Here is a 71,309-nt window from a genome sequence, read left to right on the forward strand (position 1 = left end):
GCTTTCCCTGTTCTCAAAAATGACTGTCCAACCATTTGCTGAATTTCTGTGCTCAGTCGTGGTCGATATGCATGTCCCCGTATCCTCGCACTTTTCGTTTCGTTCCTTTGATGAGGATTTACCGCAGGATCGTGCAAATTGTACCAATGGATCCGGGACCGAAACGTTCCCCGTTCTTCAAAATGACTATCCATCCATGCAACCATTTTCTAAACCTAATTATTTGGAAATCGTTCGTTACCTACAGGACTTTATTCCTCTAATACCGAAGGTCGAGCCACAGGGAGTCAAGAGCTGGCCGTACCTGCAGAGGTTTCTTGCGTAAATTCACGCCATGCCAAAGTCAGTGAAGCTATCCCATCGCTCTTTATTGACTGTTAAAGTTTTTTTTTGTTTAAAAGCAATGATTCTGAGATGTACATATGTTAATGCATGCGACAATTTAGTTATTTTAGTACTTTTCACATAGACCTGTATATTCCTTACAGTTGCATGAAAGTAGTTTTTGTTGTTGTTCATTACGATTTGCGATATCGATGTGCTATTGGTGTGTTTTGTTTTTAATATCATTATAATTATGCATTGGTACGAGTGTGTCTATTTTGCTCAAGTTATTTAACTGCAAGAGCTTAGTACACTTTTCTCGTAGTGCTAATTACTAATGGGTATTGGTCACAATTTGAGCTACCAATGTGAAGTAGCTGTTGTGAGAGATAGTTTGTATACTTCTGAGGCGTAATGATGCCTGGAGTTGATACGTTTTTTTTATCATGATGTCATATATCGTTTCTTTTGCAACTTTGTTATAATGTACAGCTTGAAAGTAAGCGCCAGTACGGTAACAATGTTATGAGTGTTGCATAAAGCGATGACATGCTTGATATGAGGCATGGTCCCTTTTTGTAAATATATGTGTATAACTTTGTTTTACATTTTTGATCTGTATTAATTTACAGTGTTTCATATGTATGTTTATGTAATTACGGATGTTTTATTCCACAAGTATTACAGCTTACATATATTGTTGAAAACGGTAGAAATTGAATGCGTAGGAATTACTAGCATGCAATATTTGTGGCATACATTGTGTAACATGAAAATTTTGTGTTGGTTTGATATATTAATTGCTTTTCTAACCAAGGATGTTTTATTCCGATAGGGTTATACCTTATGCAATTCGATATAGTAGTAGTATGCAGTATTTGTGACATACATCGTGTGATATGAATATTTTGTGTTGGTTTGATATATTAATTGCTTTTTCTAACCAAGGATGTTTTATTCCGTCAGGGTTATACCTTATGCAATTACGTAATTGAATATTGTTTTATCTTTATTTGAAAGTGGTATGATTTATTCTAACCGAGGATGTGTTATTCCATACAGGTTATACTTTGAACAACCATATTCGAGAATTTGTTGTTTACATTTTTTTTTTACTATGCATTGCCGCGCAAGTTATGAGTTCTTATGATGCACTCTGATTTGAATATTATGTTTGTATGAATGTGAGAATGTTTGATGGTACCAAGGTATACATGCTTCGAAAACATTTTATTCACTTCTGATTTCATTACTAGAATGTATTTTTCTTCTTGTACATGTATTATATTTTCTTCATTATCATTTTGTATAGCATTTCTTTTGTGTGCGTATTTTATGATTGTCTTTATCGTTTAATGTTTAAAATTGTATGCCAATTTTTTTTAGGGGGCGGATGTTATATACATGCGTATAATTTCATATTTTTGATAAAGACAATTTGTTAGTTTCTTAGATGTACTTATGATTTAGGTATTGTTTAAATATTATAATTGATGTACTGGGAATTTGTAATTGAAAATTAATTGTTTTATTTGATCTTCAGAAAGAGCACTGCTGCACTCGTTTGTAATTTCTCAAACTTGACATCTCTCTCTCTCCATCCCACGGTATCGATGCTATTAGCTCATAATTGTTATCAGGTTTATGGTCAGATCTTAGACTGGTGTTTCTTTGAATTTGTTATGCTTACTCAAATTGTTTCCTGTGTTATAAATTAATGTCATTGAGCTTTCCCCAAACTTTACTACTGTCTTTTAACTTGTTTCATTGGTTCATTTATGAAATGTGGGAGGAGTTGTCAAAGATGAGACGTGCCTGAGTTTGTTTGTAATTCACTCTCACTTTAGGAATTTTCGTGTAAAAATGTAAATTTTGATTTTGTACTTGAATAAATTCTAAACTTTAACCAGGAATTATCATTTCAAAACAATATAATTATTACATTAGAACCTTGTCGCCGCCGAGTGCATAGTGATTCACAAACACTCCTTGTTATATATATATATATATATATATATATACATATATATATATATATATATATATATATATATATATATATATATATATATATATATATACATCTCCAAAATTTAAATAATTTTTATCCCACTGATCTTGAGCTGAATCTCTTTAAAGTTTCAGAGTATATCATATTTAAGTTTCAAATCATATATGTGCGTTTGTACATAATTTGTCATTTTTTTCCTCGCGTTAATCAACTTTCCACGCCACAAGCGACTTTTTTTGTATATTAGCCTTAAGCACAAACGTCTGAAAGTTGCTAAATTCATAATCAAGTTTTAAGAAATAAACAAATACATGTAGAAATAGTGATAAACCTATCGAATAAATAACATTTTAATATATGAGCATTTATACTTACATGTGATCTTGTATGTCATCAGTCCTACAATGTATAACAGCACCGTCCGTGCATGCCTTTTAAACAGAATGCAGCGCCAACGGTGTATGATAATTTACCTGCATCGCCTGGTTGTGTTGTAGCAAGGATGACATACAAAAGATTGATTGTTTGTTGTTTAACATCCCTCTCGACATTTTTTTACACTCATATGAGAGACATCGCCACTTGCCTGTGCAGGGCCTAAAATTTTGTTCTTTACTCGGCAGGTTGAACTTTTTAGTGGGTGAAGTATCATTTTAAAGAAAGATATATACATGTATTAAAATTTTAGATTGATTGATTGTACATGTAAATTTATTGTTTAACGTCCCTCTCGAGAATTTGTCACTCTTATGGAGACGCCACAACTTGCCGGTGGAGAGCTGCAAATTTTGTCCTATACTCGGCACTATGGGCCAGTGAGTAGTGAGGGACCTTATTAGTACCAGCACCTACGACACGGGACCTCGGTTTAAACGGTCTTATCCGAAGGAACGACCGGTCTCCACGTTCCACAGTGGGATTCAAAGCCGCGACGGTAGGATTTACTCGATCCTTACTTCGCGACCCTAGAGCAGACGCTCTACACTGAGCCATGCGGGGGACTCATAAAAAATAATTCAATGCTCATCAACGTGCGATAGCGCTTAAAGAGCCGATTATGATTGTGCATTTTGTAGGAATTACGATTAGAGTCATTATTCAGTCATTATTCTCTGCTATTTAGACTATTTTACCTTGTTGGTTTGCACACGTGGTACACTTTTCTCGGATATAAATAACATATCGCTATCTCAAGTAAATTAGGGTCGATAAATATTGACGTCTATAGTATTTGTTATGATTATATCTGTAGTCGTCTGCGACGCGCAGTGATTAGAGCGTCTGCTCTAGAGTTGCGAAGTACTTATGGGTCTCGGGTTCGAATCCCACTGTGGGACGTGCAGACCGGTCTTTCGAATGGGACCTATTGACCGAGGACCCGTGTCGCAGTAGACCTGTGCAGGCAGGAAAACAGTTTTTTTGCAGTTTCCATTGAAATTTCATTGCGTCTCGATATGGTTAAAAATTCTAGCGAGAGACATTAAACAACATACACATATTATATAGCTATTTCATAAGGAGGACAAGTTATTCGACAATTGCATGCTTGTTTGATCATTTCAGATTGTCCAGAAGCCTGGTCCGTATTTAATGGTCACTGTTATCTGTATAATGAGACGTTTGTGAATTGGACCCAGGCTAAGGTAGATCGAGAGAATCAATTCATGCCAGTGGTGGATTCAAAAATCTTGAAGGGTGGGGCAGTTCGGGGTCGGAATAGGGCCTCACAAACACACCCCTTTTTTTTCTTGACACATAATTGAATTTATTATTATTGAACTGTAATGTTTGATCTTTTGGTGGGGTCAAATTTATGAGGTTTGCGAAAAATATATACATGTAATTGTTTGTTGGGGATTTGATTTCGAGTTTGGGGTAGTGCTGAGTAAAAATGCTTATGATTTTTTACATTTCAAGGCAGAAATGAATTCGAGGGTCTCTCCATACCTTATAAAACAAAAAAAAATTTAGTCCATCACGAAAATAATTTTTTTCACGGTAATTAAAATTTGATTGCAATTTTAAAATGTTTAAAATTCGACATTTTTTTGTTTTAAATAAATATATAAAATGATAAATACATGTATATTACTACATATTGATTTGATTAAAAAGAATAAATGCAAGTAACTGATTTTAATGACACGTACTTTTCTAATATACATATAGGATTTTTGCGAGTCCCAAGGATCTTATCTTCTAGCGATTGAAGATCAGAAGGAATCAGATTGGATCACAGAGAAGTTCCTTAAAACTGGTCAGATTTATTTTAAATTGAAACTGATGAATAATATATTGGATTCTGTATGCACGTAGATAGATTGAACATAATATTGCTTTAATTTTCAGACTGAATTCTCCCCGTGGGGATCCGGGTTAGAATAGGTCCTCAGTACCCCCATGCTTGTCGTAAAAGGCGACTAAATGGGGCGGTCCTTCGGATGAGACCGTATAAACCGAGGGTGTGGCACGATAAAGATCTCTCCCTGCTCAAAGGCCGTAAGTGCCGAGCATAGGCCTAAATTTGCAGCCCTTCACCGGCAATGGTGACGTCTCCATATCAGTGAAATATTCTGGAGAGGGACGTTAAACAGTATACAATCAATCAATCAGACTGAATTCACAACATTTAATTTAATATTATTAAATCACATGAGGCAGTCAGGTGACCTATTGCTATGTGCAGGTTTTGTTCTTCGTGTGTTAACATTTAAACTTTCTTTCTGAATCGGCTTAACCAATTTCAAGATATTTTAGTAAATAGCTTATATAGATGAAGAGGAACGACAATTGTGATTTTTGTGGTCCCTGCCCCCACCCCCTCCCCCCAAACCCAGGGTTTGGGGCTAAAACCACTATGATTAATGCAATCATTAAAAAATCTTCTTTACTCCTGGACATCAAGCAGTCAAAATGCTGGCGTAATTGTAATAAGCGTTGAGCCTTTTACCACAATTTTGAAATTCATGGCCCCTGGGTCAGGGGTTCTGGTGTTAAGGCCGAGCTCTATTGATTATAATCTGAAAATGTATGCATTTTTTTTCCCCTCTGCTCCAGTGTATTAGGCAAATAAACTTTGTACATAGTAATGATGAGGAAGGGAGCCTCCTCCAATTGCAAAATTTTGAATGTCAAGGAATATGGACCAGGGGTTCCTGTGTTAGGGAGGGGCTCTGGTGACTATTTAGTGAATATACTTTAAAATACCTTCTCCTCCTGTACTGGATATTAAAGCAATGAACTATATACTTAGTTATATTGAGGAAAAGCGCCTTATCAAAAATTGTGAATTTTTGTATCAGGGGCTCTGGAGTTAGGACAGGGTTCTATTGATAATATAGTTAAAATGTATTAATGCTTTAAAAATCCTTTCTTCTGCTTTACCGTGTACTAAATCAATTAACCTTGTATATAATTATGAGATAACTTTTCTCAATAAAAATATATTGAGATAACGATTAGTATACGAGTTCAAAAGTCCACAAAACAATACAAATTAAGAGCGGAGCAAACAAAACATCACAGAGGGGATCAGGTGCCATGGAGGAGTGAGCATTCCCTGCCGACCTGTCACACCCGGCTCCTTTGTCATGATCAAGAAAGAACGGGAGAATCCGTTGACAATTCAGTGCATGTGTAAATAATGGCCTAAAAATCAGATAAAGAATAATCATTACAGGTTTTAAATGCTCGCACTTTTTATAATATTTTAAAAGAGTGACATATTTTTAGATACCTGTATAACACTGAGGTTATGTTCAACATGGTCAGGTGGAAATGACATAGCAACAGAGAATAGTTTCGTCTGGCATCACTCTACTGCACCTGTTGTGTTTACAAAGTGGGCGCCAGGACAACCCAGAAATGGAATAAATTCCAATTGCATTAATATACGTCACCATGGGCAGTGGAATGATGCATCATGCAGCGACAAGTTCAAATTCATCTGCGAAAAAGCTGTATAAGAATTAACTCTGAACGTTGACTGGAATTAGGAAAAAATATTGTCTTTTGCATCATGACGTACAAGATCTCCTTTCAAAAAACTTTTTTTATTATGTTTCAGCATACAAAATCTATGTTTCTATGTAGTTTGAAAGAAATTTGCCCCCATATATTGCCAATCAGACCCTGTAAAAAGACCTGAAATCAGACATGATTACACTCGAGAATGTTCCATTTTTTAAAAGTAATATTATCTAGTCTACGCAGACACTTTTTATAAATATTACCTTTTTATGCCTCGGGATAGAGAGATCCGGGGGAATATCGTTTCTGTCCCGTGTATCTGTTTGTCTGTCTATCTGTTGTCAACTTTAACCTAGCCCATTGCTTTTGAGCTGCCAAGCGTAATATTTGACATGAGTGTTCATTACAATATTTACAATACCATTCCATTGGTACAGAAATAAAAAATCATTGATCATGTGACCTTACCTGGGACATTTGAGCCACATTTGAAACCCTAAAAAATCTCACAAACATATATTTAGTCTACGTCCCAGGCCAGAATTGTGATACAATCGGAGGCATAGTGAATCACAAATACACATCTTGCTTCCTACTTATTTTCAGTAAATTATATTGATACCTGTAAAAATGAGAGTAAAAAATAAAACATACTTAGAACATGAATTGAAAATTCACATGTTAGTATTCTACATTAATCTTAAAACTTTCTTTAGAGAAAATGTATTACTCAGATTTACAAAATATCCACAAAATGATTGAAATGGAACCTTAATTAAAATGTGACAAAATGAGGAACATTAAACCCAGTTTCAGATGAAAGATATCTAATCCGACATGCACTGGAAGCCAGAGTTTATGTCGGTCAAATGTGTATAAAGAATGATGATATTCTTTTTACACATGTCCAAATATCAGGTCTGTAATATATTAATGGATCAAAAGTTACTCTGCATTTAAAAACAGATTTGAAGACGGGTATTTGGTACTACCTTAATAAATGATGAAGAATTCATTTTTTAACTAAAAAATGAATTAATAAGGAATTTTATGAGCTATTACAATTGTTTAAAAAAAATAGAGGAAACTTAAGATTGTTTATCACTATTTTACGATTTTGATTAAACATTCTTAAATTAAGAAAAAAAAAATATTGTGAAATTGTAAAGATATGATTATCAGCCGCAGCAGCGGCCCATCTATTTGTGGTTGTGTTAGTGCACGTGGAAAATGAGTCGTTAGTTTGTTTGTTTGTGTTTGTTTTTGTTTTTTTTTTTGTTTTTTGTTAGTTCCGTCAAACAAATCTTGAATAATAACAATCATGATTAAAATATTTTAAAAACTTACTGTACACTAAGTAATTATTGTTTTTATTATATTTCAATTTCATTATTACTTCTCAGATAATTAATAATTCATGGTTATGTAAAAAGAATTAACAATAGATACTCCCCAGCCTGGGAATGTGCAAGATTTGAATGGAAATCGTCATGATTTTCCGGATAATAACGACGTTGTAAAAGTGTATGATGAATAAAAATTTATAAGTTTATAAATGTTCAGCTTGTACAAGATGTTTAGAATATGCTACAGATGAGATTGACACAAGGGCATTTTTTTTCTCTACATTTTGCATCGCGCCTTGCAGCCTCCTCTGCAGAAACCCTAGGGATTATCATATGAAAAAGGTCCAGGGTATCAGCAAGTGGTTTATGTTAAGAGGCTTGCATCTTCATTTTGATGACAATATTTTTATTATTGCTACATGTAGCACTCTCGAGTGCTAACAACTACGTTAGTTCAAATTCCTGAAATACGCATGCTCGACTTCACGGTCGTGCATTCTGGGAAAATTGTGAAAACTACTAAAGATAGACCGTACGATAACAATTTCGTTTTATCATGTTATAGCATTAAATAACTATATTTATTGTGTAGCTTACACTTGAAAGAAAACCACATTTTTGTAATACTTCAAATTTTTCCGTTTTTTTTCTGACGGAAAAGCCCGAGTCATTATCTGATTGTTCTAAACAAAGACAAGGAAGGTTTTTTTTTTACGTCTTAGCACAACTAAAGATGGACTATAATTTCTAATTGGTCAATTCAGCCAATTTTACAAATTCCAGAAACATGAATTTACACTTGAAAAAAACGAATAAATCCATCATTTATTAAAAAAAAAAAATCTGATGTGTATGAATCTTAACCTAACATTTCTTGACAAATATGACCCAAAGGACCAAGCTACCTCACATCTTTCTGGATTTCTTTATACAACATACACTTTGAGTTATTTTCTATATTCCTTTTAACTCCAATGTTTTTTCTTCGCTACATTGCCAAGAAATTCTATTCTTAAACCAGCTCATACAATGCCTCAATCGGCATCTTCTCCATATTATATAGAGTCTCCCCCCTCTCCAGTAAAGGTCATAAATGTTCCGTTGCGCCAAAACTCCAATAGGTCAACACAAAAATCCCCCCCCTCGTTTCTTTACCTATGTGTCTATAAAACACACTTCACAAAACAATTATATCTATCACTCTCCAGCCTCGATAAAAATTAAAGAATTCAGCAAAATAAATCACTTGATCACGGATCCTCCTTTCTGTGTTTAAAAATTGCTATGGCGCTAACTCACCTATCTTTTTAAAAGATAAACTTGTTATTTATCATATTGACCTATTACATCGATGAATCCATTGGATGAGCAAATGCACTAAAATTTCTATTCCTTTAATGTTTAAAAAAATATTTCTTTTGCATTAAAAACAGTATTAAAAAATGATCACAATTTCGGCTTTCCTTTAATGGATGTTTTTAAAATCATGAAAGTAGTTTTTAAAATGCTAAATTTATTTGCGGCCGATTTGATGCTTTGTATCAATTTAACTTGTTTTATTTGTACCGGTAACAGTAAATTTTAAATAAAAAAGAGATTTTAAACAAGAGGCCCACGGGCCTTATAAGTCATCTGAGTATTGTGTAACAACTTACAAATAATTGTAGGAAAACTGGTTTTTGTTCAGTCAAATTACTAACCTCAATTATCTTTACATCTTTATACTAAATGATTATTGGTTTACACTTAATTAATTTGGTGCTATTAAATCATATTTAACTTAAACACAACGCGAAGTCATACACATGTTACCCGGTTCTCCATTTGTAAACAATATTTGTCACTTCCTGTATTGTGTATTCACATACCTTTGTAAAGTCCGCTCTGATTGGCTAATCAGCGTTATGTAAATCCAATAGTTCAGTTTGATATAAACTTATCGATTCATTGATTTTCTATTGTTCAATAAAGTATAAAAGGGCTGTCTTGTCCTTTTCGTACTGGAGTCGTCCGGCAGAACACTCCGTACAGGTACTGTTTCAGCACCTCACCTTTTTCTCTGCTACTTTCACTTTGGGATGAATTTTGATAACCGAGTCCTTGACTCATTCGGAATTTATTTTCTATAAAGTTTATTTTTGGAAATAAATTAAATTTCTTATTTAAAGTAAATATTTTTGAATTATCTTCTTCTAAAAATTAATTAGATATTTTTGAAGCATTTTTCAACTAAAACTTGAATTCAGGAGAACTGGGAAAATTATTTATTTAATTTATTTCTGGAAAATATTTATATTTTCCAATTTAATTTATTTTGGTGCTTTTTGACAAAGTATTCATATTTCTGAGATTATTTTTGTATAGATATTTCATATTATATATTTTTCCTTTTTTAGGAGTTTGTTGTTTCAATTTCATGTCCATTATTCCCATTTTCTCTCATTGTTGTTACCGGTAATTAAGGTCTTCCGTCTTCACGGAAGACCTTATAGCGATTCTATTGTTTCTTCTTCTTATTATTATTTTCCTGACCATCTAATTTTGTGCACGCGATTTCTCGAAGACTACTGGGTGGATTTTCACAAAATTCTCAGATACAATGTGATGTGATCTGAAGTTATTTTATCCGAGAGATTTTTTGGAAATTCGCTTCCGGTGCCAAGTTACAGACCTTTTCCTGAATTTAAAATGACATTTTGTCCGTGGTTAATCTCAAGAACGGTAAAAGATATTAATGTGAAACTTTCAGGGATTATAGATCGTGATATTCACTATCCAGGACGCGACCTTTCGTTCGTCGTCAGTACTTCCTGTTGTTTCCAGATGAAAATTTAAAAAAGTCGAATTTTCTAACTTTTTTGTTTTTCAATATTTTTGAATTATTTTAATATGTTAAATAGAAACCCTTCTAATTAGACTTAATATCTAATTTGTTTGTAAATTGATAAATTCAAACTCTAGATATTAACATTTGAAAATTCGAAGCGTATCCAAAATGGCGTCTGTCTCTTTCAACTCCGACATTTAGTGCGTAGGGGGTTATGGAGTCAGCTGAACGTTTGGCTGAACGAAACTAACATAAGGATAAATAAAATGTAAAAGAGAACTTTGATTGTCACGTCCTTGTTTCGTTGCAATTCTGTTTTAACTGAAGTTTTAATGCGAGATCTTCTCAAATTGGTTTTATATGGTCCTGAAAGTAGAAAACGACTACATGTACAAATGAAATACTATATATACAACCTTTTGTTTTGCATCATGGAACAACAGATCTTGAATAACGATTAATATACATGTAAGCATAAGTTTATCAAGAAACAATATATTCAGTGAGTATAAAACGCGGCCACTGTTTTCCCATGCAAACTAATAGAAAAGAACAAAATAAGTAAACCATTTTTTTCAAAAGATCGTTTAATGAAGTTTATGTTAACATTTGTTTAGATCTAATTCAAGTTATTGAACATAAATGGTATCTAAATTCTTGACCGTCGTTGGGTGAGGAACGTTTTTCAGTTTCAGTTTTTTAATGAATGTGTAACTAATTGGGAAATTGAAATATGTTAAAGAATCATAGCCATATTCCACTGCTTTCGTATTACTTCCGTATAAACGATATGTAATTGTCTCGTACATTGAACGTATTAAATGACTTTTAAAACTCACAATTTAAGCTATAAGAACGTTCTTATTTTAATTTCATTGAAGCTATCACACCTCTTTAATAGAACTTTCCAAAGAAGGCGTGAAGATTTATACGTGCCGTTTGGCGCGAAATTATGATTAATTGGTCAGCCTTTCACAATTTCAAGACAGATATACTGTTGCAGAGATATATACAAATAAATTTAGAAGAGTGTTCCTTATATAGTAAAGGTAAGCGCGTTGGAAATACTTGCTGGTAACCCTGGTTCAATCACCCATCTGTACGAATTTTTCAAATTACTTTTTCAGCTCGATTTTACAGGGTTTTTTTCAGAATCGGACGGAAGACCTTTCGTTGCTCGCAACGAGATCGTTTCTAGTTCATCTTGTTATCATTTTGTTAGCATCTCTCATCATCAGAATCATTCTTGTTATATAAATTATTGAAATTTAAACCTGACTTATGTTGTTTCTCTCTGTCATAAACGCATCCAGTGATTCGAATGACTGTGGTATGTAAGGGATTCATTGCTCCTGCACAAAGCTAATGAGTAATCTAGCACGGCCTTACATTTTATAGATTTTTCAGTAGAAAATATTTTATAGATTTTTCAGTAGCCTGCGGGGGCGTGAAACACTCCTCCTTACTACATTTTGGTGCCGTGACCAGGATGTGTTTCTAATCATGACAGGGAGACAACAAGAAATTAGAAAAATGTTCAGAGAGAAACTCTTTGATGATGAGTCTTTGCTAGGTGCTTCAGGAGAGAAAGATTCAAGAAAAATTAAATCCCATGAAAAAGTCAAACATGAGAATGAAATACTTGAACTTACTGAAACTATTAAAGATTTGGAAAGGCGTTTACAAGATGCTTTGAAAACTAGTAGAACAGAAGACAAGTATTCAGAAACAAAATCTAAAGAGCATTTAGATTTTCGCTATGAATCAAAATATAAGCCTTTTGAGTCTAATCTACACAGTACACCAAAGGTCAGTGACCTCAATAGGCCATTATTTTCAGAATCAAGGGATGCTGGATCATCATATGATCCAAGGTTCGGTTTAAGACAGTCTAGGTTCAGAGATGAAATGTTTGGTCAAAGAGTGGGGAACACTGGATTAGTATCTGATCCATCCTTCCTTGACAGAACAAGGTTTAGAAGTGAAAACCAAGGCCCACAATTAGGGAATGCTGGATCTGCATTTGATCCAACCTTTTTGAATGCCTCCTCTCATTTGGGAAGACCTGGGTACACAAATTCAAGGCATGTCACCTTTCAAGATTCAAGACCAGAATATTATTTTACACCAGGTCATGCAAACAATACACAGACAGATTTTCCATCTAACTGGTATTCCAGTCATTCTGTGCCAACACAAACATCTCATGCACCTCCCATGCAATCTTATGCACCTCCCATGCAATCTCCTGCACCTACCATGCACAAAGTAGTAGAACCTGACAAATTTGATCCAAACACCTGTTGTGAGATGTGTATTGTTTCATATGTATATAATTAGTAACATTAAGTTTCTTGAACATTCCAGAGTGGTCAACATGTTCGGTCATTTGATCTAGAACATTCTTAAATTTTGTGTATGTCCAGATTGTTCCAGCAATATCATATTTTAATAATTTCTAGAATATTCTAGATTTATGATACTATATAAATACCCTGTCAATTCTATGCATATACAATACTTTGTCGTATAAGCACTATTGAGATATAAATGGGATATATTTTCACTGGGACATTGTGTGCAGCAACGGACACTCTGATGTATGTATTTTTAGATTCTTGCTAAGTTTGTACTTTATGTTTGATATATTTATTATATATTACTGCAAATAAATTATTGTTAAGTTTAAATTGTGTTATTGATCTTTGCTGGCATTTCGGGTAATTCTGACCCATAACACACCACAGACTGGACAGATTACATAGCATATTTTGCCCATGTAACTAACTGGAATAAGTGGAATGACAGTGATAAAGCGCAGCGTTTGATCATGTGTTTGAGAGGGTCTGCACAGAAAGTGCTTAGTGAGTTAACATATTTTCAGTGCACAGACTATACAACCCTCACACAAATACTAAATCAAAGATTTAATCCTCAAGAGAGAGAGATAGTTGCTCGTTGTGAGTTTAGGAACAGAAAAAGAGAGACAGGGGAGACAGTTGCACAGTATGGGTACGCCCTTAAAAGATTAGCTCAGCGTGCTTTTCCCAAAGAGCCTAATACTTCCCTTGAAATTCATGTAATTGACCAAAACCTAAATGGATTGGGACATCATGAACTCAAGAAACACATAACCTTCAAACATCCTCAAACATTGGAGCAGGCTATATCCTATGCCTCTGAGTTTGAAGCAATTGAAGGGCCCTTGGATAAAATTAGAAAGCCCACTTGTAGTCCTGAATCTGAAAATTGTGAAAAGGTTCTAGCATTAAAACAAAAGAGCAAGAAAGTTGAAGAGAAAGAGGATTTAGAAAGTATTTTGTCCAGATTGTTAGATGAAAAGCTAGAAAAGTTAGTGAAAGAAAAATTAGACAGTGAGAGTAACAAAAGTAAATCTCCTCCTCAAACCCTCAATCAGTAAAATCCCTTCGATAGAGAGAGAGAGAATGATCAGAGAAAACCTGTCAGAAACATAGTGTGTGATTATTGTGGGAAAGTTGGTCATGTAGAAAGTAGGTTTTTCTTTAAACAAAAGGTCGAGAGTAATCCTAAATCTCAGAAGAACACAGGAAAAGTTAGTGCCCTTTCTCACAGTGAAATGTCGGAAAACTAGATGGGGCTGGTCTTATGACCGTCAGCTCAGCCCTTCCTTTAGAAATCAAACAAGAAAATCGGTCATCTACACTCAAGGAGAATGATACAGTCGATGATGAGAAACCTGCAGAAAACAGGGTTAAAGTGTCAGTAGGCAATGCCTCTGAAGCTTGCTTGTATTTAAGGGTTAATTTTAAACAAAGACCTTTTAACATGTTAATTGACACAGGGAGCCCCTTTTCCATCATTACAAAAGAACTCTTTGAAATTTTTGGTGTTAAGCCCCAGAAAACAGATATCAATCTCACCTCTCCAGATGGAAGGGAGATAACTGTTCATGGAAAAATCAATGTTGATTTGGAAATTGTAGGAAACAAAATTTGCCAAGAGTTTATTGTTGCAAATTTAGACAATGTAAATATTTTGGGAATGGATTTCCTAGAAAATACAAATGCGTCTATCAACATAAAGAAGCAGGTTTTGAAAACATCTTTGGGCCAATTTAAGCTGTTCAAGAATAACACAAACAGCTGTGCTCGAATTCAAGTTGCTGAGACTGTATCAGTTCCTCCTAAATCAGTGTGTGTTTTTCAATCATGGGTTGATAAACCACTGAATGGGTTGGGACTGATAGAACCTACTAAAAGCCTGACAAGTAAGGGTCTTTTTCTAGCCAGGTCTCTCTGTGACCCAAGTTTGGGAGCGGTGACTGTATCAGTCCTAAATACTAGAGAGAAGCCTGTAACCCTTGAAAGAGAGAGCATTGTTGGTACCCTAGGGAGTGTGAGTGAGATTGTAAGAGATCCCAGTACATACAAGGATTCTCACACTGACAAACATACAGACAAAGATCTTCCAGAGCATTTACAACCTTTGCTAGATACAGTTCACACAAGTTTGACAGAAGAACAGAAACTCAGACTCACACATCTCATTCTTGAATACAAAGATATTTTTCATGAACCAGGAGAAAAGTTAGGTCAAACAAACCTAACAACACACAAAATCAATGCAGGTGACCACACACCTATCAAAATGCCACTCAGAAGGTACCCCATGGTTCAAAAACAAAAAAATGACAAAGAAATTGATAAAATGTTGGAAGATAAAATCATTGAACCCAGCAATAGTCCATGGTCTGCAAACATTTGCTTAGTCAAAAAGAAAGATGGCACACCACGATTTTGCATAGACTTTAGAAAATTGAATTCAGTGACCCAAAAAGATGCCTACACTCTTCCTCGCATTGACGAGACATTAGACACCCTTTCAGATCAAGCATGGTTTTGCACTCTTGATCTTGCCAGTGGCTATTGGCAGATCAAGATGCATGAGCAAGATAAAGTTAAGACAGCATTTACATCACATAGGGGGTTATTTCAATTTACCGTAATGCCCTTTGGGTTAACAAATGCACCCGCCACTTTTGAAGGCTTATGAATTCCATTTTCAAAAATCTGACCTTGAAAAAATGCCTTTGTTATTTAGATGATGTAATTGTTTTTGGCAAAGATTTTGACACCACATTAGAAAATCTGAGTTTGGTTTTTACACAACTCCGAATGGCAAATCTGAAATTAAAAGTCAAAAAGTGTCTTTTGTTTCAAAAGAAAGTTCCATACGTAGGTCATATTATATCTGAAAAGGGGGTTGAGTGTGATCCATCAAAAATAACAGCTATAAGGAATTGGCCAGAGTAAAAATCTAAAAGGGATGTCAGAAGTTTCTTAGGGTTAGCTGGCTATTATCGCCGCTTCATTCAAAACTTTTCAGAAATTGCAAGTCCATTGACCCAACTGACCCGCAAATCTGTAAAATTCAAATGGGATGAAAATTGCGCAAAGTCATTTCAAAAACTTAAATAATGTCTCATGTCATCTCCTATTCTGGCTTTTCCTACTAATGAGGGAACATTCATTCTTGACACTGATGCAAGTAATTTTGGGATAGGAGCAGTACTAAGTCAGTTACAAAATGGTGAAGAGAAAGTGTTAGCTTATGCCAGTCATACTTTGAATAAAGCACAACAAAAGTATTGTACAACCAAGAAAGAGTTATTAGCTGTTGTAACATTTTTGAGACAGTTCAAACATTTTTTGTTAGGCCAAAAGATCTTGTTGAGAACTGATCATGATACTTTCATCTTTGAAATGGTTGAAAAACTCCAACAAAAGAACCTGAGGGAATGTTGGCCAGATGGTTAAGCATAGTAGATACTTTCAATCTCGAAATTCAACATAGACCAGGTTCTAAACATCAAAATGCTGACAGCTTATCCAGAATTCAACAAAAATGTAAAAACTCAAAGTGTCCATGTTGTTATCCAACAGAAGTTGAAAATAAAAACTCAGAAGATTTACCTTCTGTTCTGTTAGCTCTACAGGAATCTGATTGTCATCTGGATTGTAATTCTGGACAAACCAATCTGACATCAGATATTACCAGAAATCCCCAATTATCAGTAGATCAGTTAGGCAATGCTAAAAATTTGGACTGTGAGCAGTCTAGTAGCCCTTTTAGCATTTTCCCAATGACTTTCAATGAAAATATTCATGATCATGATGAAGAACCTAATTGGCTAGAGAGTCTTCAAGACAATGAAATTAAAGAAATGCAAAGAAATGATTCCATCATTGGCCCGTTTATTGAATTCAAATTACAAAATCAAAACAAACCAAGAAAATCAGAAATGTCAGGGTTTTCAAGAGAAACAAAAATTTTGTTTTCCCAGTGGGACATATTAGAATTCCAAAATGAAATTTTATATCGCAAATATTACAGACAGGATTGTTTGCAACTGGTGGCCCCAACCAAAATTCAAAGAGACATGTTTGAAAATTTGCATGTTAAGAAAATTGTTGGCCACTTTGGCATTGAAAGAACTGTTGCTTTAATAAAACGCAGGTTTTATTGGCCTAGAATGGATGATTGTTTTAAAAGATTGTGCGAGTCTTGTGACCTTTGTGCTCGTTGTAAGCCAGGTCCGGGGGTTGGGAATTCCCCACTTCAACATTTCAAAGTGGATGGCCCTTTGCATTGTATAGCCATAGATATAGTAGGGCCATTACCAGAAACTGTAAATGGGAATTTATATATTATGGTTGTAAGGGATTACTATACAAAATGGACAGAAGCCTTTCCAATTCGTGACCATACAGCCCCTACAGTAGCTGACAAACTAGTAACAGAGTTCATATGTCGTTTTGGATGTCCAGACCAGATTCATACAGACCAGGGGAGGGAATTTGAATCACATCTTTTCAAACATGTTTGTAATCTTTTAGGTATTGAAAAAAAACAAGAACAACCCCTTATCACCCCCAGTCAGATGGTCTCGTAGAAAGATTCAAAAGAACACTTCGACAAATGCTTAGTATTTTTGTATCTGAAAATTTTGACGACTGGGATGATTTACTCCCATTTTTGCTCATGGCTTATCGTGCTACTGAACACAAGAGTACTAAATGTTCCCCAAATCGTTTGATGTTTGGCAGGGAAATAAATTGCTCCTTGGATTTAATGGTGGGAAAACCACCCAATGCTCCCCATGAAGAATGCCCAATCAAATATGTTGAATGGTTAAAGTATTCTCTTTTAAATTCTTTTGAAAAAGCCAATGAAAATTTAAAACTATCAGCCAAAAGACAGAAAACTGACCACGACAAAAATGCAAAATTTAGGGAAATTAGTGTAGGAAAATGGGTGTGGAGATGGTATCCTCCCAGTGCAAATGAAAAGCTAGGGTTGGGTTGGATAGGACCATATTTAATTATCAACAAAATTTCAGATCTAACTTATCAAATTCAGAAATCTCCCAACTCAGAAACAATTTCAGCACACATTGATCATTTAAACCATATTTGGGTTTAAGAACACCTCAAGCCTGGAATACCCATGACATTAGTGTGGAAAATTCTATTCCAACCTCAGAAACATCAGAACAAAATGACCCTGTAAACAATGAACCCTATTCTGACCCACTTGAAATTTCTATATCACAACAAACCGAGTTCAGAAGTAGGGCAGGGAGATTGATAAAGCCAAAACAAATTTTTAGTCCAACCTAGTTTTAAAAAGCAATATCAATTCTTTTTAATAAACTAATGTACATAAATGAATAGCTAAGAGATTGATGGAACTGAAAAAGTTCTAACTTTATAAACAAGTTTTATTATGACTCATGCAGTTATACTGGAGATGGAAAATCTCTATTTTTAATTATTTTATGACCTTTCAAATAAAAGTTCATTTAATTCAAGTCCACGATTGTTCTACCTTAAATCATCACCTGGATGCATGTATAATGGATTTGAATAAATTCCAAATACATTTTACATAGGTTATATGACTGAAGTGCTATTTCTAATATTATTGAATGTGATTACCTTTATTTTTTTTTAAGTTATCAAAGATGGATGTTTTGGAATTAGAAGTCCCCATGGAGGAACTCCACACTCTAAATCAGGACATAAGACCACTATGGCAGAAAGGAGGCATGAAGTGTGAGGTTCCACTGTGTCCACACGGCAATAACACCTTTACAACTTTCCGTTCCTTCATGAACCTTTGGACGAAGTTTCATCAATCTACGAAGAAAATTCTTAAATGTTCAATATGTCACAAACTAGTTCAAATGAAACAAAGTACAACATATTAAATCTCACGCTTCTAAAGAAAGTGTTAACTTCACCTCTCTTCAAGTTCCAAACAAAGAGTTCATCAATCCATCCAGCATTCTTCCGCCTAAATTAAAACCACCTTCTCCTAGAAAATTAGCACAACTTAAACGGAAACTTGATGTTGAACAATCTCTCTCCACTACTGCTATCCTTTCAGAAAATCTTGATCCCGAAATTAATAATTCTAGAGACGAGAAATTATATGTCCTAGAATCTTCATCATCAACAATTGTTTAGCACCATAAAAACCCATGTTGGTTCAAAGATGCTCCAGTAGAAGCTCTGAAAACAAGGAAATCCATCGAATATTAGAACAGTATTAGATTGAAGAGACATTGATATATATACTCTTGAGTTATTTTGATATTTACATATATACTCATGCTTTATGATGGCAGTCACTCATTTGTTTGTTGTTGTTATATCCAAGTGATCATTCATGTCATTTTGATGCATATTTTATGACTATTATATATTTGACCTTATTATTTTTTGGTCATTTTATCGTATATTATATTTTTGCAGTTTTCCTTTGATTATTGTATTACTATACACAAATGTTTACACATTTGTTCCCCAAGGAGGGAAGAATGTAGGAAAACTGGTTTTTGTTCAGTCAAATTACTTACCTCAATTATCTTTACATCTTTATACTAAATGATTATTGGTTTACACTTAATTAGTTTGGTGCTATTAAATCATATTTAACTTAAACACAACGCGAAGTCATACACATGTTACCCGGTTCTCCATTTGTAAACAATATTTGTCACTTCCTGTATTGTGTATTCACATACCTTTGTAAAGTCCGCTCTGATTGGCTAATCGGCGTTATGTGAATCCAATAGTTCAGTTTGATATAAAGTTATCGATTCATTGATTTTCTATTATTCAATAAAGTATAAAAGGGCTGTCTTGTCCTTTTCTTACTGGAGTCGTCCGGCAGAACACTCCGTACAGGTACTGTTTCAGCACTTCACTTTTTTCTCTGCTACTTTCACTTTGGGATGAATTTTGATAACTGGGTCCTTGACTCATTCGGAATTTATTTTCTATAAAGTTTATTTTTGGAAATAAATTAAATTTCTTATTTAAAGTAAATATTTTTGAATTATCTTTCTTCTAAAAATTAATTAGATATTTTTGAAGCATTTTTCAGCTAAAACTTGAATTCAGGAGAACTGGGAAAATTATTTATTTAATTCATTTCTGGAAAATATTTATATTTTCCAATTTAATTTATTTTGGTGCTTTTTGACAAAGTATTCATATTTCTGAGATTATTTTTGTATAGATATTTCATATTATATATTTTTCCTTTTTTGGGAGTTTGTTGTTTCAATTTCATGTCCATTATTCCCATTTTCTCTCATTGTTGTTACCGGTAATTCATCTTATTATCATTTTGTTAGCATCTCTCATCATCAGAATCATTCTTGTTATATAAATTATTGAAATTTAAACCTGACTTATGTTGTTTCTCTCTGTCATAAACGCATCCAGTGATTCGAATGACTGTGGTATGTAAGGGATTCATTGCTCCTGCACAAAGCTAATGAGTAATCTAGCACGGCCTTACATTTTATAGATTATTCAGTAGCCTGCGGGGGCGTGAAACACTCTTCCTTACTACATACTCAACGTTGGTTCGTGTTTTAAACCAGAGGCCATGAAATTCACAATTCACAATCTTGAAAGAGGCACCACTGCTTATCATAATTATAAACTTTGCATGCTTACTCTATTTACTTAATACCCAAAGGTTGATCAGAGTAACAAAGAGAAAATGCATTTCCACTTTATAACCAGTTGTGCACCTCATCCCAAAAGAACCACTGACCTTGAGGCCACATATTTCAAAATTTTGCAAATTTAATCATAAAATGGTTGATTAATACCAAAGAGCAGATTTCAAAGCATTAATCTCTTTTCAGACTATGTACCCCCCCCCCAACCCGGGGGGGGGGGAGGGGCATAAAAAATAACCATTTTGCTAGATGCACCTTTCTTCGTCAGAAATATATATATACTTGGATCACTGGCATAAAACCCAGGTGCAAAGGAAAAGATTTTCAAAGAATTAATGTATTTTCACTATAAAATCAATAGAGCCCCGCTCAACACCAGAATCCTGACCCTGGGGCCATAAAATTCACAATTTTAGAAGAGACACTCTTGCACATCATAACTATGTGTTTAGTTAGTTTATTTAATATCCAGGAGCAGAGAAGAAGATTTTGAAAGAATACATGCATTTTCACAATATAATCAATAGAGCCCCGCCCTAACACCAGAACCCCTGACCCTGGAATCATAAAATTCACAATACAAGAAGAGGCAATCTTGCTGATCATAACTATGCACTTAGTTTGTTTATTGAACACCCAGAAGCAGATTTTCAAAGAATAAATGCATTTTCACTATATAATCAATAGAGCCCCGCCCTAACACCAGAACTCCTGGCCCTTGGGCCATAAAATTCACAATTTTGGAAGAGGAACTCTTGCTCATCATAACTATGTACCTGGTTAGTTTATTTAATACCCAGGAGCAGAGAAGAAGATTTTCAAAGAAATAATGCATTTTTACTATACAATCTATATAGCCCCTCCCTAGCACTAGAACCCCTGGCCCTGGGGCCATAAAATTCATAATTTTGGAAGAAGCACTCTTGTTCATCATACATGTAACTATGTGCTTAGTTAATTCAATAACCAGAAGCAGAGAAGAAGATTTTCAAAGAACAAATGCATTTTCACTATATAATCAATAGAGCCCCGCCCTAACACCAGAACCCCTGACCCTGGGGCCATAAAATTCACAATTTTGGAAGAGGCATTATTGCTCATCATAACAATGTCCTTAGTTAGTTTATTTAATACCGAGGAGTAGAAAAGAAGATTATTAAAGAAATAATGCATTTTCACTATATAATCTATATAGCCCCACCCTAGCACTAGAACCCCTGACCCTGGGGCCATGAATTTCACAATTTTGGTAGAGGACTTAATGCTCAATACATTTATGCCAACAGTTTGCCTGCTTGATGTCCAGGAGTACAGGAGAAGATTTTTAAAGATTGCAATAATTTTAGTGGTTTTGGCCCCACCCACCAGGCCCCAGTGACCATGAAATTCACAAATAAGGTTCCCCTTTACCCATAGATGCTGTATACTAAGTTTGGTTGAAATTGGTTCAGTGGTTTCAGAGAAAAAGCTGAAAATGTTCAAATGTTAACACACGACGGACGACGACGGACGAAAACTGATAGCAATGGGTCACCTGAGTTACTCAGGTGACCTAAAAATAAACTTAATCTATTTTCTTTGGCACGAATGTGTCTTCCACTTTGAGGATCACTACAGAATTTAAACTTGTATTCTTGAGTAAGATTTAGTTATCTTATACTAATTTAAACATTTTCATGACGGTTGACCTGCAAAGTATAATTCAACGCTATTTATACTCTTATTCCTTTGTTAAAATATTGCTTTTAATGAAATAATATTCTTGTAGAAAATAATTTATCAGGCTGGAATTTTTACACAAAAAACACCGTTATTGGAGAAAAGCAATAAATACAGTCAACTGAACAATAAGCCATAATTTTTGAGATCTAGAGTTATCTCACATTGTACAGTTGTATTGAATTGGGTTCTTTTATGCATTATTGTTATATCGAGCTACACTGAAGTCCATAATTGTATAATGACCATCAATGAGTCTAAACTGAGGATGAAACCCCAGGCCAAGTGTTCCTCAGTCCCAGAGTTCCACTCATTTTTATAGAATACACATATAATAATTTTGGATATATCAGTACATTATTCCCCATTTTCAAAAGTGAGTTATCTCCCCTCAAAATCGGAACTCTTCAACACTAGCATAACTTCCGCGGACTACATGTTACGACAATCCAACAAAGTAGTGATCAACTTACATGCTGTATTTAAAAATTTTAAAAGAAGGAAACGGTGTGCATTTTATTAGATAATAAATTATTTTATAAAGGGTCTGTTAGCCCCCCCCCCTTTCTAGAAAGCTATACGAATTAGCCAGGCACGTAGCATCATCTTTAAAAGGGGGGGGGTAGCCAAAGAAATATTTTTTTCTTACCTGGAAAAGTTGGCAAGCAAAGAAAAACCTTGCCCAAGGTTGAAAAAGCTACTTATTTCAGTACTAGTTCCTTGGCATACAATACTACATTTCCCTTATATAACTTTACCATAGTATAAACTGTTGGAGGGGGGCGGTTGGCAACCTGTTTATCAATGAACATTTTCAATAGAAAAAGTAATATTGGGAAATAAACTGGGGGTGGGGCTAAACCCCTTGAACCCCCCCCCCCCCCTCCGTGCGTACAGGTACAGAGAATATGTAAGTGGGTTGAACAGTTGAATGTGAACCATAGTTGTGAAAATTAAAAATTATTAGAATTTTTAATTGTGAATTCAATAAAATTATGGTGCATATATTTTTTCACAGATGTACATGTATGTCAATTACACGGAGTCTCTCTCTCTCTCTCTCTCTTTCTGATTGTTTTTTACACACTTTGCAAAAAAAGAATAATAACTTATAAAAATAAATACATGTACTTACACTGAAAGGATTTTAAAAAAGTAAATAACACTTGAGAAAAGATTGTTTTCAGTTAATTAACGAGAAATACGCTAGGAAATTATTGCATCAATTTTGTGTTTCTGCTCTCAATTCTCTGATCTAAAACAAAATGTGTATTTTACTCGGGTATATACATGTACATATGCTTAGATCCTACACTAAAACTTTGATTAAATGCAGCTCAGACTTTATACGACATATGTGACACGAATTCAGGTCGATGCTATTTTACTTAGTCTTTCTTCGTTACATGAGCACATGAGATTAAATTATTCATTTAGAATTCCATTCAAAGTTTTAATACTATATAGTGAATCAATTATGTTACAAATAAAAAATTCTAGAAACACGGTAAATTCAAATGATATAGGCCTTTAATTGTCACCAAATGTGTTCTTGTAAGTAAAAGTTCTATGTTATGACATACAATCGAGCAAAAACGCAGTTTCTTGGTATCGGTCGCGGAAGACGAACTACTGCTGTATATGCAGCAATTTCAGAGGTAAAACTGTAGATGGACATGTCATCAGTCTTCAAAAAATTCCTAGAGATACAATGAAAATATGGCTGCAGCAGGTTAGATTAATTCGTAAAAACTTTTTAACTAAAAATTTGTTCCGCACATTTTGTAAATAATGATGATCCGTCTGCAGAACATCCACTACCGAAAATTAGCTTTTTTTGTTTTGGTTTTTTTTTTGAATAGGCCTATTCGAATATGTATCAGCATTTTATCAGTAATTTGTTTCTTTTTTTTTTTGTAAGGGGGGGGGGGGTCTCACAGCACCTTATTATAGTACTACACAGATTAATACAAATCCAGAAAGAGATTATGAGTGGGCAATTTAAAAAAAAATACGAATCAGTTAAGATTTCTTTTTATTCACAAACACAATAACATTTTTCCATATGAGAGGCATACACCATGAACATGTTTACATCAAGAACGTCCGCGGAAGTGACTTTATTTATAGCGCATGCGTATTAACACAGTAAAAGAGTTCCCTTCAGGGGAAATAACTCACCTTTTGAAAATGGGGAATAATTCAAAGTTATAATACAATATTATACAACAATGTTGTTTTGATATACAAACATCTGACACTAACATAGAGAGATTACACAGATAGAAATTATATGTAGGCCAACCTGATAAATATTCGTTACGTAATATTAGGGCATGTTGGATATATTTCGTTAAATCCACCAAAGTAGATATGCGGTTTGTACCTAATAATTGGATTAATTTCAATGTACTTGATGATTTGTAATAATATTCATTTATATATTTCTTTCTTAGATTTAGATATCTAGGGCATTGGAGAATGAAATGAAATTCATCTTCTATTTCATGAATATCACAAACATCGCATATTTTATCTTCTCTGTTCTTGCTTTGGTTCCTTCCGCATTCTATATGTTAAGATATTGCGACGAAAGTCTGATGCGGCAAATATGCTGTTTTAAATTACTTTGAAAAGGTTTTGATAAATAGGGTTGCATTTTACAGAAATCAGATTGGACAATGTGCTAATATTAAAAAAAAAAACATCTTGACGAATTATTCATAAATGCATTGCACTTTTGGAGTTGTATATCTAGGATTCAGTTTTAATATAATTTTTATGCATGAAATGAGCAAAGTTTAATTCTTGTTGATTCATCCAAAATTCTCCCAGACCCAACCTTAATAATTCAAGCTTAACGTCAGGTGCCCAGTTTCTACTTGTACTTGTTCCCGACCCATTCTCTGCATCATGTCGCAGGTATTCGTATGAAGATTTTAAAATGCAGTTTTCTGTTTTGTACAGTTTACACCAGAACTTCATGATTTTATGTTTTCTTTGTATAATAAGTGGATATCGCTAAAGTTCTCTATAAATCATATATAAGTGCATGCCTAACGCCAAGGATAATTTTACAAAAGGATAAATGCAGTCTTTCAATTTCTGGAGATTTACGAAAACCCCAGATTTCACAACCATACGATAAAACGCTGCCAACTTATGTATCAAAGAGCTGACAGCGGGTTTCGGCGTTGAATTCAAATTTCTGAATATTACGGTTTAAACCAAATAGAGCTTTCTGAACTTGTTCATCTAAATTATGATACTTTCACATATTTTCTTTTATTATTAATGCCATTGTACACCCCCTATTTTACTTTATGATCTGACGCTCATTTCGTGTTCTCCAGCGCAAAGCATGGCCTTTGCCAATATAACCATATGAGAGGCGGGGGTATCACTTAGTGAGCTCAGAGCTCAAAGTACCTCTAGTTTAAAACTTGTTTTTTTTCCACTCCCTTTATTCTGTTCTGTTTATATTTTTAGAGCGTTTAATATGAAAGTAAGAACATTTAATTTCATTTTTTGTATTGTTTTCTTCATACTGAAGCAAAATTTAAAAAATCAATTGAAGAGCAATATTCCTTTCTTTTATACATGTATATACTTCGCACATATACCCATAAAGTATCTAAACAAACCATAGTCAAATCTAGAGGTAATGCAAGCTACGAGCTCACTAGATGATACCCAACCCTCGCCTCAATATGATTATAATGGCAAAGAAGAGTAATTGAGTATTTAAATTTACCTCTCATTATTGAAATTTATGAAATTATGAGAAAAAAGCATTTTCTGAGAAAAAAAACTCTTAAAAAATTTCATTTATAAAAAAATTAGATGGTATACGTGGGATTCAAACCCCAGCAATAGAATACCGAAATATCATACTGCTTTGAGACTAACGCGCTAACCACTACGCTACATGACTCATGATGATTATGAGCATTTAAATCATGTTAATGATATGACACTTGACTTAATGGACTTGAAGTATTTCTCGGAAAGATGCAAATGTTTTGTCATAAAAGTGTACTTTTAAGGTATAGTGAATCTTCGCTCCATTTTTTGTAAACCAAAAAATATTTATTTTAATATCGCAAACTTTTAGGATTATCTTTAAAAAAAAAATGGAGCGAGACACACTCATATTGAAAAATTTTGTTAAAGTATGAAAGAATTATCGTTTTTGTTATTTTAAGTCTGTGTGTTCATGCTTTTTCATAGGCAAATATGTTCAGTCTTTGTGAGATTTTTGTAAATTATAGAGATTTTGCATTAAGTATACTTTAATATTAGATGAAATATGAAATAAAATTTGGATATAGTTGAGATTAAATTTTTCACTTCTTATCTATTGCGCTATAGGCATTCTGCCCGCCTTATCCCCCATCTTCTTTATGTTTTCCCCTTTGAGACCCGAAACAAGTGTCAAATCAAGAAGTGTTGGTTGTGTTAGAATGTGCACATGTGGAATCATGCTGAATTGAGGCGTTATTTTTTCATTGCCTCGATGAAATATTTCTTCATTGATAACACACATAAAAGCCATAAATAAAAGTTTTAAAAATTCGCTTTATACTTTGGCTTAATGGTTGATATTAGCTTTTTTTCTCCTCATATCTTTATAAATTAATGATTTTATTAAAAAAAGTATGTTAAAAATTCCTCAACTATTAGTTGTGTTTTCTTGTGTCAAACTGAACATCACCCTAGCAGTTATCCATAAAGTTGTTTGCATGAACGTTCATAACACATGGAATCAAAACGTATTGAGTTTCCAGATATGAAAAACAGTTCCTAAAATAACTTGACTGTACAAGTTTTTAAGAAAAATGGCTTTAGTAAATATTATTACAGTAATGTTGCAAATGACACGTCAACAATTTTATGATACGATATATTCTGGTGAGCTTGAGATAAAAGATACCACAGAAACTGAAACATCTGTTTCATATTTGGATATTTTACTTGAAAACGACGTTAATGGTAATCTAACAACCAAGCTCTACGATAAACGTGATGACTTTAACTTTTCTTTCGTCAAAGCCCCTTATTTAGGCAAAAATATACCTTAATTACATGTACATGCATACGAAGTTTATGTATTTCAGTTGATTCGATACGCAAGATTATGTTCTATGTATGAACAATTTATAAAACGAGGTAAATTATTGACAAACAAGTTGATGAAACAAGAAAATCAGGAGTCTCGTTTAAAGTCATCGTAGGCTCTATGACCTTGTCAGCAAATACAATTTATCATTGAGACAAATGAATTTCATACTAAGTATTAGTCCATTACTTATACATGTATATACTGAATTGACGACGGATTTTTCTGTATTTCTCGTTGATGATAAGAAGCACAAGGAGGGTGTGACCGGTCAGCAGGGGATGCTCACTCCTCCAAGGCACCTGATCCCACCTCTGATGTGTTGGAGGTCCGTATTTGCTCTGCTCCTGTTTTGTATTGTTTTATGCACTTTTGATATTAATTACTGTTCATTATCTCTATAATAATTCATTGATAGAACATCGGCATTATCACATAACATGGCAAAGATCCATGACAAAGATCCTCGATAGCAGCATTTTGCACGTCCTTTTTGACAACATTCTAAATTAGGCATTTTGATACTTGTGGCACTTGTGTTTGATTCAATAATTCTATGATGATACATGTACTACCTTATTTTCATCTCTGCAAGCTGTTGGACCATGCAACGGCAACGTGTTGACTCAGGACCTTTGGCCTGCCAGGATGCGCTATCTTATGTACACGAATTTATTAACTTCTTTTGATCACATTGAAAATTAAATAAAGATTAAAACATGTAATTTTTTTTCCTATGGGCTTGTTGTGAAAATTCTTTAAAATGCTAAAATGAAATATTTTTGCAGCCGATTTTAAACTTTTGAATTTTGGATCACTCTATAAGGGGTCATTTTTCAACGGGGGTCCCTTTCTTATAGGACTCATATATTAAAACAGGACAAAAACAATATGCGCCCCGAAAAAATTCGGGCGCATAAAAATGACCCTGGGGCTCCTTTTCTGCAAAAAACGACCTTTTTCTACGGGTGGGGGGTAATTTTTTGCCGTTGAAAAATGACCCCCGGTCATTATTCGATAGGGGTCATTATTCATCTTTACACTAGCAAAAAGTTATCATTCTTAACATCGAACCCTAGCGCAATTGAAAGCCCACTAAAAGGGTAACATGGTCCTATATATAATTAAAAAGACATTCAAAGCAAGAAAGATACTTTGTTCAAGCTAGGTATACATATTTGGTTATTGAAAGGAGAAAACATCTAAGCTTTTTCATTTTAAATGTCTTGGATACTTTTATTTGGTACTTATCAAATTAACTAGCATATTGAAATGATTTTATTTCTTGAAAAAAAGATTTTTAACAATGGTATAAGACGCCTTTTTACGTCTATTTAATGCATGAATAAAAACAAGAAAGGAAAGAAAACAATTAATATCAACTTTTTTCCGAAACATTGATATGAAATTGATTCACAGATAAATGTCTTTTTGAAAGAATTGAGCAATATGAGTTTGTTTTTTTTTTTAACGAAGAACCTATTTGAATTTATACATTGTTGATTTTTTTTTCTATGTCAAATATTAAGCAGAAGGTATTATAATAACGGAGATTTTTTTTAATAAGTACATCAAACTCATTATACTACAAATTTATATCATGATATTAGTCAGACTTAAACGAAAAGGTACATTAAAATCAACTGAAAACGTTCCTAATCTCTAATATGTCTTTAGTTCAAGCACAGGGGCTTGTCACGAAATATTTATCTTCTTTTAATAAATCAGATCCAGATCCAAATGTAGAAAAAGAGGTTAGTTATTTGACTAACGGTACGCGTCGCTAAGAATTTGACCGAATATTAAAATTGAATCTATACACAACTCAATCCTACTTGGTTGGCAACGAAAGTTGCTCAGAAACTAGACAGAGTCCGATCAAAAATTTTGGTAGCTAATTTCCTATTTTTAAATTCCTCCCTTGTGTATTTTTATAGTAGGGGTAACTATATTAAAAGAAGATAAATATTTCGTGACAAGCCCCTGTGGTTCAAGCAGATTTTTCACAAATAAACTTAAATTGATCACTGCACTTAGCATCATTCCATTTCCCATTACTTCGCATGTTCATTCCATTGGCCGGTTGTTTCGGTGCCCAGTTTGTATAAACAAGTGGTGCGTTTGATTGTGCCCATATAAAGACCCCTTCTGTTGTGATGTCATTTCCGCCCGACCATGTTGAACAGAACTGAACGCTGGCACAAACATCTATAAAGGTAGATGTACATGAATTAAAAGCATAACTGGAAGAAGCCTGCAAATTTGGGTCATCCTGCTGCCATAGCATCAGAACAAGGAAGAAAATGGGAAACTACCTTCATTTTCTGATTATTTGTAATCACACGTCAAATATTAGAAAGTCTATCTTTGGTTGTTATTTCGGAAATTAACGTCGCAATTGTTTGAAGAAAAAAAAATCATAGCTGCACATGCGAAGTTAATTCCTGTACATGTACATGTATTAACAAAGAAAGACATTTTATTGTTTATATTTTATATCTGTATGAAAAAACATTCTTGAAAGTAAAATGAAATATGTTTAACATTGTTTTATAGACGAATACATAACTGATGGAATAGCCATTGTCCAAGATTGATTGATTGATTGTAAATTGTTTAACGTCCTTCTTGAAAAATTTTTACTCATGTGGAGACGCCACCACTTGCCGATGGAGAGCTGCAAATTTTGTCCTACTTGAATACTCGGCACTCAGGGCCATTGAGCAGGGAGAGATCTTTTTCGTGCCAGCACATACTGCGACACTGAATCTTGGTTTAAACGGTCTCATCCGAAGGACCGGTCTCCACGTCGCACAGTGGGATTCGAACCCGCGACGTAAGGATTGACTCCTTACTTCGCGATTCTAGAGCAGACGCTCTAACTACTGCGCCACAGGGGGCGACCATTGTTCAAGAAAGCTATGCACGAAGCTTGCTTAGTTTCTTTAATACATTTATATTAAGCAAGCAAAACCAAAGCTTAAAGGGGTCGACAGTAGTTTCCATTGCGCAATAATTTGCGCATTATAGTAAAATGAAGCGAATTTACCGTTTCAAAGCAACTTTTTTTCGCTTGATTATTAAAATTAGACAAAGTTAAGAAATTAAAGTGAAAAAATGTAAGAACAATTTTATAGAATTGATTTTTAGCCGATTTTGCTAATGATAGGTAGGTTGATGTCGTTACAGAGTGTTTTTGGCGTTATGATGAACTGATCTGAAGTTCTTAAAGAAAGGGGTAATAAAATTTTTATTAAAGACAAAGTAATAAACATACGATGTTGAAATTTAAAACATAGAAATTTGAGAATATTTACATTTTTTAATTATATTTCCATGTGAATCTTTTGTGTCCGTCTTATTTTGTAGTACTCTATAACAACAGGAAAATTAATTTTTGTTATTTTGAGGTGCCCCCTGTCACGACAGCCGTCGTGCTCTGTCCAGTCAGATATAACAAGATTTTTTTTTCTATTTACAATTTTTTTTATCTATAAATAAAATCAATATAAACAATATTTACAACATATTTTTACAGCTATTATTTACAATACACAGAAATTAAAGTCTCTATTAATCCTCAATATCGTTGACTCTAAACCACGTCTATCCAGACACGACCCGTTTCACGACGGACTCCCGCCAACTGGCTCCCAGTGGGTATCCCGGTCTGGTAAGTTCATTGCCAACACACACATGGATAGATTAACATTGGATAACATCAGGAACCCCTTTGGAGAAATGGTTACCGTTGAAAGAAAAAATTTAGCCACTCATCTTGGACTGTATGTAAACCATTTAAAAGCTATGAAAACGTGGACCCTGGTTACCTGGTCAGCTATGCAGCGATTTAAATACCCCAAAATACAATAGGTCGTAACTGATCAATACCTGCAAAACTTAACTGAGGTTCAATGAGGTAACAAAAATATAGAGGTCCAGTAAAGGGTAAATAAAATAAAAACCATAAACATAATGTAAATGCAATTAAAATTAAATATTGATTGTGACAATATCTCCCCAACATAAGAAAGTTCAACGAACTTTTGAAAAAAAACACAATCAATTATAGCATAAAATCGACTATATATAATTATATACATATCTAAATTCTGCTAAGACAATCAGCTCCTACATTTTCAGAACCCTTGATGGAAATAATGCGAAACCTGTAGGGTTGCAGAAGTAATGCCCAGCGCATCAGACGTGCATTAGACACCTTGGCTTTGGTAAGATATACTAGTGGTTGATGATCTGTCTCTAGTAGGAATTCCTTACCATACAAATACCTGCGGAACTTTTGAACTGCCCAGATTATCGCATAGCACTCTTTCTCGATTGTAGAGTAATTTACCTGACATTTGGAAAGTTTCTTGCTAGCGTATGCGACAGGTTTCTTCACACCATCTTCGTACTGCATCAAAACTGCCCCAACACCACGATCTGACGCATCTGTCTGTAAAACAAAGCTTTCATTTAAATCAGGTAGTTTGAGAACTGGTGTTACCGTTAAAGCGTTCTTGAGAGTGATGAATGCATTTTCTTGTGGCTCTTTCCAAATCACTTTGTTCGGCTGGCCTTTCTTGGTAAGATCTGATAAAGGCGAAGCAATAGCTGAAAAATTCGGAATGAATTTGCGATAAAATCCTACCAGACCTAAAAATGATCGCACTTGCTTCTTCGTTGAAGGTTGGGTAAAGTTGTGAATGGCGGAAACTTTGTCAGGAAGAGGTCTAAGTTCTTCATTTCCTGCAATATGTCCGAGACACTCAAGACTCCGGTAACCAATAAAACACTTACTTGGTTTCACAGTCAAATTCACAGCACGAAGTCTTTGCAAAAGATCCCGAATTACATCAACATGTTCCTGAAATGTTCGAGTGTACACAATCACATCGTCTATAAAGTTATCCACACACTGCATTCCGTCTAAGAGCTTACGCATCAGGCGACTGAAACTTGCGGAAGCGTTTATCAAGCCAAAGGGCATCACCCTGAATTGAAACAAACCAAGTGGCGTTTGGAAAGCGGTGATCTCCTTCGCTGCATCATCCAAAGGTAACTGCCAGTATCCCTTAGATAGATCAAATTTGGACACATATTTACAGCCAGATAATTGTACATAAATATCATCAGCATTTGGAATGGTTTCTGCATCGAAAACAGTTACTTTATTAATTGCACGAAAATCGATACAAAACCTGTTCGAACCGTCCTTCTTTTTCACGATGACTATCGGGGAACTGTATGGACTCGTTGAAGGCTCGATCACATCGGCTTCCACCATCTTCCTTACCTCGTCACAAACAACGTCTTTTGAAGTAAACGGCAAAGGATAAGGTTTGGTGCGAATAGGCTGGTCACTAGTCAACTTGATATGATGAACTCCGAGATTCGTCAAACCAGGTACATCTGATAAAACATCTGAAAAATCTTCTAGTAATGTCTTGACTTCTGCTTTTTCATTCTCAGTTAGCTCATCACTTACTTTCACATCTGCCGGTCCCTCTTTTTTCGTTTCTCCTAGAGAATCACACAACAGCTCATCGTCGCTCTCTCCATCATCATCTAGATCGAGTACTGCGGCGCCTACAACACCTAGAACACCTGTCTCATCATTACTCTCGTTTGCTCTGTCTATGTACAACTTCAACATATTTGCATGAAATGTTTTGATTTTTCCATTCACGTTAATTCTGTAATCAACTTTTCCTAGTCTCTCTATAATTTCATATGGACCTTTCCATTGCATTTGTAATTTGTTACTGGCAGTTGGTAAAAGAATAAGAACTTTCTCACCTTTTGACATTTGTCTGTTCCGTGCTCCCTTGTTATAATACTTCCGGTATTTCTCTGACGACTTCTGTAGATTCTCTCTCGCTAATCTGCACGTAGCTTCTAGTCGTTCCTTCAAATCAACAACATACTGGTATGTAGTTCTAACCTCTGAATCTGCTACTTCTTTAGTCCACAACTCCCTCAAAATCTTCATAGGTCCTCTAACTTCGTGTCCGTAAACCAGTTCAAACGGTGAGAATCCTAAACTCTCCTGTGGTGCATCACGGTAAGCAAACAAGGAGGCTGATAGATACTTATCCCAATCAGTAGGACGTTCCGCACATAACCGTCGGAGTATCTGTTTCAATGTACCGTTGAACCGCTCGACCAGTCCATTGCACATGGGGTGGTACGGTGTCGTTGTTAACTGTCGTATAGAAAGTAAACGACTAACCTCTGTCATCAGCTCGGATGTAAATTATGACCCCATATCCGTGAGCATTTCCTTCGGTACTCCTACTCTACAAAATACATCTACCAGAGCCTCAGCGACTCGTTCAGTGTCAATTCCTTTTAAAGCAATTGCCTCTGGGTAACGGGTAGCAAAGTCAACAATAGTCAAAATGTAACGATTACCCTTACTGGTTGCTGGCTGGATAGGTCCTACCAAATCGACAGCTACACGTCTGAACGGTACCTCAATGATAGGCATATCTCCGAGTGGTACTTTTGTAGTCCTGCCTCTCGGAGTGGTACGTTGACAGATGTCGCATGATCTGCAGAATCGACGTACGTCCGCTTGAACTCCCGGCCAATAAAATTCTGCAAGGACTTTGCTGGCTGTCCTGGAAGTACCTAGGTGACCTGTCATAATAGATTCATGAGCAAGCGAAAGAACTTTAGTCCTATATTTCTTTGGAACAACTAGCTGTGTAAAACGTTTACCATTCTGATGTTTATCTGACTGGAAGACACGATAAATGATACCTTTTTTACTAATGTAAGATACCTTGGAGTCGTCGTCTTGTCCTACCAAAGAGCGTATCTTGGCTAACGTCTCGTCTTTCTCCTGTGCTGCCTTGATGTCGTCAGGACATATCTCAGCGTCAATAATATCTGGAACATGAAGAGATTTAGTCTTCTTACCTTCCTTTTGAGCTTGTTGCCTTGTCACTACTGCATGCGCTTGATAAGGTGTCCAGTTTCTATCCGGATCCTTTGGATCTCTTGCGTTGGGGATGTTCCCTATGATCAAGGAATACAATGGATTTTCTAAACACCAAGCGTCTATTTCACCCACAAAGTAAGGAGTGTCTATTTTCACTCGCGCAACAGGTGCCTGAATCCTAGATCCATCCGCCAGAACACAAATTCGATGATTTCCCGTAAGCTGAACATCATCTATCAAATCCCTACGAACTACAACACCGTTACAACCAGTGTCTCTAAGCACTGTCACAAAATGTTCATTTAACTTGCCCTTACAGGTAGGCATATCTTCAAGAGATGCACTAACGTTACACGATGAAGTGTTTACAAGGTCCATTGAATTTGACGCCATCGAAAATGTTGATGTGTTTGTAAAGGAAGTAAAAGTTCCACACTTGCCTTGTAATTCTGAGTTCTTTGTCGTAGATTCCTTTTCTGTACGATCGACGACAACATTCAATGAGTTCCGGTTCTTCTGAGTCTGGTGGCACTGAGATGCTATGTGGCCCAGTCTGTCACACTTGAAGCAACGAACTTCTTTCTTCATTGGAGTTTTCATGGGTTGAAACTTCAATCCTGGCTTCTGATCTCGCTGTTCCTGTTCTCTCGATGCCTGACTTTTTCCTGGAGAGTTCTCTTTCTTGCTAAAATGAACTAATGTCTGAATGTTAACATGCCTTGCCTCTCTAAACTGATCTGCTAAATCACACATTTCTCTGATGTTTTTCGGTATGCGTTCTTTCAAAAACAATGTCAATTCTTTGTTACACATGAACAGAAACTGATCTCTGAGTATCATATCGTAGAGGCCATCAAAAGTCTTGTTAACTCGACCAAGTTCAATCCACCTATCAAGATAACTACCGAGACGAACAACAAACTGTGAAAAAGTTTCCCCTACCTCAGGTCTGCTCTTACGGAACTTTTGACGAAATCCATCCTCCGTCTTTTCAAACCTTTTTAGTAACGCCGTCTTCAAAGCATCATAGTCCAACGCTTTCTCCTGCGGCAACAGTGCATACACATCCAGTGCACGACCTCTGAGTAGTGCGCTCAAGTTAACAGCCCAACTGTCAAACTTCCATTTCTGTGCTGCAGCGTACCTTTCAAAACGTCTCAAATAAGAATCAATATCATCCTTAACTTCATCGAATACAGGCATTTTTGGAAACTTTGCATTACTAGGATTTTCTGATTTCGTTTCTGACTCCTTTACAGCTAACTTTTGCTCTAAGGTTTGAATAGTTTGCATGAATTTACTCTCAATCTCTTCCATACCTTTCTTTTCCTGTAGTTTGAGTTTCTCAATTTCAAGTGCTTCTCTACTGAGATGATACTCCCTGTCCTGCTTCTCTTTCTCCCTTTCCGCCGCTCGTAGCTCACGCTGATGTGCCTGTTGTTGCTGTATAAACTGCTGCAAGTCCGCACCAGTCAAGTTCAGACTCTGTCCATATTCTGCAAGTTCTTTCAATGTCGACATTGTAATAGAACTTAAAACTAACTGACTAAATATGAAAAATATTACTACAATCCAGTAGAACAACATTGATTTTCAAAACAAAAATGAAATGTGAAAAATCTTTCTCAAAAATGTGTATCTCAACAGATAAATTAAGTATACAAACTCAATTCATACGAAACAAAGCAACGGTAACCTAGCTTTCTCCATTTGGGGCTCTATCAATAAACCAAGTACTCACACCTGAGACTGTCAAAAATCTACAAACTCTTTGACTGCAAAATACAACAAAAATGATTAAAGAAAAAAAAAACATAAGTGTAACATACAAAAATACTCCTGACTGAACAGACTAATCATCCCACTTCTGACACCAATTTGTCACGACAGCCGTCGTGCTCTGTCCAGTCAGATATAACAAGATTTTTTTTCTATTTACAATTTTTTTTATCTATAAATAAAATCAATAAAAACAATATTTACAACATATTTTTACAGCTATTATTTACAATACACAGAAATTAAAGTCTCTATTAATCCTCAATATCGTTGACTCTAAACCACGTCTATCCAGACACGACCCGTTTCACGACGGACTCCCGCCAACTGGCTCCCAGTGGGTATCCCGGTCTGGTAAGTTCATTGCCAACACACACATGGATAGATTAACATTGGATAACATCAGGAACCCCTTTGGAGAAATGGTTACCGTTGAAAGAAAAAATTTAGCCACTCATCTTGGACTGTATGTAAACCATTTAAAAGCTATGAAAACGTGGACCCTGGTTACCTGGTCAGCTATGCAGCGATTTAAATACCCCAAAATACAATAGGTCGTAACTGACCAATACCTGCAAAACTTAACTGAGGTTCAATAAGGTAACAAAAATATAGAGGTCCAGTAAAGGGTAAATAAAATAAAAACCATAAACATAATGTAAATGCAATTAAAATTAAATATTGATTGTGACACCCCCTCTGTTAACAAGACGGTAGGCTTTTGTGTTTCTTACATATATTGTATAATATAGTATTATTCATCAATTATAATAGTTTGAACAAGAAGTATATTGTAGTATTTGTGCAATTTGCTTTAAAGTGCTAAAAATTGGCATTTTCGTATATAATCCTATAGTAAAATTAATGTATCTGTATTTTGAGACGGTCCCTCAAAAATACCTAGACGGGAGAATTTCCCCAAACTTGGCATGTACACTGATGTCAATGTAAGTTATAAATGGTAAAAAAAAATGGAGAGTTTCGCTATTGTACTTTTCACACATTAAAACCCCAGTCGCCCCTTAAATAACTGCCTGTGATTTCCCCCGTATTGAATAATAATATTCAAGATTTCAAAGTGATGTATATTTACCGGCTTTCAAAAATTTATTTGTGATCCAGTCCGACTCTTCTTGACTGTCCAATTCCACCAAGTAAGAGGCAAATTCTTCACACCAAGTCTAAAAATTAGGGAATTACTATCTTCTAATTTGGTATTTGCGACCGTTATTGCTGATTTAACGGTCGCAAACTGAGTTTTACCGGCGACGCGTAAGCGGAGCCGGTAAAACGGATGTTTGCGACCGTTAAATCAGCATTAACGGTCGCAAATACCAAATTAAAAGTTTAGTTATTCCCATTCTAATGCAATCCATGCATTTTGTTTGTTGTTTACGTCTTATTTTGTTGAATTTTGTTACATGAAATACGTCACGGAGCATTGTATTTTTGCGTCGCTCTATTATGACGTCACAATGAAAAAGCTTTCACGCTCGTTAATGCTCGTTTTACTGCTTCAAACATCAGTGCATTAGCCAATCAAAGAGTGTTTTACAAAACAATTGCATTAGAATACGACTTTATATTAATAAAACGAAAAACCAGTTGACTAAGGGCGATTTTAGATTTAAGGTTTTTATTTATCACATCTTCTCGGTCGAGAAAGATTCTGCCTTTTTGGCATATATTTGTGATAAAAATAGAACGGACAAAATTTAGTAAATGCCGCGAACGAGAATCGAACCCAGGAGGCCAAGGTTCGATTCTCGTTCGCGGCGCCACGTCAAACCTAACACGTAAACATAGGTAGTGAAACATCCTTCTCCAAACGCTCTATATTAGAGGTGGTGAAAGTAACGCATCTTTTGGATATGACCTTAAAAACGTAGGTCTCGTCTCTCGGTAGACGTAACTTTCACTGCTCAAAGGCCCTGAGTGCCGAGTATAAGTCTAAATTTGAAGCCCTTCACCGGCAGGTGACGTCTCAATATTATTGAATAATTTTCGAATGGGATGTTCAACAAAATAGGTGAAATCTAGCAGTCAGAAATTATTTGGGTTACCTTTGCAGGATACCAATTCAATATTGTTTCGTTGTACATGTAGCAGTGGCCTTCATTAAAAGTCCAACCTTGGTGGCAATCTAAAACAAAAAAGGAAAACATTGTTTTATCACATGCGAAATTGACTGTATAACAGAGTACTAAATAAATGTCGTGTTTCAAGAATAATGTGATAAAATGGGAGTAAGTACCTTGATTGCATACGAACCAATTTTAAGTATTACTAGAAAGATTTCACCGTAAAAATAAGAATCAAAACATAAAACTTTAACAAGTACATGTAATAAATCAGTAATAAGTTTATAAATTAAAAAAAATGAAAATCCTACAGATTAGCAGGAATATCTCTTGTTAAACCCAGTTTTTTTAAAGGACATTCGTAAAATTATTAAATCCCGGTACTTAATCAAAAACATAGGGCTCATTTGTTCTGTATTTGTGAGCAGTGGACAGGGAATGCTTATTTTTTTTCAAGGTACCTGATCCCATCTCTGGTGCATCCGGAAGTCCCTGCTTCGATTTTTATTTGTTAACTGATGAATGCGATTAATCACTATACATTCGTTTTCTTTCTTATTCTTATTTTTTATCCTAAAATGCATCCGAGTATGAATAACACTAACCGTTTTTGAAACTATAATAGTTCCACCCGGTGTGATTTGTCGACGTTTTTAGTCCATCAAGTGAACAGCGAAGAAATCTACATTCTGTGCTCCCTGAATTGAACAGAAATCCTTCACAAAACTTTCTTTTCATACATTCTATTGCACACTTGATTTGATCGGTGCTGAAAAGCACATCGATATATGCATCAGTATTTAAAGGCAATATTTTGTCGAAATTATAGTTGTATTCAAAAGTCCCTTTTTGAAATTCAAAATCTTGACATTTTACATAAATTGTAAATAAAAGAAAGGTAGTTGCCTTTTCAATGTACATCTGAAGCATAATGATCGAAATTCTTCAATGATTTAAAGTAAATTATTTGACGCTGTCCGCAAGTTAAAAAGAAAAGTCAATGATATATCATTCTGTGTGAGTCATAGATGTTAAGAACACAGCATATTGAGCATTTGATTATGAAAGGTTTAAGAATAAAACAGTAAAAAAAAAATATTGACTTTAATATTCCATTCAAATGCATGAAAAGAAATGCATACGTGTAAAATTTGTTCTAGATTTCTGCAAATACTTTTTAAACTAAAGCAAATAACTTATTAATATATATTTTTTTAATTAGTTTATTTTCAATACCTGCCTCCCGATCTACCAGCTCAAAGGAAAAAAAAATGATGGATTAGGTTTGAATTTTTTAAATGGTATTATTTAAACAGGGTAGGGCGGGGCCACAATATTAATGGCCGATCAAAGTTTTACATAGAAATACATGTTTATAGGAAAATTCTAGAAAGATTTCACCGTAAAAATAAGAATCAAAACATAAAACTTTAACAAGTACATGTAATAAATCAGTAATAAGTTTATAAATTAAAAAAAATGAAAATCCTACAGATTAGCAGGAATATCTCTTGTTAAACCCAGTTTTTTTTAAAGGACATTCGTAAAATTATTAAATCCCGGTACTTAATCAAAAACATAGGGCTCATTTGTTCTGTATTTGTGAGCAGTGGACAGGGAATGCTTATTTTTTTTCAAGGTACCTGATCCCATCTCTGGTGCATCCGGAAGTCCCTGCTTCGATTTTTATTTGTTAACTGATGAATGCGATTAATCACTATACATTCGTTTTCTTTCTTATTCTTATTTTTTATCCTAAAATGCATCCGAGTATGAATAACACTAACCGTTTTTGAAACTATAATAGTTCCACCCGGTGTGATTTGTCGACGTTTTTAGTCCATCAAGTGAACAGCGAAGAAATCTACATTCTGTGCTCCCTGAATTGAACAGAAATCCTTCACAAAACTTTCTTTTCATACATTCTATTGCACACTTGATTTGATCGGTGCTGAAAAGCACATCGATATATGCATCAGTATTTAAAGGCAATATTTTGTCGAAATTATAGTTGTATTCAAAAGTCCCTTTTTGAAATTCAAAATCTTGACATTTTACATAAATTGTAAATAAAAGAAAGGTAGTTGCCTTTTCAATGTACATCTGAAGCATAATGATCGAAATTCTTCAATGATTTAAAGTAAATTATTTGACGCTGTCCGCAAGTTAAAAAGAAAAGTCAATGATATATCATTCTGTGTGAGTCATAGATGTTAAGAACACAGCATATTGAGCATTTGATTATGAAAGGTTTAAGAATAAAACAGTAAAAAAAAAATATTGACTTTAATATTCCATTCAAATGCATGAAAAGAAATGCATACGTGTAAAATTTGTTCTAGATTTCTGCAAATACTTTTTAAACTAAAGCAAATAACTTATTAATATATATTTTTTTAATTAGTTTATTTTCAATACCTGCCTCCCGATCTACCAGCTCAAAGGAAAAAAAAATGATGGATTAGGTTTGAATTTTTTAAATGGTATTATTTAAACAGGGTAGGGCGGGGCCACAATATTAATGGCCGATCAAAGTTTTACATAGAAATACATGTTTATAGGAAAATTCTTTATAAATCTTCTTCTCAAGAATAGCAAAGCCATGTTTAGTCATATTTATATGGAAGTATCCTCAGGTAGTGTAGATTCAAGTTTGTTCACATCATGACCCCATGCAGAGGGTAGGGAGGGGCCACAATGGCCGATCAAAGTTTTATCTAGAAATATAGGAAAGATTCTTTAAAATCTTCTCAAGAATAGCAAAGCCATGCTTGATCAAATTCGACTAATTTTAAAGAACGTGAGTTGCAACTTTTCCTTCGCAATGTACTCGGCACTTTGAAGTGAAAGTAGCGGGTTCTTCGGATGACGCCTTAAGAACCGAGGCCCCGTGCGTTGCCATGATAAAGATCCCTCACGATTTAACTTGTGGCAAATATTTAAAGGCATGTTACGTTTTAAAGCCATATAATGTGACTACTCAGTATTCGGTTTATTATATTATATTGTTTTATCTTTGATATAAATCATTAAAAATCGTGAAGAACCTTGTAAAAGAATGCTTTGCTTTAACTCCCAAATTATTCTTTCATTGATTGAGGTACATTTAAAACATTAAAGCTTAAAATCAATTATCATTACTTATATTTAAAATATTTCAAACAAAAGACAGTTCACACCGATTTATTGGTGTTATATTGATGTAAACTAAACGCTGAGTCTATTATTTTTAACATAGTAGACTAGTATAGATACGTAGGACGTTTAAATCGTACATCATTTCGTGTTAGTTCCCTTGTCCCGGCTTGGCCGCAAATTAAACCTGGACGTCAAACAAGTAAATCGAGAGACGTATGCCAACACTTTACGGGCAGACGTTTTTTAAACGCTAAAATTATTACATCGTCTAAAGCCATGGTCCGGAGTCCGCTTATAGCTCGCTCCTACCCGCAGCTGCTTGACCACATAAAGTGTCGTTATCTTGAATATTTACGTCTCTCTATTCTGACGTCATATTCAATGACAAGTTTTGTTTCCATCGCATTTGAAATCAATATATACTATATACGTCAGCAGTATACAAGAGATATTTCGTACACTGCGATTAGGTATTGAAAGGTCGCATTAAAGTTCATCACCCGACTATGCTTTACTCGCATTGGTCAATATTTAAATGAGCTACGAAGAATTCTCTCCTCGTTCAACCACGGCCAGAATGGGAGAGGGTCGTACATTTTGGCCGTGGTTTGCGACGATGAAATTATTTTAAAAATAAAAAGGGGTTTTTGAAAACATAATTATATTTGCAAGAAAAACAGTTTACTGTAAATAAAAATTTTATTGTATGCTGTAAGACAATCAATGATAACTCTACCAAGAATCTTTGTCGAGTTGTCTTCCTAATCGTAATAACTGAAAAGAGGAAGGGAATGGATATTTTTCTCAATTGTTAGACACGACGACAAAAGTTTACGCAAAAGCTTATTTAGTTTTAATATTAACCGGAAGCCTTTTCAGCGTCCTATCCATTATAAGTACAAAGGTCTATTCTTTTGACAAATGTGTTTTACGAACTGCTTTTTCCCCCCATTTTAAGTTACCGACCTGTATTGAAATAAAAAAAACCTCTTAGGATTAGGTTTGGGTTGAAATTTTAAGTGATAATAAAGTTTCTTTTGTTCATTTAATAGTTCTGCTAGGGTATTTTTTAGAACAAAAAACAATTCCATACTTGAGAGAAAAATTCTATTAAAACATAATTTTTGTTAGAGATCGATTGTCTTGTGATTTTAAGCAAAGTCTGAGGAAATTTGAATACCAGCAATAAAAGATTCATAGGACCAATGACTGTTTTTGATATCTACATGCATGAAACAATGAATATCGATAATTATATACTGTACATAAAATCACTGACGATGTACAGATTTAAACGGATCATCAACGAGAGAAAGAAAACTAACCTGTACGCTTAAAATGTTCTACTGAAGTTTTTTTTTAATTGATCACTTTTTATAAATCAATGTTTTGTTTTACGCCAGACGTTTTGACTGAATTTCAAATTGGATCAGCTTGTTTGCATATTTACGAAACACCATTAACTAATCGAATATTGAATAGATGTTCCGTCCATAAATGAAAGCAAAAGCAGTCCGTAATGTATAGGATGTTGAATGGTATGATGGATGAAATAGCGACATGTCTAGGAATTGTGATATACCTAAATTTAGCATTTGCGCAAATTCCTACTCTTGCATTTTTTGAATCCAACTCCAATTTTGACAATATTTTACCATTGAAAAACGATACATACATTTACTACGTAAAAGCAATATATAAAAGTCAATGTGCAATGGTCTGTATATCTGAACAATTGTGCGAAGGATTTGTTTTCAACTCTGATACAAGAGAATGCAGGCTTCTTCGATGTTCTCTGCACGGTGTAGCAACCACTTCGTCTCATGCTGGTTGGAGATTGTTCAACGTTGTCAATGGTGAGTAAGCATTCTGATTAAATGCACTGTTAATAAACCATTCCCGATAGAAGTTAAACATAGCAAGACTAAATTCATATTTAAAAAATCATAAATTAATAGCGGTATGTTATACAAGAGGAAAATCGCCCGCGGTGGTTATAGAGCGTGTGCTCTATAATCGTTGAGTAAGGAGTTGATCCTTGCGTCAGGGGTTCGAATCCCTTTGTGGGATGTGGAGACTGGTCTTTCGGATGAGACTATATTATATATATATAATAAGACCCCATGTCGAAGTAATATTGATTAAATGATTAACTCCTTTTTGTATTCATTGAAATTGTTTTGGAGTGGATCCTCTTCGATTTGCTACAATACAAGTACCGTATACCGGGTTTTTTTTAGCGGGTGTAAAATTTGACGTTTTGACTGTTCAAAGGTATGCAAATAATTTTGGCGGACCTAGATCTTTACCTCCTTAATAGGAGAGTGCGCCTGGAATATTATCTCCTTTGTACCTTACACATGCAATAAAATACAATGTAAGAAACTATATTTATTTAATATCAAACAAGTTCAAATCTTAAATAAGCCTGTAACACTGCGACATTTAAGTCCGGACACGACAAAGTCCGGACTTTTAGGTACCCTTTCGAAAAGACCTACATTAGATTTTTTTCTATATTTTGGTGGGATTTTTTATTCTGACCTCATCATGTCAATCTCAACTTCCACATTGTAGTAGTTTTCTCATAAACCTCTGTCAAAATCTAAAATCCCATGGGAGAATGGCGGGATTTTTCATCCCACCAAAATCCCATGGGAGAAAAAAATCTTTGAGGGATTTTTTCTCCCATGGGATTTTTTCTCCCATAATAGGCGACATAGGATTAAAAATCCCATATTTGCCCTTCTTAGGATTAAAAATCCTGCAAAGTACATAATACTGGGTATTTTTAATCCCATGGGATAAATAAATAAGCAGATATGGGAATAATGGGATAAGAATGCAATGTCTGAATATACTTTATGAAGCATTTTATCTTCAATTATATACAAATTCAAATTATTTTTTATGTGGCAGATCTAGAGGCATAACAATGCAAAATTGACTGTTATATATCCATTGTTAAACTGCTTTTGCAGAGCCATTTTAATTAAAGTGAGGGTCATAAACAAATACTATTGCCAGAGAAAACTCAACCAAATGACTTGCCAAGAGAAGAGGAGTGTCTGAGATACTGATTTTTATTTGTTAAGAAAAAGTACAATCAACCGAAAGGGGACTTAAATTTGTGCTAGTGACACTGTCTTATCTTTGTTTGCATACAATACTGAAATCTCCTGATTCTGCTGAGTAATGACCAGTTTCCAAAACTGCTTCCTGATGGAAAAAACTGCATTAGTGGGAATCTTCTGTAAACACTTGGATGGACAGCAATTCTTCTTTTTAAAAAACTATAATAAAAAAATCCTTTGATCCACCACAAATATTTTAAAATAAAAAATTTACTCCTCAAGGATCCACCACTAATAAGTTAAGACCATGATCACACATGGCATATAAGCTTAATGTTGAAATCAGTTAGCCATAATCATTTATATCCTTTGATCCACAACAAATATTTAAAAAAAAGAATAAAATTAATATCCACTCCCCACCACTTATAAGTTTAGATCTTGATCATACAGGACATATAATCTTAATGTTTGAAATCAATTAGCTATAAGCCTATAATCATTAATATCCTTTTACCCATCACAAATACATGTATTTAAAATTAATATCCACTCCCCTTGGATCAACCACAACTACTATATAACATAAATATCCACTCCCCCTTGGACCCATCACTTTAAAATTAAGATCATGATCAAACATGACATATAAGCTAAATGTCTGAAATAAATTAACCATAATCATTGATCATTAATATTCTTTGATCCTGCACCCACCACAAATATTTAAAAAAGATTAATATCCACCCCCTTGGATCCACCACTTATAAGTTTAGATTTTGATCACACATGATATATAAGTTAAATGTTTAAAATCAATTAACCATAAACATCACATGATCATTATTGATTCCTTTGACACATTACAAAATTTAATATTTAAAAATATATCTATCCACCCCCTTGGATCCACCTCAACTATCAAAACAATTACTGGTGAAATATACATGCCTTTGATCCATCACTTATCACACAAAGAAAGGTTACTTAAATGTTTAAAGAAATGTGCAATAATTATTAGTATATCCCATGATGATCTACAATAAGCATGATAAGTAATTAAAAATTCAATATCAACTCCCCTTGGATCCACCACTCATAACTTTGGACCATGATATCACATGACTTATAAGCTAACTGTTTGAAATCAATTAGCCATAATCAAAAAGATAAAGCCTCTAGATCTTAATTAGATCAACCTACAAATAACTCATTTTGATTTGTCTGGGGTAAATGTGAAATTCAAAACCATGCAATAAACAAAGGAAAATATTGGAACCCATTCCCTTTAGATCCACCATCCTGTCTTTTGGATATATTGATCACCAATCTGATTTATTCTCTTTATCTTTTAATCATTATGTTGGGTATCTTCATCATCTTTATGAATGAATATATAAGAATGAAATTTAATTACATCTCGTATGTTTCTCTTTATTAACCTAACTGAAATAACCACCTACCGGCAAAAAAAAACAACCCAGGTACATGTAATGAACATGATGAAATAAGACATTTTTATCAATGCATTCAAAGCTTAATACTACGGTGCTTTATTTACCACTAGTTAGTTTTTGAAATGTATCCCTATCACCATGATCACATCCATCAGCTTGACTATTAAAACTACATTGGATAACAAATCAATTAAGTTTTTACATACATTATGTTCACTATAATTAATGTTAGAATTTATATGTTGGAAGTGAACAATAATTCTTTATGTTTCTAATTTAGTGTTACTAGGGGTTTTGAAAAAATATCAAATTGTGAAAATGTTTGCATTATTCAAAGAAATATACAAAAACAAGATGTGTTTGTGAAACACTGTGCCCCCACAGCAACAAAGTTTGAAAAAGCTATTCTTAGCATAAAGGTTACAGTCAAGGTCACAAGGTCATTGACCTCGGTGTCGTTTGAAAGCACTTAACTAGTGAAGAAGGCATACCAAATATCAAGTCTCTATCTCCTATTGTTTAAAAGTTATACCGAAAGTTCGAAAAATCTATTTTTAGCATATAGGTCACAGTCAGGGTCAAAAGGTCATTGTCCTTGGTGTCAGTTGAAAGTGCTTAATTAGTGGAGTCTATGCATTTTATATATGAAGTCTCTATCTTGATCTGTTCAAAAGTTATGGCGAAAGTTAAAGTTGATAACAAATAGAACTAGAACTGTCCAATTGGGACAAAATACCCCCCGCTGGGTTTTTCAGAAGTAAGTTTTTGCATAATAAAGATATGTATCAAACACGAATTATAAAATTTTTCTTCCAGTGACCTTGAACTTCCCAAATGACCTTGGGTCAAGGTCATGTCACACCCTTGGGTCATAGGCAATCTTTGAGTAAAATAAGAACCTACCAAGTTTATCAATAAGAAAGATATGGACTGGACACAAATTATGAAATTTTTCTTCCAGTGACCTTGAACTTCCCCACATGACCTTGGGTCAAGGTCATGACACACCCATAGATCATGGGCAATCTTTGTGTGAAATGAAAACCTACCAAGTTTATCCTTAAGAAAGATATGGACCGGACACGAATTATTAAATTTTTCTACCAGTGACCTTGAACTTCTCCAAATGACCTTGGGTCAAGGTCATGACACACCCTTGGGTCATGGGCAATCTTTAAGTGAAATCTTTATGTGAACTCCAAGGTCAAGGTCAAGAGGTCAAATTTGGTGGTACCCAAAGAAAGGTTATGTCACAAGTAACACACCTATGAATTATGAAAGCCATAGCCCCTACCACTCAATAGTTATGGGCTAGGTTAAAGTTGGGGGACAAACAAACAAACAAACAGACAGACAGACAGGCAGGACAAAAACAATATACCCCCGATCTTTCGATCCGGGGGCATAATTACAGAACATAATTTCCAGATTTCTTTTTCATCAAACATAGTTTTAGAAGAGGTGTACAAATCCATATAAAGACATTCAAAGTATTGTACCCAGGTCCTTCATTAAGTGAAACTCTGAAACTCCAGGGAAGATCCTAATAAAGTTCAAACTACCGGTATGTTGCGTATGACCTTTAGAGAACTGAATTTTCATTCTGCATAATGCAGTCAGGCGATATTGATCGATATTGCTTTTGCATTGAAATAGATCTAAATGTATGTCAAACTTGATATATTTTTTATTATGTCAGCTACTTAAACTTCCTAAATATAAATTATTGTTAATTATTTAAAAGATTATATATATATATCTATTACATAGGGAGAATCCATCACCAGGCTATATATGCAGTCATGCAGTCATACCGGTGTGTTCAGTTCCCTTAAATGGCCAAAACTTTTTCCTTTTTCACTGAAATTTGGTAAGTATAGTTTTATATTTCTTAAAATGGCATAAACTTTATAAATCTTACATGATAAATTGTAAGAGATCTGAAATTTACAAAGGGAGAATCCATCACCAGGCTATAATAATGCAGTCAGTCGTACCGGTGTGTTCAGTTTCCTTAAATGGTCAAAACTTTTTCCTTTTTCACTGAAATTTGGCAAGTATAATTGGTTTTATATTTCTTGCAATGGCATAAACTATGTAAATCTTACATGATAAATTGTAAGAGATCTGATATTTACATAGGGATCCAGAATCCATCACCAGGTTATATTCAGTCAGTCGTACCAGGGTGTGTTCTCTTAAATGGTAATAACTTTTTCATTTTTCAATGAAATTTGGCAAGTTTGGTTTTATTTTTCTTACAATGGCATAAGTTTTGTAAATCTTGCGTGATAAGCGGTAAGAGAACTGAAATTTACATAGGGAGAATCCATCACCAGGCTATATGCAGTCATGCAGTCATACTGGTGTGTTCAGTTCCCTTAAATGGTCAACACTTTTTCCTTTTTCACTGAAATTTGGCAAGTATGGTTTTATTTTTCTTACAATGGCATGAACTTTGTAAATCTTACATGATAAATTGTAAGAGAACTGAAATTTACCTAGGTAGAATCCATCACCAGGTTATATTCAGTCAGGCGTACTCTGGTGTGTTAATTCTCTTAAATGGTAATAACTTTTTCATTTTTCAATGAAATTTGGCAAGTTTGGTTTTATTTTTCTTGCAATGGCATAAATTTTGTAAATCTTGCATGATAAGCGGTAAGAGAACTGAAATTTACATAGGGAGAATCCATCACCAGGTTATATTCAGTCAGGCGTATACGTACTCTGGTGTGTTCTCTTAAATGGTCATAACTTTTTTCTCTTTCACTGAAATTTGGCAAGTATGGTTTTATTTTTCTAACAGTGGCAAGAACTTTGTAAATCTTACATGATCAATTGTAAGAGAACTGAAATTTACATAGGGAGAATCCATCACCAGGCTATAATAATGCAGTCAGTCGTACCGGTGTGTTCAGTTTCCTTAAATGGTCAAAACTTTTTCCTTTTTCACTGAAATTTGGCAAGTATAATTGGTTTTATATTTCTTGCAATGGCATAAACTATGTAAATCTTACATGATAAATTGTAAGAGATCTGAAATTTACATAGGGATCCAGAATCCATCACCAGGCTATAATCAGTCAGTCGTACCAGGGTGTGTTCTCTTAAATGGTAATAACTTTTTCATTTTTCAATGAAATTTGGCAAGTTTGGTTTTATTTTCCTTACAATGGCATAAGTTTTGTAAATCTTGCGTGATAAGCGGTAAGAGAACTGAAATTTACATAGGGAGAATCCATCACCAGGCTATATGCAGTCATGCAGTCATACTGGTGTGTTCAGTTCCCTTAAATGGTCAACACTTTTTCCTTTTTCACTGAAATTTGGCAAGTATGGTTTTATTTTTCTTACAATGGCATGAACTTTGTAAATCTTACATGATAAATTGTAAGAGAACTGAAATTTACCTAGGGAGAATCCATCACCAGGTTATATTCAGTCAGGCGTACTCTGGTGTGTTAATTCTCTTAAATGGTAATAACTTTTTCATTTTTCAATGAAATTTGGCAAGTTTGGTTTTATTTTTCTTGCAATGGCATAAATTTTGTAAATCTTGCATGATAAGCGGTAAGAGAACTGAAATTTACATAGGGAGAATCCATCACCAGGTTATATTCAGTCAGGCGTATACGTACTCTGGTGTGTTCTCTTAAATGGTCATAACTTTTTTCTCTTTCACTGAAATTTGGCAAGTATGGTTTTATTTTTCTAACAGTGGCAAGAACTTTGTAAATCTTACATGATCAATTGTAAGAGAACTGAAATTTACATAGGGAGAATCCATCACCAGGCTATAATAATGCAGTCAGTCGTACCGGTGTGTTCAGTTTCCTTAAATGGTCAAAACTTTTTCCTTTTTCACTGAAATTTGGCAAGTATAATTGGTTTTATATTTCTTGCAATGGCATAAACTATGTAAATCTTACATGATAAATTGTAAAAGATCTGAAATTTACATAGGGAGAATCCATAACAAAGCTATATGCAGTCAGTCATACCGGTGTGTTCAGTTCTCTTAAATGGTCATAACTTTTTCATTTTTGAATGAAATTTGGCAAGTATGGGATTTTTTTTTCTTATAAAAGCATGAACTTTCGAAATCTGAAATTATAATTTGTAAATATTAAAGGACTGAAATTTTCATGGGGAGAATCCATAATTATGTTATGCTCGAAGAGTCATAATGGTGAGTTCTCATAAAGGCAGTTTATAGTATATGATATAATAATTCTTTTTAAAGGATAGGGGTGTTAAATTAAACATTAAAAAATATATAATTCAATACCTTGGTACTTGAGAAGCCTTTCTACTACTTATTCAAAGTTGTTTTAAAATCCCTATCACAGGTATAATTAGTTAATGACACCTTAGGGTATTTCACTGTGTATCCATTCATGCAGGTAGACTGCTAGCTCCAAGGCAATCACACCTGTACAAAATTAGCCCCTAGCTCCCTCACCTGGAATAAAAATACCACCCGGTAAAAATTCTCTGCCTTTAAATGACCATTTCTTTTTCTTCTTTTTTTTTCTCAATCATATTAAGCCAATTTGGAATATTATTTTTGTTGTTGTTAATGTTGTTGAAATATTTAAGATAACTTTCTTATCTGCATTATATCAAGTTACATTTATATCCACATATATTACTTGCACTTACAAAAAGAAGACTAATGTTAAAATGTAAAATTTTACATACATGTATATCTTGTTGCAGTGATGTTTATTAATCAAATTTAGTTGTCTAAAATATATAATATATTACCTTTACAATATTAAAATATGTAGGAGTTGATGCCTCAGATTTAATTGCACCGGGAAAACAAAGACAATCTGCGCATAATGGTATAGGAAAAATCAGAGGCATAAAGAAAAACCTTTGTAGAGGAGTTGACTCCTCACTTTTTTTTAAACCTTAAGTACGACTTGGTTTGTGTACGAGTTGACTGTAAATCATCCGAGATCTCAACTGCGCTTGGCAATCGTAGTAAAATAATACATCATTTGATGAATTGTCGCAACAGAGATGCAAGAACTCGGAAAGAAGAATTTGGTGATTTGATCAGATTTTAGTCAATAATTGATTTAAAGACTAAATTTTAAGGATTAATTCACGTACATTTAAATCAATTTAGTCTCATTCATATTCATTTCTTTGAGATATTGGTTTAACATGCTTGAATTAGTTCATTATCATCTCAACACAAAGTGAAGCAACTAGCAAGTGAGTATATAAATCAGTAAATGGTCAAAGTTATATCAACAGGTACAGATAGTATAGCTGTATATGAGCCTTGGGTAAATTCACCTTTCAACAGACACTAAACAGGTGTAAATAAAAAGAAATACATTTTATTATCAGAAAGAAGTGTTAGGAAGGAGCATGTTACATGTTACATGTGAACAAATAATGAAATATGACTGTATCAAACACAATAACAGAAGTACAAATCTGTGACTTTGACACATTTTTAATTGAAAGACATGTAAAAAGTACTGTCAGAATTATGAAGTTCATATCTTGGATTCATTAATCATATTAATTAATTATGTTAGCAGCTGTCATTATAATCATAATCATTCAGAGAAGTTAAAGAAATATATTGTAACATAGATAACCTGCGTAGACCTAGATATTCATATGATAGATACATGTATAACAAATATCATTTAAATGTGTACAACCACTGCAAAGAAAATGAATGGCAACTGATGGTGGACAGACAAATCATTAGTAGCAAGACAATATGCCTTATTGGGGGTACATAACAAAAAATGATAATGAAAAAAAAAATATTTTGAGAATACTACATGTATACTACATGTTACATTCTTCGGCACTAGAAATAAAACACCACTCTTAACGGTGCTTAAGGTTACTTATTGTGGTTATTTCAGATTTGTTATATATTTAATAGGTTGGTGGGATAATTTCTCCCATCACATACCAAAAATATGGGATAAATCCTATATTGACATCAATTAGTGGGATATTTTGTCCTGTGGGAAAAATAATCCCATTTTTGCAACAACCGTGGGATTTTTTTTCCCATGTGGGAGAAATTATCCCACAGTACTTTTTCTCCCATGGGATTTTGGTGGGATTTTTGGTGGGATGAAAAATCCCGCCATTCTCCCATGGGATTTTAGGTTTTGACAGAGGTTTATGAGAAAACTACTACAATGTGGAAGTTGAGATTGACATGATGAGGTCAGAATAAAAAATCCCACCAAAATATAGAAAAAAATCTAATGTAGGTCTTTTCGAAAGGGTACCTAAAAGTCCGGACTTTGTCGTGTCCGGACTTAAATGTCGCAGTGTTCTGACATCATTAGTAGTGGTTTCTAGTGTGGCATTAATTTTCAGTGAGTGTAGCCAAGGTAAACTCATCTTCAAGACGGGTTTTCAGTGCGTTTGTAATCCCCGCCTCACTAAAGCCGCTGCGAATGATTTAAAGTTTATTCTTGATATGTTGAAACATTTGTACATGCCACTTGGCAGATGTAGGCTTAAGTTTAGTAAGTGTCAAATCGACGGGATTAACAACTGTTTTACTGTCCGCAACTTCGTTAGCTGTGACACAATTTCCTGGGAATACCAATTCTCGAAAGACATCCGCAGATGATTCTTCACAGCTTTCTGTACGCTCACATCAAGTGATTGATTGATTGATTGTATACTGTTTAGCGTCCCTCTCCAGAATGTTTCACTGATATTGAGACGTCACCATTGCCGTTGAAGAGCTGCAAATTTAGGCCTATGCTCGGCACTTACGGCCTTTGAGCAGGGAGGGATCTTTATCGTGCCACACCGGGGCCTCGGTTTGTACGGTCTCATCCGAAAGACCGCCCCATTTAGTCGCCTTTTACGACAAGCAAGGGGGTACTGAGGACCTATTCTAACCCGGATCCCCACGGGGCTCAAGTGATTGAGAGTGAAAGTGAAGAGGAGGGAGAGAGTCAGAGAAAGTGATGAAAGAATCGAAGACGAGAGAGTGGGTGCTGATCAAGAAAGTAACACATAGTCCGAGTGTGAGCAAGATTTGGATGAAAATGATAGAAAGATGAGAGAGGTGGTGAGAGAGCAAGAATTAGAGTATGAAAATGCTTAATTATTGAAAACTGTTACAATTGAATACACTTCTAAAACATGCAGTTTGTGTTTTATTTCATTTTTCAATAAACATTTAATTGTTAACATTCGGACAGGCTTAATTTCATTCGGACAGGCAAAGTTTGTGTACATGTCTGCCAGAATGACAGGCTTTCGGGAAAAAAATTCCACAGCTCTGATCTTAGGTCATATAACGTTAAGATTCTAGACGTCTAGCTTGCGAGTTATACCACGTTCCTGGATAATACCGTCAGCATCATCAAAAAATCTCATTTTTCAAAGTTTGTTGGCAAGACACGTTAATCGATTGATACAATGCATTTTGTAAACTTATATGATTTTAATTCTATAAAACACACTTCTCAAAATTTTTTTTAACTCTAACTATCAGATTCCAGTCTCGATAAACATTAAAGAATATAGCAAAACAAAATTAGTTGATAACGAAATCTTCCTTTCTGTGTTTCAAAATTGCTATGGTGCTTTGCTCATCTATCTTATTTAAAAGATGAACTTGTTATATTATATAATAATTATTGACTTCGGTGAACGGCCACTTTGTGGTTTGAAGGACTCAGAGCACGTGATATTGACCTCAGACACAGATTATGATACGGACATCTCAAGCAGTCTAATTAAAACAAGCATTCTGAGAATTTTGCATAAGCAATACATGTCCCCTACCGGCTTCCCCTTTTCTCTTTAGGATAGAGGCTCGTTCGGAATATTAATTTAGTGCATTACGAACCCGACCGTAATCCCAATTATAAAAAAGAAAAATAAAATTGCCATAATTCCCTCAAAAATCAGTGACGCGAAATGAAATTCAAATTTGATCTGTAGATCATCTGTGATCAAGATACACTAACATACCAAAAATCAGCTCAATGTCTGCAAGCGTTAAGAAAATAAATGCGAAAAACAAAGTGGCACAGAATGACAGACGGACGTACGGATAGACAGACGAACTGACAAGCTCAGAAAAAACCTATAGTCCCCTCCGCTTTCACCGGTAGGGGACTAATTAAATGTTAGATCCGCTCGCATACTTGTGGCACCAGCGAGTATGCGAGTGGATCAAACATCTAATTTTAATTGGATTGCCTGACGCAAGCTACGTCGCTATCACTTTCTGTAAATATCTCTTGCCATGAGTCCTTAAAACAACATACAAATGTACTGACCTCCAACAAAGTTCATAATTGTATGTAAACATTTGATTATACATTCCCTATGTTATTTCTTCAGTTAATAAATGTACATGTAGGAAACACAATAAAATTATATTTATTCAGCTTACTTTGATTTGGTGTCTAGTTTTTATATGTTAAGAGAGGAGAAAAAAAGAAAGGAAAACTTTGAAAGAAAAAGAAAGAGGTATATGACGTTGTATTCTTATCAAATTAAATTTGATTTTTCAATGTCATCCAAAAATCATATAAGTAATAAAGCTCTTTCATACGGTCCATCCATATTTATTTTGATTTCGGTCGATATGCTTTTCTGTGGAATCGATACAAATGTGGATCGAAATCATGAGATTTCTATAAAATGCACATGTTTTCATCATTGTTAATATAATTACCAACAGTGAAAAATATAACAACAAGAAAAAAAAGACCAATAAACACATCGATTTCTTGCAATGACAATAATGAATTTTTCCAACATGGTGGGATTACTCGTGTCCACCATTTCCGTTATTGTGAAGGATTTTCTTCATCTGATTCCTGTTTAGGTGCATCGTGTGGAATAAGTTGTCTTGTTGCACCTCAGGTATTTCCTGTAGACACTAGTGTTATTTATGGACGAATGTTAATCTTTGGGGCTTGTCACAATAATTCTTATAAAGAGCAGAAGGTAATATACTATTTACAATGTTTTCTGATCTCTAAGCCTCAAAGGATTAAAAAGAAATGGATATTTCCGAAGGATTAAACAATGGATTTTATTAACACCTAGGCGATTTACCTATCAGGGATTACATGCATTACAATTTAAATAAATTAATGGCAAACTGACTTTTCCATGAAAATGTGATGTGTTTAAAGTGTTACCGTATATTATAATGAAGTTTTAAATTATATATATATATATATATATATATATATATATATATATATATATATATATATATATATATGTGCGTTTGTACTTTTAAAATTTTTTCATCTTTTTTCCTCGCATTGTTCAACTTTCCACGTCAGCGACTCTCGTATTTTAAGCTCAAAAGTCTGAAAGCCGCTAGGTTCATAATCAAGTTGTAAGAAACAAACACTGATAAATAACGAAAAACGTATTGAGTACATAAAATTTTAATATAAGCCTTAAATACATGTAATCTTGAATGTCATCGGTCCTAAATGTATAACAGCACCTGTCCATGCCGTTCAATTGTCTGCATTGCAAGGTGCTGTTAATGGACCGATGGCATACAAAAATAAGAATGTTTGTTTGTTTGTTGTTAAACATCCCTCCCGAGATTTTTCACTCATATGAATATAGAGACGCCACCACTTGCCGATGAAGGGCTTAAAACTTTGTCCTTTACTCGGCACTTAAGGCCCCTTGGCAGTAAGGGATCTTTTCCGTGCCAGCACCTAGTGCGACACGAGACCTCGGTTTAAACGGTCTTATCCGAAGGACCGGTCTACACGTCCTAAGTGGAATTTGAACCCGCGAGGTAGGATTACCTCCTTACTCCGCGACGTAGGGCAGACGCTCTACACTTCGACACGCAGGCGACTCAAAAAAAAAAAAAATAAAAAATAAAAATCAAAGAAAACAATGCTCATCAGCGCCCTGTGCAATGGCGTTAAAACTGCCGATAATGATTGCGCACAATGTAAGAATTACGATTTTAGGCACGATACAAGCCATTTTCTCTGCTGTTAAGACTATTTTAGCTTGTTGATTTACACACTTGGTAATTTGCAAACACTTCTCTTGTTTATAAATAACAAATCGCTATCAAGTAAATTAAGTGTCGAAAAATATAGAGGTCTGTATGTAGTATTTGTTATGATTATTATTTAGTAGTCGTATACGTGGCGTGGTGATTTGAGCGCCTGCTCTAGAGTTGCGAAGTAGGGGGTCTCCGGTTCGAATCCGGGACGTGGAGACCGGTCTTTCGGATGATGCCGTATAAACCGAGGACCTGCAGTAGGCGCTGGCACGAAACAGATTCCTCACTTCTAAATGGCCGTTGGTTCGGAGTACCGGACAAAATTTGCAGTTTCCATTGACACGTGGTGGAGTCTCGATGTAATTAAAAATTCTCGCGAGAGACGTTAAACAGCAGCAACAACAAAAATATTATGTCAGCTATTAAGGAGGACAAGTTATTAAATAATTCCTTGTTTGATCATTTCAGATTGTCCAGAAGCCTGGTCCGTATTTAATGGTCACTGTTATCTGTATAATGAGACGTTTGTGGATTGGACCCAAGCAAAGGTAGATCAACAATCCATATATGTCAGTGGAGGATTCATAAATCTTGAAAAGATTGGGGGGGGGGGCAGTTTGGAGTCGGGAAAGGGGCCCACAATCACACCCCATTTTCTTGACATATAACTGATTTAATAATATTAATGTACTGTACTGCAATGTTACATTTTCGTGGGGTCGGATTTTCGAGATTTGCGAAAGAAATATTGTTTTTTTTAGCTCTACTGGTGAGAGACCAGAAGAGCTTATGCGATAGTAATGTGTCCGTCGTCCGTCCGTGTAGCTGTCTGTCTACACCTGTAGCTGTCCGTCTGTCTGTAAACAATTTTTTTCAAAATATGCTATTGGTCTGACGCACATGTAGACTAGACTAATATACATAATCTAGTGCACCAGTTTTTGATTTCAATGAACGGTGTCGCCATGGTTATTTAAAATAGAATTTTTTGTGAAATTCCTTTAAACCGTTACTCCTAATACTTTACTGGTCTCATTTCAGTATAACCTGGAACACAAGTAGACATTACTAAGTTTCATAATTTAGGGCTTCGGTTTTTGATTTCAATGAACGGTATTGCCATTGTTACTAAAAATAGAAATTTGTGAAATTCTTTTAAAACGCTACTCCTCCTACAGTTTTGGTCTGATTTCAATATAACGTGGCAAACAAGAAGACTGCGCTGAGATACATAATATAAACCACGGTTTTGATTTCGATGAAAATTGTTGCCATGGTTACTGTATAAAAATAGAAATTACTATGAAATTCCTTTTAAACGCGTCTCCTCGTACAATTTTGTTCTGATTTCAGTATAATTTAGCACACAAGTAGACATTCTATATTGCCATGGTTACTATAAATAGAGAAATTTCTTCAAAATATTTTCATAGCTCTATACTCTCCCTACACTTTTGATCTGATTTGAATATAAATTGATACTCAAGTAGACTACACTAAGGAACAGAATTCAAATAATTGCTGCCTGTTGCAAAGTTTCAAATCCAATCTATGTACAGACCTGAAGAGCTACAGTTTCTTCAGAGACCTCGGGTAGGGGGTTTGATTTCGAGGTTGAGGAAGTGTTGAATAAAAATACAAAAGAAATTTTATAATTTGAGAAAGTTATGAACTCGAGGGTCTCTAAATACCACGAAAAACAACAAAAATATTTTTTCACGCTATACAAAATTGATCGTAATTTTAAACTGTTTCCAAACCAAAATTCGGCATTTTTTTGTTTTCAATGCATATATAAAATTATACATGTATATATAAATACATACATTGATTTGATTAAAGAAAATATCAATACAAGTTACAGAAAGATTTTAAACACATTGTGTATATTACATTTTTTTTTATATATATATATAAATAGGATTTTTGTGAGTCCCAAGGAGCTTACCTTGTAGCGATTGAAGATCAGAAGGAATCAGATTGGATCACAGAGAAGTTCCTAAAAGCTGGTCAGATTTATTTAAAATTGAAACTGATAAATTCTTTCAACCTATATTTTACATTCTGTAAGCACGCTTATATATAGATTGAACACAATATTGCTTTAATTTACTGATTTCACAAAAAAAAAGAACTTCATTTATTATTAAGTCATCTGAGTCACTCGGATGAGTTATTGCTATTTGTTTTTTGTTTTTTTTTCGTCCTTCGTGTGTTAACATTTGCACATTTTCAGCTTCCACTCTGAAACCGCTCAACGAATTCCAACCATATTTGGCATATAACATCTATGGATTAATAGGAGGAAAAATTTTTAATTTCATGGTCCCTGCCCCATTCCTCGCCCTAGGGCCTGAGGGGTGAGACCAAAATCCTGTATTAGGGTCCTGGTGTTATGTCGGGGCTCTATTGATTATGTAGTGAATATGCATTAATGCTTTAAATATCTTTTCTTCTGCTCCTGTGTACTTAATTATCGATGAACCTTGTACATAGTTATGAGATGACTTTTCTCAATTGAATATGTGGAGATAATGATCAGTTCAATAGTCCACAGGCACGTAGCAACGGGGAGGGGGGGGGGCTGTCCCTTTTTTTCACGACATTACTTACAATGTAGGAAATGTTCACTGAAAGGCTGGTTGCCCCCCCCCCCCCAAAGAAATAAATTTGTGATATAATGAAAATGTAGTATTGTAGGTCCAAGAAATTGGTATTGAAAGAAGTTGTTATTGGAAAAACTTTGTTACTACCCCCCCCCCCCCCCCCTCCCCACCCCGTCCCCACCACCACCACCACCACCACGAAAAATGATTTTCGACTGTAGGCAACCTTTTCCTTTCTTTTTTTTTTTTTGCTTGTCAACTTAAGTAAGTAAAAAAATTTCTCTGGTTCCCCCCATTTCAAAAACGATGCTACGTGGCTGGTCCATTCGACATAACAAAATAGTAGCGAAGCAAACACGGACCTCCAAAACATCACAAGTGGGATGAGGTGCCTTGAAGGAGGGAGCAACCCCTGCCGACCAGTCACACCTGACACGAGCTCCTTTGACATGATCAAGAAAAAACGGAAATATCCATGGACAACTTACTGCATGTATAAATAAAGGCCGAACATTCACATAAAAATAGTTAATCAGTTATTCTACTAAGATTATTGCCGAGATAAAAAAAATGCTGCAGACATTATTCTCCACATCTTCGCTAGCCAAGGGTTTCTCTTAAACCCTTGGCCTACGGTGTTCATAGAAATCGGGATTTTTTTCCAGAGTTCCGATTGGATTTCAGTACACCCAGGTCGACCAATCAGCAATGGTTTTTTGTAATTGACGATATTTGCGTTCGGAATACATCTTCACTCTTTAATCTCGGAAATGAAAAACGCAAGTAAACAACGATCCGTAAGATAACATTCAATTCTATGAATAGCAATGGTGTCATCCAATATCTCCTAAAATGTGATTAAGAATCTATATTGAGGCTTCAGATTTGTTCTATATATAATGAATAAACATAACTCAATTATTGCTTCTTAATTATTCTTGAAAAAACTTTGATTTAATTTTTTTTAACACGTGTCTTTATTTCTGGCGATGACGCAATCTGTGCGTACCTGATAGATTCGAGATCACGTGACGGAAAACAATCCCGTCTTTGGACTTCACCGTATGCCAAGGGTTTATGAGGAGAGGAGCATATCAGAAACCCTTGGCTAGCGAAGATGTATACTCCAATAAATCACGAACGTCATCAAAAAATTATCAGCTCAGAAACACGTATCAAACATGTGCAATTCAGAAGAATATTTGACCGTAGAGTGAAATACTTGTTTAAACCACATCGAAGTGTCGTCTTCCGCAGTCTGAACACTGTAAATTGCATAACGTTGCTGATGAATGTCGGTTTTTATAGCCAAGCGGGTTGTTCTTGGACCTCCCTACGCAATACTTGATATCGCGGTTACTCAACTTAGCGGAACTCTTTCGCGATGAAGGTAGGAAACGTCTGTTGGAAGGGGGCAAATGTGCTATTGAATACAATAGTCATTGTATGACTACGGTCATTGTAGAGTTTATAAGGACAGAAAAGTAAAAAAATCCTGGTGGAATACCTTTGCTTAAAAATCAATGAACCAGCTAGCCTAATTAATTTTTGAGACGAGCTAATCCTAAAAGTTACATTTTTAACGATATTTTAAAGTAAGTGAACTCTTCTCATTAAAATTTCATTGAAAATCGTCACATTTTAAAGCTTATTTGACAATCTACTATTCAGAGTCCAATTCTTGGCAATACATTTTACTTTTGGCATTAAATTGTTCGAATCATTTGATTGTTACAACTGTAAACAATGTCATGTGCCCCAAAAATCTACAGCTTTCTCGACTGCCCCGCAAAAGAGCGGTAGTAAGTTAGATAACTCCGAGGTAGTCGCGATATTAGTATTTAAACAACGTGATTTTAGTCCTTATTAAAGCAATAAAATAGAAACATAACTTTGTAATTGTATATTCATTAAATTCATTAATATATGTTTCGAACAAATTTGTAATTAAAAAAAGCTATTTTTAACACAACGAAAATTCCAATCGTCTGCATTCCATATACAGGTAAGCAAACAAATTTCCCCTCTGGTGTTAAATGGAACAGCGTAATCGAGACATGGTGACATAATTCGTTTGTCTACAGAGGAAACGTTCAGCCGTATTTTAGAGCTCTTAGTGGAATAGAGTTAAAGTCCTTGTTAGCGAATGAAGCAGATAACCTCTGAGTCAGAGGTCGCGAAATGTTGCTTGAAATAAAAAAGCCTTGGCATACACCTCGGCTTTTATCTTTCAAACAACATTTCTCGACCTCGGAGGTTATTTATTTCTTAAATACCAGACAGCTTTTAAAATTATAATAGTTGATCATAAATTTTGTAAATGAGATTTTCATAAATTTGAATTTTCAGCTATTGTTTTAAAACTATATCAATCCAAATTCCATTTCCTAATATTTTAAAACAGTAATATGTATATTTTTAGATATCTGTACAAGGCCGAAATTATGTTCAACATGGTCAGGTGGGAATGACATAGCAACAGAGAATAGTTTCGTCTGGCATCACTCTGCAGCACCAATTGTGTTCACAAATTGGCTGCCAAATGAACCCAGTAATGGAAAATTTGCTAATTGTATTAATATACGATACTATGGGAAGTGGAATGATGCATCATGCAGTGACAAGTTCAAATTCATCTGCGAAAAAGCTGTATAAAATTCAACTCAGAAAGTTTACTGGAATTGGGAAAAAATATTGTCATTTGGATCATGACGTACAACAGCTCCGATGAAAATATTTTTTTTTAGCTCTACTGGTCAGAGACCAGAAGAGCTTATGCGATAGTAATGCGTCTGGCGTCCGTCCATCTGTCTGTCTGTCTGTCTGTCTGTCCGTCTGTCTGTCCGTCTGTCTGTAAACAATTTTTCAAAACGCTACTCCTCCTACAATTTCAGTCTGATATCAATATAACTTGGCACACAAGTAGACTACACTAAGATACATAAAACAGTGCATCGGTTTTTGATTTTAATGAACGGTGTTGCCAAGGTTACTAAAAATAGAATTTTCTGAGAAATACCTTTAAAACGCTACTCCTTCTACATTTTTGGTCTGATTTCAATATAACTTGGCATACAAGTAGACTACACTAAGATACATAAAATAGTGCATCGGTTTTTGATTTCGATGAATGGTGATGCCATGGTTACTAAAAATAGAATTTTCTGAGAAATTCTTTAAAACGCTACTCCTTCTACAGTTTTGGTCTGATTTCAATATTACTTGGCACACAAGTAGACTACACTAAGATACATAAAATAGTGCATGGGTTTTTGATTTCGATGTTGCCATGGTTACTAAAAATAGAATTTTCTGTGAAATTCCTTTAAAACGCTACTCCTTCTACAGTTTTAGTCTCATTTCAATATCACTTGGCACACAAGTAGACTACACTAAGATACATAAAATAGTGCATCGGTTTTTGATTTCGATGAACTATGTTGCCATGGTTACTAAAAATAGAATTTTCTGTGAAATTCCTTTAAAACGCTACTCCTTCTACAGTTTTAGTCTCATTTCAATATCACTTGGCACACAAGTAGACTACACTAAGATACTTAAAATAGTGCATCGGTTTTTTGATTTCGATGTTGTCATCGTTACTAAAAATAGAATTTTCTGAGAAATTCCTTTAAAATGCTACTCCTTCTACAGTTTTAGTCTCATTTCAATATCACTTGGCACACAAGTAGACTACACTAAGATACATAAAATAGTGCATTGGTTTTTGATTTCGATGAACGATGTTGCCATGGTTACTAAAAGTAGAATTTTCTGTGAAATTCCTTTAAAACGCTACTCCTTCTACAGTTTTAGTCTCATTTTAATATCACTTGGCACACAAATAGACTACACTAAGATACATAAAATAGTGCATCGTTTTTTGATTTCAATGAGCGGTGTTGCAATGGTTACTAAAAATAGAATTTTCTGAGAAATTCCTTTAAAACACTACTCCTTCTACAGTTTTGGTCTGATTTCATTATCACTTGGCACACAAGTAAACTACACTAATTTAAATATAATTGTGCATCGGTTTTTGATTTCAATGAACGGTGTTGCCATGGTTACTAAAAGTATAATTTTCTGTGGAATTCCTTTAAAATGCTACTCCTTCTACAGTTTCGGTCTGATTTCAATATAACTTATCACACAAGTAGACTACACTAAGATGCATTATTCTGTGCATCGGTTTTTGATCAGTACAAACCAGTAGAGCTACAGTCTCGACAGAGACTTCTGGTTTAAATTTCAATTTTGTTCTAGCATACAACATCTATGTTTGTATATAGTTTGAAAGAAAGAGGGTGTTGCAGTTCTTTTGTTATTTTCCCTATATGTGTAGCAGAGTACATATAAAAGAAGAATTTTATGTCACAGAAACTGGTATTTTTTTTTTCAAATGCAACAGTATATAAAGCACAATAAGGAACAGTATTTGGAAGCTGCGTATTACCTTTCAATATGCTATTAAATGAAATATAAGGCAAAATATATCAGATTTTCCGATTTTTAAACAAGGAATTCCCATTGTTCTGAAAAAGTGCCTCCTTGAAACAATAATTTCGATATCTGCACAAATAGGCGCAAATTTACTATAGAACTGTCACTTCCGATTATTGCTTCAAAAAGGCACATTTTTAAAAAATCGCAATAATTGAAAAAACAATATGTTTTTCTGAAACACTATGCGCCCGGTGGCAACAAAGTTCGAAAAAAGCTATTTTTAGCATGTATGTCAAGGGCTCAAGATAATGACCTTGAAGTCATTTGAAAGAACTTGATGAGTGGAATATGCATACCAAATACGAAGTCTCTATCTCTCACGGTTCTAAAGTTATAATGAAAGTTCAGAAAAGCTATTTTTAGCATTGTGACAGTCAAGGTCACAAGGTCATTGGCCTTGGTGTCATTTGAAAGAACTTAATGAGTGAAGTATGCATACCAAATACAACGTCTCTATCTTTCATGGTTCAAAAGTTATGGCGAAGGTTAAAGTTTGCAGACAAATAGACGAACAGACAGACAGACAGGACAAAAACAATATACTTTACCAAAGAATGGATTAGACTCCTAGGATGGGTCATTTTTGCGTATATTTTTTCATATGTAATGGTAGTGCAATGAGATATATATTTTGAAAGAGAGAGCGAGAGTCAAGAAGTTAATCGAGTAGCTACATATATATATATTAAAAAATGCAGGTTTAAATTATTCTCCTCGATATACTGTGACTTAAAACTAATGACACAATGCTTTATTTAGTAATAAAGTATTGTTTAAATAATTTATTTTTTACATATAGTAGTTTTTTTTTGCAATTTTGAATCATTTCGGTCTGTTATTTAATAGCCAAAATTTGATTTGAAACAAATGAAATGCCTTGTATGCAGCATCAACATTGTGATTATGGGACACATTTTAATTTCATGAAAAATATTTTCGCACGATGTCTAGTTGCCTACAGTATATCATTCTAATTGCTATGCAAGGTGTATTAGCCATTGTGCTTTTTATTGTTCCAACCTTTCTCCTGCAAAATGGCGATCGTGATATACAAAAGAAAAATATTCACTGAAAGGTTGCCAATCAGTTCCTATCTTATAGAAAAACTGTGCATGATATAAACGTAAAATATGAAGTGTTTTAGCTAAATCAAACCAGGAAATACCTGGCGTAAACTTAGTCTTCTACGTAGCTGTATCTATATTTAGACATAACGCTGGTGTTTAAATGCCCTTTTCGATATGTAGAGAAAAATCGCGAGTTTCTGCAACACTCTCATTTTTACCGCACGTTTTTGCCTTCCAGACCCTTGAGAGATTTTGAAATCAGACATTGCACTTTGGAATGCTCATTTTTAGGTCACCTGAGTAAACTCAGGTGACCTATTGCTATCACTTTTCGTCCGTCGTCGTTCGTCGTGCGTCGTGCGTTAACATTTGAACATTTTCAGCTTCTTCTCTGAAACCACTGAACCAATTTCAACCACATTTAGCCCATAGCATCTATGGGTAAAGGGAAACAAAAATTGTGAATTTCATGGACCCTGCCCCCCTGGGGCCTGGGGGTGGGGCAAAAACCACTAAAATTAGTGCAATCTTTAAAAATCTTCTTCTTTTCTCCTGGACATCCAGCAGTCAAACTGTTTGCATGATTGTAATCAGCATTGAGTCCTCTACCAAAATTATGAAATTCATGGCCCCGGGGTCATGGGTTCTAGTGCTAGGGCGGGGCTAAATAAGTATATAGTGAAAATGCATTATTTCTTTGGAAATCTTGTTCTCTGCTACTGGGTATTAAATAAACCTACTAAGTACATAGTTATGATGAGCAAGAGTGCCTCTACCAAAATTGTGAATTTTATGGCCCCAGGGTCAGGGGTTCTGGTGTTAGGGCAGGGCTCTATTGATTATAATAGTGAAATTACATGAATTCTTTGAAAATCTTCTTCTCTGCTCCTGGGTATTAAATAAACTAACTAAGTGCATAGTTATGATGAGCAAGAGTGCCTCTACCAAAATTTTGAATTTTATGGCCCCAGGATCAGGGGTTCTGGTGTAAGGGGGTGGGGCTCTATAGATTATCTAGTGAAAATACATGAATTCTTTGAAAATCTTCTTCTCTGCTCCTGGATGTTAAATAAACTAACTAAGTGCATAGTTATGATGAGCAAGAGTGCCTCTACCAAAATTGTGAATTTTATGGCCCCATGGTCAGGGGTTCTGGTGTAAGAGGGGGGGGGTCTATAGATTATATCTTGAAAATACATGAATTCTTTGAAAATCTTCTTCTCTGCTCCTGGGTATTAAATAAACTAACTAAGTGCATAGTTATGATGAGCAAGAGTGCCTCTACCAAAATTGTGAATTTTATGGCCCCAGGGTCAGGGGTTCTGGTGTTAGGGCAGGGCTCTATTGATTATATATTGAAAATACATGAATTTTTTGAGAAGAAAAATTCTTTTCTTCTCCTAGGAATGAAATAAACTAATTACATAGTTATGATGAGCAAGAATACCTCTTCCAAAATTGTGAATTTTATGGCCCTAGGGTCAGGGGTTCTAGTGATAGGGCAGGGCTCTATTGATTATATAGTGAAAATACATTAAATCTTTGAAAGTTTTCTTCTCTGCTCTTTGGTATTAAGCAGAAGAACTACCTATATAGTTATGATGAGCAAGGGTCCTAATCTTCCAGAATTGTGAATTTCAAGGCCCCAGGGTCAGGGGTACCATAAAGGAGGGGGGGCTGTACTTGTATACTGAAACTGGATGAATTGTTTGAAATCTGCTCCTTGGTATTAATCAAATATTTTTGATAAGCAAGGGTGCCTTTTCAAAAATTGTGCAATGTGTGGATCTAGGTCTCAGGGTCAGGGGTTCATGTGTGATTGGGGCATTACTGATCATGCTGAATATTACTGATTACTTGAAATGCATTTTTTGTTCCCCTACCCTGCCTATGGCTATTAAGTAAACAAACTAAGCAACTGCTAAGTGCATTGTTATGATGATCAGTGGTGCCTCTTTCAAAATTGTGAATGCCATAGCATCTGGATTAAAACATGAATCAAATTCAATCACTGGAAAGTTGTTGCATAATGCTCAGGTGACCTATAAAGCCCATTGGCCTCTTGTTAAAATATTACCGACTAGTGTACGCTGACACTTTTTATAAAATTAATATTACCTTTTTATGCCCTGGATCGAAAGATCCCGGGGGTATATTGTTTTTGTCCAGTCTGTCTGTTCGTTTGTCTGTCTGTCTGTTGTCAACTTTAACCTAGCCCATAACTTTTGCGCTATCAAAGGTAAGGCTTTAATATTTGATATGACTGTTTATTATGACAAAACCTTTCCATTGCTACAGAAATTTTTTATCATGTGACCTTTGACCTCATTTGAATTGCCTAAACATCTTAAAAGTGTATACCGCTTCAGTCTACGTCACACTCCAGAATTGTGTTACCATAGGGGGCATTATGTTTTACAAAAACACACACTGTTTGCTACTAATTTTCTGCTAATTATTGAAACCTGTAAAAATGTGAGGAAAAAATAGAACATACTTAGACCAGGAATTGAAAATTCACATGTTAGTATTCTACACTTTAATTTTCTGTAGGAAAAAATGTATTACAACATGAACACATTCAAACAATGCAGGCTTTCAAATCATCAATATATATGAATTTCTTTTTTGAATTAAATTTTGGCAATAAAATGAGTCACAATTTATTAATTTCCTTACAAAGATCATTAATTTTTTGACGTAGCAGTGATATTTTTTATGAGTGAAAAATTCTCGAGAAGGACGTTAAACAATATACAGTCAATCAAAATTTTATTACAAATAAGTTAAAACAGATCCCAAGACGGTATTTTGTATTACCTTAATAAATGATTAGAAATTTTGAAGACAGAGTGTTCATCAACGTTTACGATTTTGATTGCTTATTTTAAAATTAGGAAAAATATATTGTGAAATTGTAAAGATGTGATTTGATTTGCATTGGTAACAGTTAAGGTACATGTATTTCAATTCTGAATGAAAATGAGATACAGGGTTTAAAAAAAATCAGCGTAATCTGTTCTCTTTGGCACGAATGTCTCTTCCACTTTGAGAATCCCCAGTGGTTTTAATCTCGTATTATATAAATAACACACAATCGGTTACCTTACTAATTAAAGATTTTCACGAGGTCTGACTTGCAATGTATAATTTAACGCTATTTATTAAACTCTTATCCCTTAGTTAAAATACAATTGATTTTTATAAACCAATATTCTTGAAGAAAATAATTACAAGACTGGAACATTCAGATAAAAACTCACTATTTTTGGAGAAAAGCAATAAATTCTGTCACGAATGTCTTCCACTTTGAGATTCACTAATGATTTTTAACTCGTATATATGAGTAAGAATCGGTTATCGTTACTAATTGAAAAGTTTCATGTTTGACTTCCAATGTATAATTTAGGGCTATTAATAGTCCTTAGTAAAAAATATTGATTTTAATAAAAACAAAATTCTTGAAGAAAATAATTTATCAGCCTGGAACATTCACGATAAAACATTACTGTTACGGAAGAAAAGTGAATAATAGCCATATTTATTGAGAGTTATCTCACATTGTGGTAAAGGGTTATTGAACTTATATTGGTGAATATTGGCACTAGTTGACTGTGCTAATGCACAAGCTTGCGTGTGCATTTGTACAGCCAACGAGTGCCAATATTCACCAATATAAGTTCAATAACTCCTTTATTATATAGCTAAAACGTTTCCTCATAATTTATAATAATTATTCCAACTAATAAACTCAAATTAATGATTTTTAGACGGGGTCACGTGACCCCGTCTATTAGTTTACTGTCCGAGGCCTCAAAACGGAAGCCGTGGTGATAACACATGAATTAAATCTACGTTATATGAAAGAGTGCAGGAATTGTTTTGATTGAAATACAAACATTTTGTATCAAACTGAAGAAGGTGATATGAACTTTTTTTTACTCAAATCAGTTAAGCATTTTATGAACTTTTTTTACTCAAATCAGTTAAGCATTTTGAAAATTTAAAACTGAAAATATTAATTGTAAATCACACTAGTAACCAAACACAGTACTCTACTGCGTAGTATTACGACTGCCTGCGCATCATACATTGTTTACTTCCGGAAAAATATTGATTCGAACACGGTGAAATTCGGACAATACAGAAACAGGTTTATAGACTTAGAAATGAAAAACATGAAGATATATTATCAAGTTTTGTTTTAGTGTGTTAATTAACAAAAAAATTACCGTAAGTTCTTATCAAAACTAAAAAAAAAATCACATTTGTATATTAGCAGGAAGATTATTTTGACCCCGTCTTTCAGTACTGTCTCAGTACTTAGATTTAGTATCGATATTCAAATTAACACCTGTCCTGTAATTGTTCAATATCGCATCATTCCAATGATCCTACCGTGCGTTATGATTTGCTTTTTTTTAGGTTTTAATGGGTCCAATGTGTACTAAATTTTTAATTAATAATTTATTTTTTTGTAAAAAATAAACACATTTTACCTAGATGCCACTTCCTTTCTTTAATTTAACTCTGAGAATTTGACCAGAGGACATTTTTTTTTAACAACGGGGCGTTCGATATTGAATGCTCGCATTCGGAATGTTTCGGGCATGCTCATATACGTAATACAAACTTAGCGTTCAATAAAACGTCAAGATATTGAACACTAAAAATTCTCTAAATTTTTGTAGTATTTTATAAGAGACTATTTATTAGCTATATAATTAATTGTATTATTGGTGTTTGTTTATGCATTATTGTAATCACATCGGGTATCATCATCATTTCTTGCTATCTTTTCCGGGAATAAAATCTGGATCATTGCATAGTCTACAATCATCTTTCAAAGGTGCATGAACACAGATTTGAAGTTAATATTTTCTGTATATTAATATCACAACTTATATATTGTTATTATAGCATTTCACACGAAATATAAAGGAAAATTGGCAATCTTGTTGTGTCTTAATAAAAAATATTAAAAGTAAAATCCAGAAAATTCAGAGTAAAATGTTCGAAAGCGAAACATGAACACAGTATATTGTCAATCCGTGCACTTGTGGTAAGCAGACATTAAAAATTGAACACATCCGATGATCATGAATCGTAAACATAACAATATCGGTGCTCGTACCGTGTGTACAAAAACTTCATTTCATGAGTGTGTTCAATTGCTAAACTCTGTACATAACACTAAGCGCGGAATGACGATACCTGTGAAGGGGTTTTGCTTTCGAACATCTCTACACTGCATATAATTATTTTTCTGGATTAAAGTTTCAACATTTTTCATTAATACATAACAGGATTGCCACTTAAATTTTCCTAAGTATTAAGAATAAAATTAGAATGTTTGAAAGTTCAAGGATTTTCAATCAAACCCATATAAAAACTTGAAGTTTCTATACCTTTTAGATGAAACAAAATTTTAAAAATGTTATCGTGTGAAATGCAATAACAATATATAAGTTGTGATATTAACTTATATTAACTTCAAATCTGTGTCTATGCACCTTTAAGATAAAAAAGACCGTGATATTTATACAAAACGGATTGGGAATGATGCTTCGAGGATTCTTTAAGAGACTCACAGCAGCTGCAGTTCTTTTGCTGAAATATGTAATAAAGCTTTTCTTCTGTTTATGAGCAGAAAAATATCCATTCGTTCTTAAAAAAATATCATGACTTTTCATTAACATGAATAGATAAAGTGAGCGGTTCCTTCATATTTGCAGATTTATTTCTTATCTACATCATTGCAACGTCATTTATTAACTATGATGCTAGCATTGAATAAATTTAAAAAGATTGTGTAGAAAATTGTTTTCTCCTTCTATTAAATATTGAATATTGAGATAATTATACTTAAATGCTTCACTTTCTTTATTGGGTACCGTAAAAGTATATTTTGTATTCTGTCATTGGAAAAATAAATCTACCTAAGGAAAATGATCTACCAACACATGAAACTGTGCATTTATGGAGCCAACTGTGTTTAATTGCATTTCGGTGAGGGGACATTTGCGGTGTCTCTTCTTGGTGCAGCGTATTACAGCGCATGCATCGTTAACTTAGTCTCAACAATTAAAAACAACCTGACTGTTTACACAAGAAAAAGGAAGCTGTGAGAAATAAAATCATTTATGGGAATAATGCATTTGATAATTAAAACCGGTATTACATGTAACTACGAAGATTAATTTTAAAAAAACAATGGATCTCTAAACCTTTAAGCGATCGATAAGGATATTCGATCGATATGGATATATAAAAAAATCAAGAGTTGTCATTCTTGAATTTATTGCAATAATAAGAAATACAGTGATTGATTTTCCAGTGAAAGGTGGATTTCATATTTCATGAGATGGTTAGCCTATTAGGTCCGAGCCGTCATTCATCCTGAAAAAGATTTAATACCTCCTCTAAAAGACTTGAAAAAGGTAGACTTCAAACTATGATGAACTATTAAATCATAAAACGCCACGGGAAAAAATGGAAAGTACACAAACAACGAAGAATACCCATAGGCATTTAATTAGGGTAAATATTCAACCCATTGAAATTTTTATATCTTCTTCCCATACTAAATCACCTCTAAGGTGCGGATATAAAAAATATGTGTGAAAATAAACAATTTAATTATAGGGTGTAAAAGTACTGACAAAATTCCTCCAAAAGATTATACATCAGATTTTTTGCCCGGAAATATGTTTCATGATTTTTTTAAAAAATCACCTTAACATGTTTCACCCATCTTACTGTTTAAAATGGTTAGGGCCTGTTTTTTTTCAATTTTTAAGAACACAACTCACGCTCTTTCACATATGTAGCCATGAAGTTCCGGGCAGTAGTCGTCACACCACTGGTAATTCAGATCCTTTCTCATTGCCAAACAGTGTTGTTTACCTAACGAAATAAAAACAATCTAATATTCATAATCTCCTACGTTTTTCCTCTAAAATTTTAATACATTTTTATCTTTCTTTAAATAGAAACTTCGCCCACTAAAATGTTCAATGTGTTGGTACCAAATGAAAAAAAAATAGTTCAATGCAATCAAAGGTTAACAAGTCCAATTTTCTTTTACTCTATTTTCTTATATTAAAGATAAGGTTGAAACAAACTCTTTTCAAAATTTATTTTTCTTTTTTTAAAAAGTTTAGGAAACCAAATTGATGCTCTAAAATAAAGATAACATTGCACTGCAATGCATCTCATTGTGATTGCTTAACGTAGTGTCTACTTAAAACATACATGGTCTATTTTTATCAAATTTACCATTAAAAGAAATAAGA

General features: G+C 34.3%; 2 protein-coding genes and 1 long non-coding RNA gene across 3 annotated transcripts; all 3 read right to left on the bottom strand.

The window, feature by feature from the left end:
- Positions 1-29,326: 29,326 nt before the first annotated feature.
- LOC134254791 (low affinity immunoglobulin epsilon Fc receptor-like) lies at positions 29,327-38,613 on the bottom strand. The gene is made up of 4 exons (XM_062737312.1): positions 38,604-38,613; positions 38,125-38,204; positions 37,155-37,242; positions 29,327-29,544 (listed from the first exon to the last, which is right to left on the bottom strand). Exons 1-4 carry the CDS (start codon positions 38,611-38,613, stop codon positions 29,327-29,329), a joined length of 396 nt encoding a protein of 131 aa, XP_062593296.1.
- Positions 33,492-35,910, bottom strand: LOC134254792 (uncharacterized). Its single transcript, XM_062737313.1, has one exon. It carries the CDS (start codon positions 35,867-35,869, stop codon positions 33,593-33,595), a length of 2,277 nt encoding a protein of 758 aa, XP_062593297.1. The 5' UTR covers positions 35,870-35,910; the 3' UTR covers positions 33,492-33,592.
- Positions 38,614-70,297: 31,684 nt separating the features above from the next.
- LOC134254794 (uncharacterized) lies at positions 70,298-70,918 on the bottom strand. The gene is made up of 2 exons (XR_009989383.1): positions 70,827-70,918; positions 70,298-70,413 (listed from the first exon to the last, which is right to left on the bottom strand). It is a non-coding gene; the product is annotated as an uncharacterized LOC134254794 (long non-coding RNA).
- Positions 70,919-71,309: the final 391 nt, after the last annotated feature.

Source organism: Saccostrea cucullata, unplaced genomic scaffold, assembly GCF_032062105.1.
Source record: "Saccostrea cucullata isolate Sc308-1 unplaced genomic scaffold, CSIRO_AGI_Scuc_v1 ctg6005, whole genome shotgun sequence".
In the NCBI taxonomy this organism is placed as follows: Eukaryota; Metazoa; Mollusca; class Bivalvia; order Ostreida; family Ostreidae; genus Saccostrea; species Saccostrea cuccullata.

Coding starts and splice junctions, on each gene's coding strand:
- LOC134254791 (XM_062737312.1), bottom strand. Junction 37,243..38,124: donor TGAATTGGTATCCTGCAAAG/GTAACCCAAATA, acceptor CCTAATTTTTAG/ACTTGGTGTGAAGAATTTGC. Junction 29,545..37,154: donor AAATAAATTTTTGAAAGCCG/GTAAATATACAT, acceptor CTACCTTTATAG/ATGTTTGTGCCAGCGTTCAG.
- LOC134254792 (XM_062737313.1), bottom strand. CDS start 35,869: ATGTTGTTCTACTGGATTGTAGTAATATTTTTCATATTTAGTCAGTTA.